The 72,089-nt window shown below is 34.4% G+C and overlaps 6 protein-coding genes and 2 pseudogenes across 8 annotated transcripts; 3 read left to right on the plus strand and 5 right to left on the minus strand.

Moving 5' to 3' along the window:
- The first annotated feature begins 4,249 nt into the window (after window positions 1–4,249).
- LOC308431139 (olfactory receptor 8D1-like) lies at window positions 4,250–5,174 on the plus strand (annotated as a pseudogene). Its single transcript has one exon. The product of its transcript is annotated as an olfactory receptor 8D1-like (transcript).
- Window positions 5,175–8,136: 2,962 nt separating this feature from the next.
- LOC308431192 (olfactory receptor 10D1B-like) lies at window positions 8,137–9,090 on the minus strand (the record flags this gene model as incomplete). The annotated part of the gene is made up of 1 exon (XM_080930557.1): window positions 8,137–9,090. One exon carries the CDS (start codon window positions 9,088–9,090, stop codon window positions 8,137–8,139), a length of 954 nt encoding a protein of 317 aa, XP_080786683.1.
- Window positions 9,091–14,080: 4,990 nt separating this feature from the next.
- On the minus strand, window positions 14,081–24,863 carry LOC308431193 (olfactory receptor 8G17-like; annotated as a pseudogene). Its single transcript has 2 exons — window positions 24,831–24,863; window positions 14,081–15,019 (listed from the first exon to the last, which is right to left on the minus strand). The product of its transcript is annotated as an olfactory receptor 8G17-like (transcript).
- A 57-nt stretch (window positions 24,864–24,920) lies between these two features.
- LOC308431140 (olfactory receptor 8D1-like) lies at window positions 24,921–25,847 on the plus strand (the record flags this gene model as incomplete). Its single annotated transcript, XM_080930500.1, has 1 exon — window positions 24,921–25,847. The coding sequence occupies one exon, from the start codon at window positions 24,921–24,923 to the stop codon at window positions 25,845–25,847; it is 927 nt and encodes a 308-aa protein (XP_080786626.1).
- Window positions 25,848–38,281: 12,434 nt separating this feature from the next.
- On the plus strand, window positions 38,282–39,208 carry LOC308431137 (olfactory receptor 8D1-like; the record flags this gene model as incomplete). Its single annotated transcript, XM_080930498.1, has 1 exon — window positions 38,282–39,208. One exon carries the CDS (start codon window positions 38,282–38,284, stop codon window positions 39,206–39,208), a length of 927 nt encoding a protein of 308 aa, XP_080786624.1.
- A 2,951-nt stretch (window positions 39,209–42,159) lies between these two features.
- Window positions 42,160–43,107, minus strand: LOC308431194 (olfactory receptor 10D1B-like; the record flags this gene model as incomplete). Its single annotated transcript, XM_080930558.1, has 1 exon — window positions 42,160–43,107. The coding sequence occupies one exon, from the start codon at window positions 43,105–43,107 to the stop codon at window positions 42,160–42,162; it is 948 nt and encodes a 315-aa protein (XP_080786684.1).
- A 4,319-nt stretch (window positions 43,108–47,426) lies between these two features.
- Window positions 47,427–48,362, minus strand: LOC308431110 (olfactory receptor 8G17-like; the record flags this gene model as incomplete). The annotated part of the gene is made up of 1 exon (XM_080930474.1): window positions 47,427–48,362. The coding sequence occupies one exon, from the start codon at window positions 48,360–48,362 to the stop codon at window positions 47,427–47,429; it is 936 nt and encodes a 311-aa protein (XP_080786600.1).
- Window positions 48,363–60,928: 12,566 nt separating this feature from the next.
- On the minus strand, window positions 60,929–61,864 carry LOC308431111 (olfactory receptor 8G17-like; the record flags this gene model as incomplete). Its single annotated transcript, XM_080930475.1, has 1 exon — window positions 60,929–61,864. The coding sequence occupies one exon, from the start codon at window positions 61,862–61,864 to the stop codon at window positions 60,929–60,931; it is 936 nt and encodes a 311-aa protein (XP_080786601.1).
- Window positions 61,865–72,089: the final 10,225 nt, after the last annotated feature.

The raw sequence follows: 72,089 nt of genomic DNA on the forward strand, positions 1-72,089 counted from the left end.
GGAGAGGGAGAGGGAGAGGGAGAGGGAGAGGGAGAGGGAGAGAGATTAAAGCATAAAGTGTCTGGGCTTAAGAATGGAGAGTAAATGCATGTTTGTCTCAACCACATAGTAAAGATACCTGGAGTGCTTTAAAGTTTGTCTAGATTCCTTCCTTAAAAACTGAACCTCACTGAAGGGCCTCAAATAAAGTGTAAAAGTTCTTATTTTTTTGGTTTTGGTTTTGGTTTTATTCAGTTATCTATAGCCAAACAAAATAAGTTATTTTCTATACAAAAAAATTGATTAAACTTAGTTTTATAAAAGCTGTAACTGAAATATAACTTAATTTGTATCCTGATAGATGACTTGTAAATACATTAGAATCACTTTCTTTCTCACCATCATAACTCCTGGGACACATGGTAACATGAGGCCCAGAAGTCTTTTCTGTAGGTTGTTCATAAAGGCTGTGGACTCCAGGGAATTTGTAAATTTATTAGTTGTTTATATTCATAACAAACCCCAGGTCTCAAGAGCATCACATAAAAGCTACACTACGACACACTTATAATTATAGGTCCTTGGAAATTAGAGGTGATCTGCTTTAGAACACAGAGTTTGCATTATTAGATGAATATTGGTAATTCACTTGAGATAAAATTTTTAATTCTGCATTTGACAGATGTGAGCAAGAAATCAGGAGGTATTTCCTTGAATGTAGTAATAATTATTTACTACATGAAAAACAACTTATGAGAACTTCGTTTTAAGTGCAGAACCTAGGTAAGTGACCAGTATTGTTTACGACAACAATATATCACTTAGAGATCCAATTAGAATAACAATCATGTCCACGCACATGTAACATCTCAGTTTTACATGGCAGTGTTTATTCAGTACTTTCTCCAGTAGCTAACATCTCCTACTTATTTTATTATTATCTTTTGCGGTTCTTTTCTTATGACTGTGTCTCACAATCTGAAGGAATAGTTTACAATCCAAATTTACCCAGTCGTGGTACAGAGAACCTCACTAGGAATACAAGACACTGAAGTATATCATTTCCTAAAGCTTTTCTGTAGGTTGCATTTAACAGGATTCATTATCTTTCACATTAACTGATACACATCTTCAAATGAAAGAGAGCAAGGGGAAAACCAACCTTAAATATACCAGTCCTTGGTAAATATAAATTATTGCTTTCTTCTTTCATCTTGAAGAAATTGTTTTAGATAATGAGGAGTTAGATCATTAACCTTTTTAGTTTCCCCCCTGGCTTAGAAGCACTAAAAAAAAAAAAAAAAAAAACACTCTACCAGGTATAATCAATGCCACAATATCTCTCAGGCTTCCGGATACTGCTTGTTACTTGTAACTTTACTTCAAACTGCAGAAGTTAGAAAATGTGAAAAAGACACATATTCTCAAGTGTTAATATATTTCAATCTGTAAAGGTGAAGTGGTTGGGATGAAAAGGAAATACACAAACCTATACTTTTTATTCCAAGATCATAAATTCTTACACTTCTGTAGTTTATGACAATAATTAAGTTTTGAAATGTATATTACATATTGATTAGTGTAATGGTTTGGTTAATCAAAGCAATTTTTACAAAGTTGTATTCTCCTTCTTGATTCACATTAAAAATCTTTAAATGACTTATCCAAAGTGTCGAACTCATCAGCAATGAAGTCAGCCTTTGAAATGAAGTCTTTATTGATGCTGAGACTCTCCAAAATTTCAGCCTTTTGTTGTATTTTTTATTTTACTTGCCAAAATTTATGTAAAATCTCAAAGTTATGAACTTTGGTAGCTTAGTTTGCAAATTGAGTATTAGTTGATTTCAATACACTCATGAAAATTTGTAATGAGTAGGAGAATAATATGAAAAAACTCATTTGAATTCATTATTACCAATTTGTGGATTTGGTTCTTTGTCCTCACAGATCATCTTGAGACCATAGTCTAAAATATACAGCTCAAAGCCATTCAAATAAGGGCTTCTTTATCTTGAAAGTGCTTTAGAAGAATATTCTTTCATGTTTTACGAAATATTTAATATCACTTTCATTAAAAATCTACTATAGTCAGAAGTACCTATTTTCTTTGGATATCTCAAACCTAAATTTTTTTAGAAATTATATAAAATTCTGAGGTAAAGTACTCAATTTCTAATTGGTTTCTTTCTGCTTTAATCTTACGTAGGATAAACTCCATTCTCTGTGTTTTCACTGCAATGAGAGCCCAAGCTCCTCCTCTTGTACATCATATAGAATTGCCCTTTTAGGAAGGCTTGAGAAATGTGGATCATTCTTTGACATCTAAAATGGTTCAAAGTAGAAGTCTTTCATTCTCTCAAACTTGTGGTTAGTTAGATTACAAATGTTAGTAAAATGTCAACCATCTCATAAAACCGGTGAGGGTGTTGTCTTATACCCTTGAATCTAGATAAGGATCTATTGCCATATTGTCCTATCCTGCATTTCTAAAACAAAAATATTTGATGCTTCAAGGTTCTCTTAAAGAATTCAGCATTATAATGTATATAAAGCACATGAAATAATCATATAATGTGAGGATGGACAGGAAGAAAAGAGGAAGAGGAAGAAGAGGGGAAGGGAAGAGGGTAACCATTATCTCTATCAGAACAGATGCTATAAGTTGCTCTGATAACACAGTGTCATTTAAAGTGGCTCAATTACACAACTATTTAACTTCGAGAAAAAAAATGGACCCTTTAAATTATAATGTTTCTCAAGAGAAAAAAAAAATGCAGCACATCACTTTATTCATTTAGATCCAGGGCCAAGCCCACTGTGAAAATCAATTAATAGAGGAGTCAGTATGCTTTTTATTATATTCAGAAGAAAATGCTCCTGTCCTGTAAGCATTCTCCTTAGGATTTTGGTATTTCATGGTAATGACATTTTAGCCTATGATTAGTGACATTTTTGAGAACAACTGAGATGGAGAAAACTCTTCTTGTGAAACTTGGTGTAAGCAAGTATAGAACAGGACCCTGAATTCATCACAGTGCACTATGGAAACAGCTCTTTTTCAAAAAATTATCTTATTGCATATTCTCTGTATTTTTATTTCAAATATTATCCCTTCCCCTGCCACTCCGACTGCCATCTGCCTCCACTTCTTTCCATGAATGATAATCCTTTCCCAATCACCCACTCTACCTCAGTGCCTTGGCTTTCCCCTACACTGGGAAGATGTGTCTTAACTAGACCAAAGGCCTCTTCTCCCATTGATGCCAGACAATGCAATCCTCTGCTCCATATGCAACTAAAGCCATGGGTCTCTCCACGTGTGCTCAATGGTTGGTGTTTTAGTCACAACAATGGGAGTTGTGGAGGGTATAGTTAGTTCATAATGTTTTTTTTCCCAGCAGGTTGCAAACCCTTTCAGCTCCTTCATTCTTTTCTCTAGTTTCTTCATTGGGGTTTCTGTGTTCAGTCTGATGTTTAGCTGCAAGTATCCTTGGCTGTATCTGTATAACTCTGGCAGTGCCTCTGAGGAGGCAGCCATATCTGGTTCCTGATAGAAAGCACTTCATGGCATCAGCAAAAGTGCTTTCCATGCAGTGTGGTTGACACCTTACCATTTCTTTGTTAATGGGTATTTTGAAAATAACTATATGTAAAAGAACAGAAGAGATAGTTCTAGAGTCTTCCACTGTTGTTTCTTCTTTTAACTTTTTGATTTATTTAATTTGAAAAATTGTTGAGTTGGTTCACATAGTTTTTTTTTAAATGGTTGAACAATGGAACCGAGGTTGATACCATAATGTCTATGTCCAAAATTTCTGTGAAAGACACATCAATCCTGTTCAGCTCCTGGTGTTGTGTTTTAAATGAATGAGCAAACACATACAGAATTTCTGCTTTTCATCTCTCTGCACATGCATCTTTCTTTCTTGGGGCAAAAGTCATTTTGCTGTTCTTAAAAGGAGGAAAAATCTTTCCAAGTCAGTAAGAAATCACTTTTCTTTTTTGTGATAAGAAATTCATAAGAGAAAAATTTAAAGGACATATATGTAGGCCATGGATATGAGATGAAAATAATACATTGGTACTTTTGTAACCTCTGTTTGAAACTTTTGTTCCATTTGAAAGAGGAGTAAATATCTTCTATGAATATATGTTTGTGTGTGTGTGTATTTATAAATATATATATGTATATAATTTAATCAGGAATGTTCATTGTATTATAATAATACACTAAACTCTGATTTTCTATTTTCACAGAAACCATCAAAGAATGGAAACTGGATATCACTCTGCAGATATTGTTTTCATCTTGGTTGGATTAACACAGCACTCTGAGCTCCTGATGCCCCTCTTCTTTCTGTTCCTAGGCATTTATATGCTGACAGCAGTGGGAAACCTGGGCATGATACTGCTCATCTCAGTCTGTGCACTGCTGCAAGTCCTATGTACTACTTCCTCAGGAGCTTGTTCTTTGTGTATCTCTGCTATTCCACTGTCATTACTCGCAAAATGCTGGTGAATTTCCTTGGGAAGAAAAATGTGATAGTTTATTCAGAGTGTATGTCCCAGCTCTTTTTCTTTGTAATCTTTGTGGTGGCTGAGGGTTACCTCCTGACTGCCATGGCATATGATCGCTATGTGGCCATCGGCAGACCATTGCTGTATAATGAATGATGTCCTCTAGACTTTGCTCACTGCTAGTGTTGGTTGCTTTCATCTTAGGCTTTGTGTCTGCTTTAGCACACACAAGTGCTATGATGTATCTGACATTCTGTAAATCCCACATCATAAATCATTATTTCTGTGATGTTCTTTTCCTCCTAAACCTCTCCTGCTCTGATACAAAGGCAAATGAGCTTCTCCTACTTATCATTGCAGGCTTCAACACTTTGGTACCTACCCTAGCAGTTGGCATTTCTTATGACTTCATCTTCTGCAGCATCCTTCACATCCGGTCATCAGAGGGCAGGTCTAAAGCATTTGGAACCTGCAGCTCTCATCTCACGGCTGTGGGGATCTTCTTTGGGTCTATCACCTTCATGTATTTCAAGCCTCCTTCAAGTAACTCTCTAGAGCAAGAGAAGGTGTCTTCTGTGTTCTATACCACAGTGATCCCCATGCTGAACCCACTAATATATAGTTTGAGAAACAAGGATGTGAAGAAAGCATTGGGGGAATTCTTAGTAGGGAGATAAGTCTTACATTCAACATGATACAGGGTAGAGGTGATTTGATCTAATGCAAATATATTCTTTCTATCCATTTTTATTTCCATCTTAAAATATTCAGAATATCTATACTTGTGGTACTGTGATTAATCTCAGAGCATTTTGTGTTTTGTCTCTTCTGTCTCTGGCCAGCAGAAAAGGAGTGAAGACACAGTGTTCTTCTCAAAGTGGTTTATTCAGGAACCTTACAGCATGCCAGTGAAAATCTTTCTGTCCACCTCTGTCTCTTTTTTGTTTCTTTTTCTGATTCTCTTTTTCTCCCAAGCACAGTCACTTTTATCCTCTCTCAACTCCACCTCCTCAGTCCATGTTTTGTAGCTGCAGTTCATATGTTCGGGTCATCTGGACTGAAATTGCATCATTGGTAGGCCTGCTCAGCTCACAAGGTGGGAGTTGCTAATCTTGGGGGGGGGGGGCAGAAGGAAGTCAGGTGTTAGTCACAAGACTAGGCCGGAGTTTGAAGCTTTATCATTGGACTGCAGCCACACCCGCTCTCCACAGTGTTTTATGCAAGAACTAAACCATGGGGTTATATCTAATATCTGTCTTTTTAAAAAAGGCTTTATCATGTAGTGATTCAATTTTCCAGCAAAATAAAAAATGATTTTGTACATGTCATATCATTGCTTTGTTAAAAAAAACTGAACTTTTTATATAAAAGAAATAATACAACAGATCTTCTTTAATCTGAATCTTCTCGTTGTAACATTCAGTATTTATTATTGAGTTAATATTCAGCCATAGGGTTTGTTATCTCATGGATCATTTCAAGATCCATTAATAATTGTGAGTGGTTTTGTTAAACCCGCTCAATAGAGTAAGTTCTTTAACTCAAGATAGCAATGACTGTGTCACATTTGTATAATATAATTTTACCTCCCTTGTTCCTATTGTCTAGGTTTTATTCCCTCTTCTTTCCCCTCATCTCCAGTGTTTCTAGAGCCTTAGAGGGGACTGTAGTACAAATGACTTGTTCAGACTTCAGGCTTACCTATCACTTTCCCCTAGCATTTTAGGTAGCCTTTAGTTTCTTTTTACCACTCCTCAGTGTTAATGGAATCTTCTCTGATTAGAGTTGAAAACAGGTTTTGCCTAAGAGTATAAACAAAATAGAAGACAGCTTGCAATTATGATTATTTAGAAATATAATATTGGTATTTCCCATCACAGTACTCATCTGTAGACTACTGATAGAATCTGGGATTTGGGAAGCCACTATCTTCATTACTGTGCCACAGTGGCCATGAGACTCCAACACGGAGTTCTAAATCCAAGGATGCAAATGTTCCTGGTCATAACCAGAGGACAGGAAAATGTATAGATAATATGAAAAGAGATTGTTAGGAAAATGAGGACTAGACATGTGATGAATGTAGATGAGAGAATCTGAAGTTTAAAGAAGGAAAATGAAAATGCATGAAATATATGTACAAAATAGTTAATGTAAAAGTTAAATATTTTTATAAGAAAGCCAGCATTGTAAGAGATAGTGGGCTGCTCACAAATACTGAATGTTTCTAGATATGGAAATGGTTTGTAGGTCCATTTCTTTGTCTTTAAAAGGACAAGACAAATGCACAAGATAATCAAAAGCAACACAGAAGGAAAAAATTTAAAGATGGGGAGTGTGAGTGTGCAGCTTCTGTTCAGTGTAACTTTATATGGTTCTTCTATTCAGATTATTCAAGAGTCTAAATTTCCAGTAAGTCCTGACTCTCATTAGTCAATAACTTATTATACTAAGACAAAGGAAATATACACACACCACATGATGATTGTTGTTAAGTATAAATTGTTATTCAATTAGGTTAATATACAAAATACCCCAAGAATTTTAAAATGATGAACAAAGCAATGTAGTTATTTTTATTGCAGACAATATAATAGCTTACTCCTAAATACCTGAAGAATAAGTAATAAAATTAATCAAAAACTTCAGTAAGGTATTGAGAGACACATTAATATGCATAATTTAGTGAAAAATATATGTAGCTACAACTTGCAAACCTGACCATAATGAGGAGACAATAGAATATATGTGCATGTACTGAACAAAAGTGTGAAGAATTTATCAGATGAAAATTCTCAAATACTCCCAATAGATCAAAAAGAAAACTTAAACAAACAAAGCAAAAAATAATACTTGAATAGAATGTATCAACATTGAAAGATACTAATTTTCAAATTATTTTACAAATTTGACAAAAGACTATCAAAATCTCTTTAATAATTTTTATGTTTCTTGCCAGTTATTTTTTCTTAGGGAGTCCTCATACACACAAATTTATCCAGGGGAAGTTTTAACAGTGGAAACTGAACATATTTAAGAAACAAACATTACTTATGATACAATTGCAAATTTTGGGACTATTGCTAAAGTCAAAATTACAGACAGTTGACATGTTTCATGATTCTTCTTTTAACTTTGGCCATAGACAATAGCTGATATTCACATCGTTACAGTAAATTTGAGATTGGCATTTCTATCATTTCATATAAAAAGATATTTTATTGTATGTTCTTAGGTTTTGTTTATCAAAGTAATCATTTAAATATTATATATGCATCTATTTTCATTTTTTGAATTCTATTTTATGTATGGATTTATGACAGTATAATGACTTAGTTGTGGTTGATCATAAGGGTATTTTAGTCTACTACAATTAGAGTTTTTATCAGTTCCATACTGCTATTATAATATACTTATATATACATATACATATATATATATATATATATATATATATATATATATATATTTAAACAATTAGAAAGAGACAGAACTTGCTGGTAAAATAACTTATTAGTTTGCCTTGAGTTAATTCACCCTAAGCTTCAAGATTTGAAAGAATTCTTGACATGTGTGTTATCCACTAAACAGAAAGGAAAGGGTTTTGAAGATGCTGTAGTATTATTAAAGGATTATGATCTAAGCCTTTCCCAATCTCTTTTTAGACAGAATAGGTCTTTGCTGGAGCAATTTCCTTATAGAACATTTTACTTCCTTATTTCTTAGACTATAGATCAAAGCATTTACCATAGGTGTCACCAGGTTATTCAAGACCTGAACAGCTGCATTAAGCCAGGGGTTGGGTGTGGGCTGGAGGTATATGAGGACCACTGGCATAAAGGCAAGGAGGATTGCATTGAGATGGGCACTGCAGGTAGAGAAGGCTTTGTACCGCCCCTCAGTGGAGCGGATCTGTAGAATGGAACAAAGAATAAAGCTGTAAGAGGTGAGGATGAGGAGGAAGCAGCTGAGAGGCATCAGGCCCACACTGATGAGACCCACCATCTCCAGGGATGATGTGTCTGCACAAGCCAGCTTCAGCATCACAGGGATCTCACAGAAGTAATAAGCCACCTCATTGGGACCACAATAGGGCAACTGGAAGGTGAGAGTAGTCAAAAATGTAGCTTGAATACAGCCAAAAACTAATGTCCCCAAAGCCATGATGGCACACACTGTGTGGTTCATGATTATTGAATACCTTAGAGGGAAGAGAGGGAAGCATATGGCAATGAAGTGGTCATAGGCCATCACTGTGTACAGGAAACACTCAGTACAACCAAGAAAATGGTAGAAGAAGAGCTGGCACACACAGCCTGCATAGGAGATGACTGGGGTATTTCCGGAGAGGTAGAACAGCATCTTGGGAGAGCTCCCGGAAGGGAAAAATATGTCACACACTGAGAGCTGGCAAAGAAAGAAGTACATGGGAGTGTGAACAATAGAGGAGACAATTGTGAGGAGAATGAGCAAGTTCCCCACTAGGGTGAAGGTGTAGAAAGTCAAAAACAACAAGAAGAGCATGGTCTCCAGACCCTCTGTGTGGGGGATGCCCAGAAGGATAAACTGAGTCACCACTGAAAGATTCATCATAGCTTTGAGAATCGCCAATTTTCAACCAGAATAGAGATCTCCAAAGCATGAACCATGAAGTCAAACTCAAAATTCCTCTCATGTATATTTTGATTTTGTTTGTTCATTTGACTGTTGTTAGTTGAAAGCACCCTTTAAGTTACAGTAGCCGATCTACACTGAGAAAAAATACCATGAAAACAAAAAGTGTAGTAGCATAAGTGAACTTTTAGTTTTTACTCATTTGGGTGAAAGTTAAACCTTGATTTGAAATTGATTTATGTTGATCTTGATGTGCTAAGGATTATAATTAATATTACAACCAGATATAATTCATTTTACAAAAGATTTTAAGAAGCAGTAGAAAGCAAACATAGAAAAATAGATTTACATTCAAAGAACACTCCATTCATAAGCTTCTTCATTCCTTTTGTCTCTTGTTTAATGTAGAAAGTGAGTTAATATTATAGGACTGAAATTTGGTGTGTGTAGCTTCGATCATAACTAGAACACAAGTGGGAGAAACAGTCATCCCCAGAGAGCAGAGTGCATCAACTGTTTATCCAATACCTAATGGTCTGCCTTATAAACAAACATGCAAGTGAAAATGACACAGACTGAGCAGCTTTTATTTAGGAACATATAATATGTAACGACAAATGAGAAAAAATGAATACATGAATTTGAAAAAGAACAAGGGGAAGATATATGCCAGGGTTAGTTGAAGAAAGGAAAGAGAAAGAAACACTCTAATTGTATTATAATAATCATATAAATATAAGAAGTAAGTAAATTAACTATATGATTGTGTCATAATTGAGATAAAGCATATAATATATACCAAAGTATATAATGTAACCCATATTTCTTAATACAGTAAATCATTGTTTATAGAAAAGAAATAGAATTAGGTTGATTTGTTGATACCCTTCTTAGCAATTTTTTTTTCATTCCCTTACTTTTCTCACTTCCTGCTTCATTCCAGCTGTGCCACCTATAATTCTTATGTGTTTGAAAAAAAAAGCCTATAAACAGCGTAAGGACCAAAACCTGTATATAAAATTTTGGGATGACAAGGGAGGATCCCAAGGATCAGATTTGACATACAACATTGGATATGGACTGTGAAGTGACCACCTCTTGTAGAACAGGCATTAACCACATATGTGATTCAGAGCATACATGAAATTGCTTCCTAGACAGGACATGGATTCAATTCACAGATCCCACAAAACAGAGAGAGAAATTCCACTCTCTCAAGGTGATCTCCAAAGTTCCCCTCCCCACAATATATATGTTACTACACATATATGTTATAGGCACAAATATACACATAAATTCAGAGACAAAATGACAAATACATTAATTCTTCACATAGATTGATTATAAAAGGAAGCTTACCAAATGTAATTTTTTAGTATATTCATACAATATATATATATATATATATATATATATATTCATAAAAGACATATTTGGTTAAAATAGTACTTTTATATTTTGGAAGACTCAATTTCCTAATAAATTCATTTTTTAAACTAGACAATATAATGTCAATTCCACAAATAAAAGAATTTCTAATGAAAAGGACAATTTGATTCCAAAGCTTACATTAACGCTAATGGAAATAATATAGGCAAATTTTCTTAACTTTGTAATACAATTAAGATTCAATTAATCTTTTTTCTCTTTGATATACAAAGCAAAATATTAAATCTCAATCATCTCAATTTTAATACTTACTTTAGTATTACATAATTGAGTTCATGTGCATTAGTAAGGTAAGTACATCTCTCAGCACATCCAAATAGAACAACCAGAGAATCGACTCTGATAAATGTTGAATTTATTTTCTACAAACCATATAAATAAAATAGCCCCAGAATAGTCTTTTCAATGTTATTTTGGAATAACAGAGCAATTATATTGAAAATAAAAATAAAAACCCAATTATTATAGACCCATTCTAACAACTTATACAAAGAATTTTTTACATACATGTTGAGGGCCGAAGGCTGCGCCTTACAAGATGGTGCTGGTTTCAGGTGCCATGAATCAGCTAAAGTGTGGTAAATAACCACTAGGCACATGTGCAAAGAGTGGTGCAAGCCAAGTCACCGCTCATCCCGGGGCGTCACGATCAGATCACTGGCGGGCAGCCAATCACACAGCGACACGCAACCCTTGGGGGGTATAAATTAGGGTGCCTTTTCGTGCCCGGTGTCTTCCTCTTCAACATACAATAAAGGTTGTTCGCAGAAGAATCATGTTGTTGCACGCTTTTTCTTGGTGGCGGGAAGTGGGGCATGCGACACATACATTATGGTTCAAATGCAAATTTGCAATATACAGCTTCTCTAAATATTACCAAATATATTGTAGTAATCTTTGTTTCATTCATTTAACAATTATAATTTTTAATTTCTTAAAAACGAAACAAACTGAATTACCTAAAATTAAAATTTTCAATCTTTATATAATGAAAGGCACACAATGTAGATTAACACAGTTACCTGATTATGAAAAAATATAATTTATTTTTACATAAAATCATGTACCTACAAAATATATTTGTGCTAGTTTTACTTAAAATTGTTTTTCAGAAAAATAAAAATTTTAAAATAACTGAGTATTTAGAACCTTACTGCTTTCAGGTGTCATGTGTTCAGTGAACACATGGTCAAGTTTCATTGGACAAAAATTAGAAACACATTTCCTTCTAGATCTCAGGTACATTTCTTCTCAATGTAGAGGATTAGAGACATAGTGTAAGATTGCCAGGTTAGTGCTTCATGGCTGAGTTATATCCCAGGCCCTGGCTTTTTTAAGAGGGTGTATCACCAGCTCATCCAGAACTTGAACTTACTGTCATGCTCTCCCTGATGATGTTCAACCCAGTCCCAGCATGAACACTGAAACTGGAAATACTTGCCACAGTACCCAGCATGAAATTTTCTACCATGTTACAAAGGAAACATAAGTCTTCTTTGGTACTTAGAGGAGTTCAGGGTTATCCATCCTAGGGATCAGAGATGTGATCGTTGTACAATGATATTCATGGGATCTGCATCCTCTCAAGTGATGAAGACCTTCACTGCCCCCTCCAACTTTTCTTCCAGATACCTTTGGGCATTTTTTCCTAATTTAGTCATTGAAGCCCTGGGAGACTGTTGGGAGCCATCGGTGCCTCACCAATAGATGGCGCCAGCATCCCGCCTATAATTCAGCTAACAGAGACTTTGCCCAGCCTGAGAGACATAATGCATATGATAGTGCTCATATATCACAGATGTCACAGCCCGCTCTGGGCATGCTAATGAGCTACTGGAGGACGCACCAATCAGGTGGCAACACAAGTCTCCTGGGCATATATAAGCAGTGCATTTTTCTTCCACGTGGGTCCCCTGCTCAGAGAGTTGTACAATAAAGGTTGTTCACAGAAGAATCCTGTTGTTGCACGCCTTTCTTCCAGTGGGAAGTGGGGCACACGACAGGAGACCAATTAAACTTAAGTTTACTACTTTCCTCCTCCAAATTACTACCACAGAGTTGGAAATAAAAATGAGGAGATATTTTTTCAGTGTGACAGCCTGAGTTATAGATGAACCTCATTTTAGATAGCCAAAGAATCTTCAAATCACTTGTAGAATTGTAAAGTGTTAGAAAGTTGTCACAGGCAAAGAGTTTAACATGATAGACAGTCAGTGGTAGTTGTCAAGAGGTTTCCAGGCTGAGAAACTAAATTTCATGCTTTTGTAGTGTCCTTTGACTCTATACTTATGTTTTATTAGATTTATTGTCTTCTTGACTTAATTTTTTATTCCATTTTGTCTTCAAACCCTAATATTCACACTTGTATTTGATATATTTTACTAGTATGGCTACTTAATGTTTTGTTTGGTTTAAATTTGTATTTTACAATTGATTCCATAGGGATTTTCTCAGAAGTTCTATATTTAAAATTAGTTTATTAAATTACCTTCTGTAACCATATTTTATTTATGCTCTTAACTGTTCATTTTTACTAGTCTATATACCAGTATTAATATCCTCTTTGAACTCAATGATCCATACTTATAATATCTATTTCATACCATAATTAGCAACTTTATATAGATAAAGTGTCTTGGTTTTCTCTTTTGCCCATATGACATTGGTAATTTTGGTTTGAGCATCAGGTGTGAGGTTCTTTTTAGTATCATTTGGTATGGACATTTGTCCCACCTTGATTGTGTTGTTGGAATCTCTGCTATAACTTGAAGTTATCAGGGTTTTGAACAACCAGATGGTACTTATAATTCAGACTTGTGACCCCTCAGTGTGAATTTGTAAATGGAATATCAGAAGCAGTTCCCGTTTGGTAGGGCAAAGATCATCTTATTAGAAAAAATGAAACCAGTGGTGTTAGCAGGTTCTTAATATAGATACTCAGAAGTTTATGGATGTGTTCACAGAGGTTTATGCTTTCTTCAGATCACCAGAATAAGGGTAGGATTTTGTGTGAATATAATAAAACAAGTAATAAACAATGTAATCATATTTGTATTATGATTTATTTCAGAAAAGTTTAAAGGCAAATATTTATAATTGATCTACTAACATAGAAAAGCTACCAGTTTTCTTGAAGAATTTATGAAATGTATTCTTAATATATTTAACCAAAGCAAAATTGCTGAATGAAATACAGATTTTTTTAAATAAGAAACAACATGATTGTTACATATTAGATGGTACATGCAATATGATTGGAGAAAATAAATTCTAGAAAACAATCAAGACTTTGTAGCAAATGCTTTCTAAATGTTAAGAATAGAGTTGTGACCCTGGAAATCAAGATATGATGTGAAATACTGAGTAAAATAAAATAGTAAAGCCATGAAAAAAAATAATATCATGGAATCTCATAAAATGAAGAAAATTACATAAACTGATTAAATTTGCATATATTTATTTCATACATTTTAATAAAAACAAATTAAGGTTTTTTGATACATTTCCTACATATTCTTTTTCATAAAAATAATCTTTTTACTATCATTTTCTTCAGAGCAATATTAACATCTTTATTTCTCAGACTGTAGATGAGGGGGTTGAACATGGGAACAATGATGATGTAAAATACAGAAGACACTTTTCCTTCATCCAAAGAACTGAGAGATGATGGGTTCAGATACATAACTGCAGCAGAACCAAAAAAGACAAGAACACCTGAGATGTGGGACCTGTAGGTGCTGAAGGATTTGGATCTGCCCTCAGTGGATTTAATACATAGGATGCTGATAATGATTAATGGATAAGAACTGATGATGGTCAGGGTTGGAAAAATGGTATCAATTACACTAAAAATTAGACTCATCAACTCATTTAAAAAAAACATTAGAGCAGGACAGCTTAAGGACAGGAAGAAGGTCACAGAAATAATGGTTGATCAAAACAAATCTGCAGGAATCAATCCTAAGTATACACCCTACCTGAACTGATGCACAATTTTGCCCATCATGTAAACTCCTGAAACAAGGGAAAGGCAGTTTTGTTGAGACATCATGATATTGTAAAGCAAGGGCCTGCAGATGGCAATGTAAAGGTCACATGCCATTGCAGCCAGCATATAACATTCTGAAACAGCAAAAAGAAGAAAGAAGTAAAGTTGACTAATACACTCGGGATAGGAGATGTCATTCTTCTCCTTCATAAAGTTCACCAGGATTTTGGGAGTAATAACAGTAAATTGGCAGAGGTCATTGAAGGACAGGCTACAGAGGAAGAAGTACATGGGGGTGTGCAGGTCAGAGCTGAGGAGGATCAGGATGATCATGCCCAGGTTCCCCAGCACTGAGAGCAGGTAGATTCCAAGGAAGAGGAAGAAGAGGGGTAGCTGCAGTTCAGGTTGGTCTATTAAGCCAAAGAGGAAGAATTTGGTCACTGTGGAGTAATTGCCTTTTTCCACGATCTTTGGTCAGAATCTGAAAAGGAAATGGTATAGCTGATCTTCTTTTAAAAGCCGGTACCACCTTAAATTCTATATGACCACTTGTTTCTGTATTATCTTCACTATATTGAAGTTGTAACATTTAATATTTTCTACATTTGAGTTTCAAAATTAATCATATTTTTTTAAAATATTTATTTGTCTTCATAGTTTTGGAAACTTTTGTACCATTAATATTCTATTTCAACATGTCAAACCTCTGAAGTTAGTGTTTCAAAAACTTATCTCTAAAGAACATCATTTATTTAAGAAGTATATCTGAAACCAGCGTTGGGACCTCTGTTCCCTCCAGCCAGCTTTGTGGCTCAGAACAAGGCTCAGCATATCTGCCACCTGGACCAGCAGTTTGCAAAAGTTAAGGCCTGGCGAGTAGGAGATCTGAGCAGCCAGGAGGCAGAGAGATCTCTGCCGAGTGCACACGGAAAGCGCTCCCTGCCGTGCCTGATCCGTGCCTGATCCAGGGACAAGGAACACAGAATTGGGACTTCTGTTCCAACTTGGTGGCTTTGGGGTGCAGAACAGGGCTTGGACCATATGGCATTTGGACCAGTGGATATCCAGGGACACAGACCAGGTACAAGGGAAAGGCAAGAACATATCACTGAAAAAATATGGCAAGAGGAAAGTGAAAGAGCATATCCCAAGGAAACCAAGACAACATGGCAACACCAGTACCCAGCTCACCCATCACAGCCAACAGTGGAATTCCAAATACTCCAGAAAAAGAAGAAGTAGACATAAAATCATACCTCAAGACAATGATAGAGATCCTTAAACAAGAATGGGAGGGAAAGTAAAATGAATCAGAAGCTTTTAAAGAGGAAAGAAGAAAAACACTCAAAGAACACAAAGAACTAGAAGAAAACAGAAACAAAGAGATGAAGGAATGGAAGAAGGAATTTAAAATGGAAATTGTCACAATAAAGAAAACACTAAAAGAGATAACCCTAGAGGTAGAAAACCTAAAAAAGAAATCGGGAGTCACAGAAGCAAGTATTTGAAATAGACTACAGGAGATGGAAGAGAGAATCTCGGGGGCCGAAGACAACAGTTTAAACATAGACAAAACAGTCAGAGAAGAAGCAAAAACAAAAAAAGTTCCTAATCCAAAATGACCAGGAAATCCAGGACACAATGAGAAGACCAAACCTAAGGATAATAGGAATAGCAGAGTGAGAAGAATATAAACTAAGAGGCACAGTAAATATCTTCAACAAAATTGTAGAAGAAAACTTCCCTACCCTTAGGAATGAGATGACCACCAGAATAAAAGAAGCCTTCAGAACTCCAAATAGGTTGGACCAGAAAACAAATACCTCCTGACACATAATAGTCAAAACAATAAGTGCCCAAAGCAAAGAAAGAATACAAAAAGCATTAAGGGAAAAAGGTCAGGTAACATATAATGTCAGACCAATCAGAATTACACCCAATTTCTCAACAGAGACTATGAAAGCTAGAAGACCCTGAACAGACATCATGCAGACCCTAAGAGAGCACAAGTACCAGCCCAAGCTGCTATACCCAGCAAAACTATCAATCACCATAGAGGAAGAGATGAAGTCATTTCAAGACAAATCTAAATATACCCAATATCTGACCACAAACCCAGCACTACAACAAATTATAGGTGGAAAACCCAATACAATGAGGGAAACTACATTGTAGTAAAAATGAGAGAACTCCTAAACAAGAAAACCAAAAGAAGAAAGAGACACAGACACAACCAAACTACAAAAGCAATAATAGCAAGAAACAGAAACCACTATTCCTTGTTAGTTATTAACATAAATATTCTCAACTCCCCGATAAAGGGACATAGGCTATCAGACTGGATACATAAAAAAATTCAGCATTTTGCTGCATACAGGAAACTCATGTCAGAGACAAAGACTGACACTATCTCAGAATAACAGATAGGGAAAAACACTTCCAAGCAAATAGCCCCAAGAAGCAAGAAGGAGTGGGTATTCTAATATCAAATAAAGTAATTTTCCAACCAAAAGTTATCAAAAAAGATAAAGAAAGACACTTTTTACTCATTAAAGGTAAAATCTGTCAAGAGGACCTCTCAATCCTTAAAATATATGCTCCAAATACAAAAGCACCCACATTCATAAAAGAAACCCTAATAAAGCTCAAAAAATACATTTCACCCCACACAAAAAGAGTGGGAGATTTTAATATCCCACTCTCACCAATGGACAGATCATGGAATCAGAAACTGAACAAGGACACTGGAAAACTAGCAGAGACTATGAACCAACAGGGAATTAATATATATCTACAGAACATACCATCCTAAAATAAAAGAATATACATTCTTTTCAGCACCACATGGCACCTTCTCGAAAATTGACCACATAACTGGACACAGGATGAGACTCAATCGAAATAAGAAGATTTAGATACTACCATGCATCCTCTAAGATCACCATGGTCTAAGGCTGGTCTTTAAGAACAAGAAAGACAACAAAAAGCCCACATATACATGGAAACTAAACAACGATCTGTTAAACGAGAGCAGGGTCAAAGAAGAAATAAAGAAAGAAATTAAGGATTTTCTAGAATTCAATGAAAACCAAAACACAACATACCCAAACCTGTGGGATGCAATGAAAACAGTACTGAGAGGAAATCTCATAGCACTGAGCCCTTCCAAAAAGAAACTGCAGAGAGCATATATCAGCAACTTGACAACACAGCTAAAAGCTCTAGAACAAAAGAAAGCAGATACACCAAAGAAGAGTAGACTGCAAGAAATTATCAAAATTAGGGCAGCAGTAGACCAAATAGAAATAAAAATAACCATCAAAAGAATCAACAAAACCAAGAGCTTGTTCTCTGAGAAAATCAACAAGATTGATAAATCCCAAGCCAGACTAACTAGAGGGCAAAGAGCAAGTTTACAAATTAACAAAATCAGAAAGGGAAGTGGAGACATAAAAACTGAAACTGAGAAAATTCAAGAAATCATCAGATCCTACTACAAAAGCCTATACTCCACAAAGTTGAAAAATATGGAGGAAATGGATGAATTCCTAGAGAGATACAAGATCCTAAAGTTAAACCAGGACCAAGTAAACCATACAAATAATCCCATAACACTTAAAGAAAGAGAAGAAATCATCAAAAGCCTCCTAACCAAAAAAAGCCCAGGTCCAGACAGGTTCAGTGCAGACTTTTATCAGACATTTATTGTGGACATAACACCAATACTCTCCAAACTGTTCCACAAGATAGAATCAGATGGAATACTACCTAACTCATTTTTGAGGCTACAATAACCCTCGTTTCTAAAACACACAAAGACCCTACAAGGAAAGAGAACTTCAGACCAATCTCACTTATGAACATTGATGCAAAAATACTCACAAATCCTTGCAAACCAAATCCAAGAACACATCAAAATGATCATTCACCATGACAAGTAGGCTTCATCCATGGGATGCAAGGATGGTTTAATATAAGAAAATTCATCAATGTAATCCACCATATAAACAAACTCAAAAAAAAAATCACATGGTAATCTCATTATATGCTGAGAAAGCATTTGACAAAATTCAACACCCCTTCATGTTAAAAGTCCTGGAAAGAACTGGAATCCAAGTTCCAAACCTAAACATAGTAAAAGTGATATACAGCAAACCAACAGCCATCAGCAACTTAACTGTGGGAAACATGAAGCAATCCCACTAAAATTAGGGACTCGACAAGGCTGCCCACTCTCCCCCTACTCATTCAACATAGTACTGGATATCCTAACTGGAGCAATTAGACAGCAAAAGGAGATCAAGGGGATACAAATCGGAAAGGAAGAAGTAAAAACATCACTCTTTGCAGATGGCATATTTGTGTACTTCAGTGACCCCCACAAATTCCACCAGAGAACTCCGACAGCTGATAAACAAGTTCAGCAAAGTGACTGGATACAAAATTAACTCAAACAAATAAGTAGCCTTCCTATATTCAAAGGACCAATATGTGGAGAAAGAAATTAGAGAAAAGATACCCTTCACAAGAGTCACAAAAAACTATGAAATACCTTGGTGTGACACTAACTAAACAAGTGAAGGACCTGTATGACAAGAACTTCAAACCTCTAAAGAAGGACATTGAGTAAGATCTCAGAAAATGGAAAGATCTCCCATGCTCATGGATTGTAAAGATCAACATTTTAAAAATGGCCATCCTACCAAAAGCAATCTACAGATTCAATGCAATCTCCATCAAAATTTCAACTCAGTTCTTCATTGAGTTGGAACGATCAATGTGCAATTTCATCTGGAATAACAAAAGACCTAGGATAGCAAACTCCATCCTTAACAACAAGAAAACATCTGCGAGAATCACTCTCCCTGACCTCAAGCTATATTACCAGGCAATTGTACTGAAAACTGCATGGTACTGGTACAGAAATAGGCACATGGATCAATGGAATAAAATAGAAGATCCAGAATTGAGCCCTCAAGTATATTTTTGACAAAGGTGCTGTAAAGATTCAATGGAAAAGGACAACCTATTCAACAAATGGTGCTGTTCCAACTTTCACTCAGCATGCAAAAGAATGAAAATAGACCTTTTCTTATCTCTTGTCCAAAGTTCAAGTGTAAGTGGATCACAGATCTCCATGTATAACCAGATACACAGAGACAATTAGATGAGAATGTAGGGAAAACCTTAGAACACATAGGCACAGAAGAAAATTTTCTGAACAAAACACCAATGGCTCAAGCTCTAAGGTCAAAGATTAACAAATGGGACTTAATGTGACTGCAAAGTTTCCATAAGTCTTAGGACATTGTAAAGAAAACAAAATGGCAGACAACAGAATGGGAAAAGACCTTTACCAACTCCACATCAGATACAGGCCTAATATCCAAGGTATACAAGAAATTCAAAAAGCTAGACACCAGAGAATCAAGCAACCTTAATAAAAAATGGGTTACAGAGCTAAACAAAATGTTCTTAATTGAGGAATATCGAATGACTGAGAAACATATAAGGAAGTGCTTAGCATCCTTAGCCATCAGGGAAATGCAAATCAAAACAACCCTGAGATTCTACCTCACACCAGTCAGATTGGCCAAGATCCAAATCTTAGATGACAGCTGATGCTGGCAAGGTTGTGGAGAAATAGGAACACTTCTCCACTGTTGGTTGGGTTGTAAACTAATACAACCACTCTGGATATCAGTCTGGTGATTCCTCAGTAAATTGAACATAGTACTACCTGAGGATCCAGCTATTCCACTTCTGTGCATATACCCCAGAGACACTCCAATATACAACAAAGATTCATGTACCACAATGTTCATAGCAGCTCTATTTATAATAGCCAGAAGCTAAACAGAACCCAGATATTCTTCAGTAGATGAATGGATACAAAAATTGTGGTACATTTACACAATGGAGTACTACTCAGCCATCAGAAACAATGACTTAACCAAATTTTTAAGAAAATGGTTGCATCTAGAGAATATCATCCTGAGTGAGATAATCCAGTAACAAAAGAACAGACATAATATGCAGTCACTCATATTGGGATGCTAAACCTAGAGGCTCGGACTGCCCCAGAAACAACTCACAGATTATATGAAGTTCAAGAAAAATGAAAGAATAAAAATGAAAAAGAAAAAAAAAAAGAAAACAAAACAAACAAAAAGTCATGCTCAATCATCACACACCAAGAAAATGTTGACTTACTCTGGGTTACACGCTGTTGTACATGCACTTTTTGCTCATTGTAACTAGTAAGACCTTAATGTAGAGTATTAAACCTTTAAAAAAAAGAAAAAAAAGCCAAAAAAAAAAAAAAAAAAAAAAAAAAAACATAAGGTAGACTGCATGTCTTGTAGTGCATGGTCAACAGAAAAAAAAAATATGAAGGACAAGATTGAGAAACTTTTGTCTTATTATGTTGTGTATTATTTTTACTCTTAAGAAAATCAATAATATTTTTATCCTATAGTTCCTTTGCATATCAATTATGGATTTTAATTTAGTGTTTTTATGAGAATTTTTAGTATGCGATTGAATGGATCTATGTGTGTATATCTCTTTCTTATGACTTTTTCTTTTTTTCCTTTTTTTTATTTTGTCCTGTTGTCATATGATGTGTGATGTATTTCGCATCTCATTTTATTTCACTATTATCTCTTATAAGCCTGATTGTTTTATAATGAGAGAAAATCAGCAAACAAAATGACATCTTACATAATTTTGCATAGCAATAGATGACTTGTGAATGAATAATAAGAATTTTCTTTGAAACTGTCACCATTACCCTGGGGACAGTGTGCAGCATTAGCCTCAGAAGTCATTCATGGAGGCTCTTCTTAAGTGCACTAGACTATAGGGGATTTGTAAACCTATTAGAGTTTCGATTTCATAATAAAACCCAAGTCTCTGGACTATTGCATAAAGGCTCCATATCACAACACTCTTGTAGGTCCTGAAAACTAGAGGTGATCTTCTTTAGGACACTAATAGTTTCTTCTATTGGATTCATATAGATATTTCAGTTGGGAAAAATTTTTATTTTAGCACTAGATACAACATGTGTAAGAACACAGGTGGGATTTCCTCAAATATCATAAATATTATCTGTTACATGGAAAAGAAACCAAGCTTTTTACAAGATTTTTTTTTTGTGCTCAAACTAGGTAAGTTTTCAATGTCATTTATAACAACATTATAATAGCTTTTGGTAGAGCAGTTGTTTTGACATTCATTAATACACATGTGCAACATCTTAGTTTTATCTGGAATATTTGTTTCACTATTCTCTCTAGTAGCAAATATTTCCCATTGATTTTCTATTACTTTTTGTTGTTGCTTTACTATGACTAGGTCTCACTGACAGAGTGATTTCCAACTCAGATTTAACCATTGTAATTCAGAGAAACTTACTGGGAATCCATGGCCTAAACATTTTATTTTCAAAAACATTTCTATAGGATGTTTTTTTATAGGACTCTGTATTTCACATATTACCTTACACACATTTCCAAAAGAAAGAAACCAAAGTAAAAATCAATACTAAATAATCACCCTTGGGTAAACAAAAGTTCCTGCTTTTTACTTTACCTTGAAAAAACATCTCAGAGTATGAGAAGGTTGATAAATGATTTATCTGCTGTAAGTACCACTTCTTAGTTTCTCATTTGCCTCAAAAGCACCAGCCAGAGTACATACTATGAGGTACAGAGTCTGTATCTCAATTCCTCTTAGGCTACCAGAATAGGCCTTGGTACTACTTCTAACCTCTCTCGGAAGTTCCATAGTTTGAACCTGTGTGTGAGCCAAGTATTTTTAAATGTTAATATTTTTTCATCACCCACACCTAGGTGAAGAGTTTACGATGAGGAATAAATATACAAAACCATATACTTCATTCAAAGCCGGTATATTTTCACATCATCATACTGTATGACCATCTTTAAGTTTTGAATATATATTAAGTATTGGTTACTGATTTATATACAGCATATATATATATATATATATATATATATATATATATGTGTGTGTGTGTGTGTGTGTGTGTGTGTGTGTATATTCATGAGTTCTGTTCAACATAGTGATTATTGAAATGTTATATTCTCATGTTTAATTTACATTAAAACTCACAAAATAATTCTCTAAAAGTTGCAAACTGAATATCAATAAAAATGGTCTTTGAAATTAAGCCTTTCATGAGTCTAAATCTATCCAAAATTTCAGCTTATTAATGTAATGTATCTTTTTGTTGCCCAAAGGCGTGGGCAATACTGGGAAGTTTATTTACAGATGGACTCTACAATGATTTCAATACACACAGATTAACTCTGAATGTCTATGAGAGTAAAATGGAAACACTCCATTATTATCCTAAGTTCTAGTTTGTTGATTTGGTTTTTTTTTGCCTTCAGGGAACAATTGAGGTCATAGTATGTGAAATACAGGTCAAAGTTATTCACACATGAACTTCTCTTTCTTGAACAAAGGCTTAGGGGTATATTCTTTGGTTTTATATTTCCTGCTAATAGCTAATATCTCTTTGATATCTATGTTAAACCCAGAAATAACTATTTTAAGGAATATCTATTTTACATTTTCTATTTTCCCTTATTCTAATTTTCTCTGAAGTAATAAAATTGTGAGATAACGTACTCTTTGTTGTAACTGATATCTTGCTGTTTTAAGTTTGTCATAGGATGACCTTTATGTTCACTGTAAGGAGACCCCTTCATGCTCCTCTTGTGTATCATCTAGAATTGTCCTTTTATGGAAGCTTTGGAATCTGGTCCATCCTTTGTCATTTAAAACAATTCATACCATCAATCTCTCCTATTCTTGGGCTTGTGGTTTAGTTAGATAACAGTAAAATATTAAACATTTTTTTAGGTAAAAGAAATGAAAATATATTGGAACCATATACTCTGAACTCAAGTTCTGAAACTATTCTTGAGTCCTTTTAACTTAGATTTCTTCATGAGAAATATGTACTCCTTTAAGGGTTCTATAGAAATCAATGTGGTAGTGTAGGTAAACAACATGGAATTAATATGTAACTAGTGAGGAAATACTAGGTAGGAAAGAAGAAGATGGAGATAAAAAATGGGAAGACATAAATATTATCTCCATTAAAATGAAAGAGATAACTCTAACTTGACAATCTACACTTTCATTTAACAAGGTTTCATGAATAAAAAATGATTTCATTCATCAGAAGAATGTGCCCACTAGATTTTATTAGGGAAGAAATACAGCACATGCTTTTATTTTTAGATACTGGATTAAAATTGCCATGAGATTCCACTTGTAGAATAGTTATGTATCTAGTTACAGCATTCTTTCTAATATGTTCAGGAGCAAATGTTCTTGTCATGTAATGATTAGCCATTGTATGTAGGAGTTTCATAAGTACTAGTTAATTTTTGTTATGATTATGATACTAAAAAACTTACAGTTTTGAGAATGGTTGAATGGGAGAAAACACCTTGCAAACCTTGGACTCATCAACTGTAGCACAGGAGGCTATGTTTTATCATGGCATAGTGGGAAAAAGTTGTGTCTGACCCTATATCAAGTTACCAAGGGGTGTTGGGTGAGTATTCTTGTTTAGAGACTGCTTCCTCCTTAGAATGTCTCGATGCTTTTTACACATTATCCATCAACATCACCTACAGCTGGAGATTAAAAACAAACCAAAACTAGAACTATTTTAGTGCACTGGGGCTGAAGCTTAGTCTTTCCTTCTTAGTGGGTATGAAAAGACACTGGAGAAACTGCTGGAGTCTTTCACAACTGTTTCCCTTTCTAATTTTCCCACTTTCTTTTTTTTTTTTTTTTTTTTTCATTGAAATGTTGTGAAGCTGGTTCACAGAGCTTCTTTTGTATATTTGAGAAAGGGTTGGTAATATATCACAGGTACAACAATCATGTCTCAGCTTCTTGAGTTGTGTTGTTAAATGAATGAAGAAAACAGGAAGAATTTCTAATCTTCATCTTTTAGTAAAAAATGTATCTCTTGGATAAATAAAAGACCTTACTTCTTAAGGCACAATTTTAGTTTGGCTTCTGAACACAGAAGGCAACTCATTTTAAATCAGGAAATAGCATTTTATTTTGTTATTTGAATTTACACCCAACTTGGAGACAATTTTAAAGGTTATAAATTAGATGTTCATGGAACACATAATGAAAACAACATATAGACAGTTTGGCAATCTCTTTTTGAAGATTTAATTTCATTTGGAAGTATAATAAAAGTCATCTAAAAATATACCTTATAGTTCCATGTGAGAGCAGGTATGTTCATGGTGCTATAATGGTAAACTAAGTACTTATTTTCTACTTCCCCAGAAACCAACAAAGAATGGAAACTGGGAATCACTCTGCATCAGTTGTGTTTGTCTTGGTAGGATTAACACAGAAGCCTGAGCTCCTGCTTCCCCTCCTTCTTTTGTTCCTGAGCATCTATGTGCTGACAGCAGTGGGGAACCTGGGCATGATCCTGCTCATCACAGTCAGCCCACTGCTGCACACTCCTATGTACTATTTCCTCAGTAGCTTGTCTTTTGTTGATCTCTGCTATTCCACTGTCATTACACCCAAAATGCTGGTGAACTTCCTTGGGAAGAAAAATTTCATTACCTATTCAGAGTGCATGGCACAGTTTTTTTTCTTTGCAATCTTTGTGGTCACTGAGGGTTACCTCCTGACTGCCATGGCATATGATCGCTATGTGGCCATCTGCCGACCATTGCTGTATAATGTGATCATGTCCTCTAGACTCTGCTCACTTTTAGTGTTAGTTGCATTCACCCTAGGCCTTCTCTCTGCTGTGATACACACAAGTGCTATGATGCATCTGAACTTCTGTAAAACCTACATTGTAAGTCATTACTTTTGTGATGCTCTCCCCCTCCTCAAACTCTCCTGTTCTAACACACATCTTAATGAGCTTCTTGTATTTATCATTGGAGGGCTCAACACCTTGGTGCCTACCCTAGCTGTTGGCATCTCCTATGTCTTCATCTTCTGCAGCATCCTTCACATCAGGTCATCAGAGGGCCGGTCCAAAGCATTTGGAACCTGCAGCTCTCATCTCATGGCTGTGGGGATATTCTTTGGGTCTATCACCTTCATGTATTTAAAGCCTTCTTCAAGTAACTCTCTGGAGCAAGAGAAGGTGTCTTCTGTGCTCTATACCACAGTGATCCCCATGCTGAACCCACTAATATATAGTTTGAGGAACAAAGATGTGAAGAAAGCATTGGGAAGATTCTCAATAGGGAGATAAGTCTAACTTTTTGCAAAAAATACATAGTAAAAGTGAATTGTTCTAATGATAATATGTTCTATTTACTTTATCTTCTTAAATATATAGTATATCTATGTTTGGTTTGCTAATAGTAATCTCAAAATAGCCTGCATTTAGACAAGAACTAAAACATGGGACTACATTAGCATTCATATTTCATGAAGTGCTTTACAATATATCATTTATTTAATTTCTCAATAAAACAATATATGGTTTTTCAAAGCAAGTGTTAGTGCTTGAAAGGAAAATTTGTCTTTCTCTGTTATATTAATAAAATGATAATTCTGATTTTTCTCTAGCATTTGTTTTCTCTTCCTAACTGTTGTGTATTGAATATTTTCTATGTCTGTAGTTCTCTGTCTGTAGGAAGGGTTTTTTTTTTTTTTTTTTCATGAATCTTTCCACAATCCATTCATAACTGTGAATGGTTCTGTCTTCTGCAGGCTCAGAGAAATAGGCACATCTTGTAATTCGTGATTACGATGTCTGCCATATTTGAATGATATAATTTTGCTGCCTTTCTTCCTGTCTTCTAAGTTTTCTTCTCCCTCCTTCCCTTTTATCTGCAATCTTAGAGGAGACAATAATACAAATTACTTGTTTTTTTAAGTTTTAATTATTTTTGTTTTTTTATTAGATACTCTGCATTTACATTTGAGATGTTAACCCATTCAATCTGCCCTGCTCCCATTCCTCCTCCCCCTCTAGTAGCCTTCACAAAGGTGTACTCCCTCAGGTCCACTTGTTTAGGCATAAGACTTTTACTGTCTATCATTACTTATTCTCAACATCCTCAGGTAGGCATCATTCTCTATCATTGTTAAGTATGAATTGAAGCTTTTTTCTTTAGTGTTAGAATCACTTTTGGCTGAGGATATTAACAAATATTTAGGAGATAGTTTGGATGAATGTCCACTGAGCTAATCAATAGTAGTGATTCTCATCACTGAACTGTATATAGACTACTGATGCAGTCTGGAGTTGGAAACAACTATCTTCAACTATGTCAGTACAGTGCTCACCAGACTCCAGCATATAGTTCTAACTCCAAAGACACACATGTCCTAGCCATAATCAGGGAACAAAGTCATATATAAATAGACAGTACAAAAAAAGAGATTAATATGAAATATCATGTAAAGGAAAGGGTAGAGGAAATGCCAAAGAAGAGGGGAGAAAAGAGATCCTGAACTCAAGAACAAGCAACGTGTGTAATACACATGCATGGATCTGTTGAAGCATGAATTTTACTTTCCATATGAAAATCTGTAATGTGAGAGGTGGTAGTCTGCTCACTAATAATTAGTGATTATAAAGATGGAACTGTGTTGTGGTTCCATTCCTTAATCTGTCAAAAGACAGAAAAATGCATAAAAAATTCAGAAAATAACAGTTGCTGAAAATATGGGCATATTTTGGTCTGCTGCATTACTTAGATTTTTTATTTATCTTCAGAGTATTGAAGACCCCTGATTTCCATCTGGTCCTTACTCCCATGAGTCAATAGCTCCTTATACTAAGAAAAGGTACAGGATCCTTATATATGGACCAACTTGCTTCATTATCAAGTATAATTTTATTGAATTAGTTTTGAAGTAAAAAATTCGCTAGGAGTGTGAAAATGAGAAAAAAAAAGTAAACATATTTTTAATTGCAGACAATATAATAGTTTACTCCCAAATCCCCTGAGAACCTGTGATAAAACAAAGCTATGACTGCAGTATGTTACAGGAAGATAAACTAGAAGAGAGAATCCAGAAAGAAATATGTGAAGGTACAAGAAATAATCCCCAATGTAAAGCACTGTGGAGATTCAGAAAAAGAAACATGCACTGGAAAAACAAACAATAAAAAATTTTATGGGAGTAATTCTCAAAAATTTTCTTTACATTAGCTTATAAAATTTGCATTTGAATAAAATGACTCAATCTTTAAAGACACTATTTTTTCAATTAATTTATAAATTTCAAAAACACTAACAAAAAATCTAATTTTGTTTTTTTATGGTTTTAGACGTTCATTTTTTTTACTGTAGGAAATCATCATCATCACCATACAGTAATTTATTAAGAAAAGTAGAAGTTCATGGTGCATTTCACATTTAGGAAAAAACAAAGATGACTTTTGACACATAAATTATGGTACATTTGCTGCAGACAAAATGACAAATATTTTATTATGTCTTATATGTCTCCTTTTAAAGTTTGCACTTAGTCGCAGATTTCACCATTTTTTCAGTGCACGCACAATTGATATTTCTGTCATTTTATGTAGTTTACTAATATGTGCACAGCATCTTTTTATTCAGAGAAATCATTTAAATCTTTATGTACATATCTGATTTTGTTGCTTAGAATACTATTGTATGGACTTATGGCAGCATATTCACTAAATAGTTAATGATCACCTAGGGTCTTTTCCAAAAAAACTTGGTATCAGTTCCATGGTATGAGGTGCTATCTGTTCCATAAAATTCTTGATATTATGTTAAGTGATATATTATTCATTCATCAAACTGCAAACTTGCTACTGAAGGAGGTGAATTTTAAACATGGATAAGAGTTGCAGTTGTTTTGCTTTTAATGATGAAACATGATTTCAAGTTTTTAAAATTTTTATTGATTTTAATGAATGTATGTATATTTTATGTTTTTTTAATTGGCCTCCCTCAGTAATAAAGATAAAAAATGTTTTATGTACTCAGTGTTTATCTTATCTTATCAGTCCAGTTCCTGTAGATATCATTGACTATAAAAAAAAACTGGACTCCACTTATATATGCTGAACTATTGGTTATTGCTATGTCTTCTTATACTTAAGGTCAATTAAGATTTATTCTCTTAGATTATCAATACCTATACTACCAATAACAGTAATGATTATGATATGTTACAAAGATGTGTTATTATTCAGACAAAATTGTGTGTAGGAATTTTTATTTAAAAAAATGGGAAATATGGGTGTTTAAGAACAGCACCAAATGTAGTATCAAGAAAAAAGGCTTGATGAAGCACAGGGCATTAATTAACCAACATCTAAACAATATTGTAAAGGAAATTGTTACTATGCCCAGTGAGAAATATTACTCATAAATTGTCACAGAGAAAGTAAAATAAGACACATGGTAAAAACATCAAGTAATTCTATTTGGGGCATATTTGACCAACTGGGACATGATGACCTTTGACAAGGCCATGCAATCTCTTAGATTCACAAGTGTCACTACTGATTCTTTTAACACTTCATTAATCATAATTTTACTTCCATAATTCAATATTTAGTGACTAACCACTCCATAAATTCTTACTCACTCAATGTATTACAAATATCACTTATATCATATTTCATCTTTTAATAAATGCTTTTGAGGAAATTTATTTTACCTTTCTGAGATTATATTAGAGTTACATCATTTCTACCTTATTTTTCCTCTTGTTCTGTATATATTTCATGGCCTTCGTTTTTATTTACTGGTCTTACACAGAGCTGTAGAAGATGAGGATAAGTATAAAAGGAATGAGGTGCATCAGGCCCACACAAATGCACCCCACTGTCTCCAGGGCTGATATTTCCACACAAGCCAGCTATAGTATCATAAGAAAATAACAGAATATTTTAAGCCTTGCATACAGTCAAAAACTATGCCTGATATTTGAGATGGAACACACTTTGTGGGCGATTATTACTGAGTACCTTATTAAAAAGCATTTGCAATAAAGCAGCCACAGGCCATGAGTTTTTATAATAAACAGTATATCCAATGAAATGTTGAAAAGAGCTGGCACACATAGTCTTCATAGCAGATGGTTTACTTTATTTTCATAGAAATAGAGGAGCATCCTTGGAGAGGTCACAGAGGGAAAAATGTGTCAAATACTGACCGGTGGCCCAGGGAGAAGTACATGAGTGTGTGAAGCCTACTGGAGAAGAGACAATTCTAAGGAGTATAAGAAACTTTCCTACTAGAGGGAATATATAGAAAGAAAAACATAGCATGACAAAGAGCAAGGTCACCAGATGTAAGATGCTTAGTATAATGAGTCAATACTGAGTAATTCCTCATAGCTTTGAGAATGGCTGACTTTGAATCAGAACACAGGCTTCCAAGTCAAGGGCATTTAATGCAAATCAAGGGTTGTTCTTATGTATATGTTTATTTTATATTTAGTGAACATCTCATGTTATAGGGGCAGATGCATATTGAAAAAAGAATAAAAACAATAAAAATATATTAGCACAATGGAAGAAGTTTGCTTCAATTTTTGCTGACTTGAACTAAAGTCCTGACTTGATTGGGGGTTTATTTATATTGATATTGATTTGCTAAAGTTTATATTTAAAATTTTAAGCAGAAAAATGTCTCATTTTATTGAGGATCTTGCTAAGCAAATGGAAGCAGACATGGAAAAATTCATAAACAACCAAAGAACATCCTGTTCATAAGATAGATTCTTCTTCCTTCTTCTTTCTTCTCCTGTTTAGTGTTAACAGTTAGGTAAATATATGGAATTGAGATTTGCCAGTGGGTGTTTGTTCCATAACTAGGACAGCCTACCCTAGTGCAGAGCACAGCAGCTGTTGATCTAATGCCCAAACATTCAATCAAACACACAAGTGTCATAATACAGATCATGTATATTATATTTAGGAATATATATTTATGTAACAACTAAAAATAAATTTTAAAAAGAGCCAGTGGATGATATATGGAAGAATTTAGGAAAAGAAAGAAAGAGGAAGGGGTGGTCTAATTATATTAAAATCAAAAAATGAAAATATAGGAGGGCTATCTCAGACCGACCAGCAATATTTAAAGTGACCCAGAGGGATTTTAATATTTTAGAGATTAGGCCTTTTGCTAGTCATTCTCCTGGCTTCTCTAAAGTTATTCTGACTAGCTAGTTTATATCCCGCAACAAGGACAATTCTCCCTCCCTGCTCTGCTCTTGTCTGCCTATTCACCTCCATGTCTGCCAGCTGAGTTCCCACTGATTTTTTCTTCCAGTGTCTATATCTCGGCTCAGATGATATACATGCCCAGCAATTGGCTCTCACATTTTAATCAATTCAAATAATATGTAACTCTAGAACACCTTAGGCAGGTAACACAAATTTACAAAATAAGAGTTCAGGGATTAGCCATAAAAATAGCAATACCAAGAATGTCATACTGATTTTTGACATTAAAGTGCAATTTGTAGAGAAAAATTGTGAAAACAAGAAGTAATTTTATACCAGTAAAAATAAGGAAAGCAATCACACACACACACACACACACACACACACACACACATATGCACACACACACACATTTACACATACACACTAACAACATCAACATCAAATTAACAGAAAATAACAAACACTGGTCATTAATATCTCTCAACATCAATGGATTCAATTCTCTCCTCAAAAGAAACAGGCTAACAGAATGAATGTAAAAACAGGATCCGTCATTCTGCTGCCTAAAAGAAATACACCTCAGCAATAAAAACAGACATTACCTCAGAGTCCAAAACTGGAGCAAAATTTTCCATGCAAATACACGTAAGTATCAAGCTGAAATACTCACTCTAATATTTAATAAAAGAGGCTTTCAAACAAAATTTATCAGAAAAGGCGGGGGAAGGATATTTGGTACTCATCAGAGGAAAAATATACCAAGATGATGTCTCAGTTGTAAACATCTATGTCACAAACACAAGGGCACTCACACTGTTAAATGAGATATTACCAAAGCTTAAATCTCACATCAAACCCCACACATTAATAGTGATAGACTTCAGCAACCCACTTTCACAAATTGACAGGTCATCCAGACAAAATCTAAACAGAGAAGTAATGAAATGAACTTAACAAACATATAAACAAACTGAAAGGAAAAAAAAAAAACATAAGATCATCTGACTAGATGTTGAAAAATTGTTTGACAAAAACAAGACCCCGCCTTCTTAAAAATCTTGATGAGATCATAGATACAAAAGTATATCTCTAAACATAATAAAGGCAATATACAATAAGCCAATATAGCTAACATCAAATTAACTTAAAGCAATCCCACAAAACAATCAGGGACAAGTCAAGGCTTTCAATTCTCTCCATATCTTTTCATTATATTACTTGAAGTTCTAGCCAGAACAATGAGACAAATAAAAGAGATCAAGGGCATACAAACAGGAAAGGAAGAAGTCAAAATATTACACTTTGTGAATGATATGATAGTATAAATCAAAGCACCCAAAGTTTCTACCAGAGAACCTCTACAGCTGAAAAACAAGCTTTACTAATGTGGCTGGATATAAAATTAGCTCAAAGAAATTAATAGCCTACCTTTATAAATAGTGAATGGGCCTAGAAAGATATTAGGGAAACAATAGCCTTTACAATAGCGATTAGTAATATAGAATATCTTAATGTAACTCTAATCAAACAAGTAAAAGGCCTCTATGCAATGAACCTCAAATCCATGAAGAAAGAAATTTAAGAAGATATCAGAAGATGGCAGGATCTTCTATTATCATGAATAGGTAGGGGGAACAGAGAAAAAAAGGCATCTAACTAAAGCAATCTACATAGTCAATGCAATTCCCATCAAAATTCCAAAAAATCTTTTATATTCCTTTAAGGAGCAGTATTCAACTTTATATTAAAAAACAGACAAAAAATAACAGCAACAACAGAGAAAACATGACAGCCAACCATTTTGGAACAATAAATGAATGTAATAAGGAATTCCCATCCCTGACCATAATGACTATAGAGCAATATGATAAAAATTGCATGGCATTGGTTCAGAAAAAAAGACAAGTTGATCAATTGAATAGAATATCAGATCCAGAAAAGTATAACTACACATATATGGACTCTTGATTTTTGATAAAAGATACACCTATTCAATCTGAGACTTGATGTTCCAGAGAAGGGAGATACCTCGTAGTTGGGGGCACTGAGAGTAATATGGGAGGAGGCTTAGGGAAGGAACTCCATAAAAAAGAACCTGGGAATAGAAGCAATATTTGGGATTTAAGTTCATCAATTAATAACAATTATATATTTATATAATATACTTTAAACATTTATTTTTAATAGGAATATATGGTTAAATTTAATCAGTTTTCCACCAAATAAAAAGACATTTAAGAGTGAAGATTCCTCATTCATAACTTAGAAAATTATATCTGTAATATGTCTGTTTTTACTGCATAAAAGACTAAATTTTGAAAATATCCTGGTAGTAGAAGAATAATCAGAAAGTGTACAAAAGCCAGAAAGGATGGAGATCTCCAAGAAGACTGCTCTCCAAGTCAACAGGATAGGCTTACATATAAACAAAGACTAAGGTGGCATTCACAGTGCCTGCTGGAGTCTGCAACAGATGCTGTCCTATGGCTAAAAGGATAAGTGGACACATGGTCTATCCCTAGCCCAGAACTCTCTTCTCTTGATATCAAACTGAAAATGAAAATTTGGTTTTCACCAAGGAAGTCTCAATGAGTAAATAAATACAATTAATTGTAGACTGCATAGCCAGGTATAGATCCCAAAGAGATAGACTCTGAAGCATCTTTGGTGAATCCTCTTCTCTTAATGTCCCACAATGAATGCTTAAAATGCATACGCCCTATAAGTCCTTTGTATGTACATTATGGCTTTTATGAGATCCTTGAGAGTGCAAACAGATGAGTCTCTGTATCTGTTTCTTATGCTTTCTCTTGGGCTCTTTTCCTTCTCTTATTTTTGTCCTATTTGGCTATTTTAATTTTTATTTTATCTTATTTTACTTTAGTTTGTTATTATCCCTTAGAACCTTGTTTTCCAATGAGAGATATAAAGGGTTTGAATTCAGATAGGAGGATATATGAGGGGGAACTCAGAGGATCCGTAAAAGAGAAACCCATAATCAGAATATAATAAATGAAAATATACTTTCAATAAATGAAATATTAAAAAACGAAAGCATTTAGATCATGGGTGATTCAAGTACTTGATAACTGAGTTCAGAGAATTTCAGATTTGAGTCTACAGACTGGTCAGCAAGTTTCTACCTTGAAAATATAACAGATCAATATCAAGAGAGAGAGAGAGAGGGAGATTATCTAATATTATGGTGTGGGGACTAATGTAAGAATATATTGTTGGAGGAATGTTTTTAAAAGCATAAAGTGTCTGGGCTTAAGAATGGAGAGTAAATGCATGTTTGTCTCAACCACATAGTAATGATACCTGGAGTGCTTTAAACTTTGTCTAGATTCCTTTCATAAAAACTGCACCTCACTGAAGGGCCTCAAATAAAGTGTAAAAAGTTCTTATTTTTTGGTTTTGGTTTTGGTTTTTTTATGTTACCTATAGCCAAACAAAATAAATTATTTTCTATACAAAAAATTGATTAAACTTAGCTTTATAAAAGCATTAACTGATTTATAACTTAATTTGTATCCTGATAGATGACTTGTAAATACATTAGAATCACTTTCTTTCTCACCATCATTACTCCTGGGACACATGGTAACATGAAGCCCAGAGGTCTTTCCTGTAGATTGTTCATAAAGGCTGTGGACTCCAGGGAATTTGTAAATTTATTAGTTGTTTATATTCATAACAAACCCCAGGTCTCAAGAGCATCACATAAAAGCTACACTACGACACACTTATGGTTATAGGTCCTTGGAAATTAGAGGTGATCTGCTTCAGAATACGGAGTTTGCTTTATTAGATGAATATTGGTAATTCACTTGAGATAAAATTTTTAATTCTGCATTTGACACATGTGTGCAAGAAATCAGGAGGTATTTCCTTGAATGTAGTAATGATTATTTACTATATGAAAAACAACTTATGAGAACTTCGTTTTAAGTGCAGAACCTCGGTAAGTGCCCAGTATTGCTTACGACAACAATATATCTCTTAGAGATCCAATGAAAATGGCAATCATGTCCAAGCACATGTAACATCTCAGTTTTACATGGCAGTGTTTATTCAGTACTCTCTCCAGTAGCTAATATCTCCTACTTATTTTTCTATTATCCTTTGCTGTTCTTTTTTTATGACTGTGTCTCACAATCTGAAGGAATAGTTTACAATCCAAATTTACCCAGTTGTGGTACAGAGAACCTCACTAGGAATACAAGACTCTAAAGTATTTCATTTCCTAAAGCTTTTCTGTAGGTTGCATTTAACAGGATTCTTTATCTTTCACATTAACTGATACACATCTTCAAATGAAAGAGAGCAAGGGGAAAACCAACCTTAAATATACCAGTTCTTGGTAAATGGAAATCATTGCTTTCTTCTTTCATCTTGAAGAAATTGTTTCAGATAAGGAGGAGTTCGATCATTAACGTTCTTAGTTTAGCCCCTGGCTTAGAAGCACTAAAAAGAAAACACCCTACAAGGTATAATCAATGTCACAATATCTCTCAGGCTTCAGGATACTGCTTGTTACTTGTAACTTCACTTCAAACTTCAGAAGTTAGAAAATGCGTAAAAGACACATATTCTCAAGTGTTAATATATTTCCATCTGTAAAGGTGAAGTGGTTGAGATGAAAAGGAAATACACAAACCTATACTTCTTATTCCAAGCTCATATATTCTTACACTTCTGTACGTTATGACAATATTCAAGTTTTGAAATGTATATTACATATTGATTAGTGCCATGGTTTGATTAATCAAAGCAATTATTACAACGTTGTGTTCTCCTTCTTGATTCACATTAAAACTCTCTAAAGGATTTATCCAAAGTGTCAAACTCATCAGCAATGAAGTCTTTATTGATGCTGAGACTCTCCAAAATTCAGCCTTTTGGTTTATTTTTTATTTTACTTGCCAAAATTTATGTAAAATTTCAAGGTTATGAAGTTTGATAGCTTAGTTTGCAACTTGAGTATTAGCTGATTTCAATACACTCATGAAAACTCGTAATGAGTAGGAGAATAATACGAAAAAACTCATTTGAATTCATTAGTACCAATTTGTGGGTTTGGTTCTTTGTCCTCACAGATCATCTTGAGACCATAGTCTAAAAATTATAGTTCAAAGCCATTCAAATAAGGGCTTCTTTTCCTTGAAAGGTGCCTTAGAAGAATAATCTTTCATGCTTTACCAAATATTTAATATCCTTTTTTTTAAAAATCTACTACAGTCAGAAGTACCTATATTCTTTGGATTTCTCAAACCTAATTTTTTTTTAGAAATTATATAAAATTCTGAGGTAAAGTACTCAATTTTTTAATTGATTTCCTGCTGCTTTAATCTTAAGTAAGATAAGCTCCATGCTCTGGGTTTTCACTGCAATGAGACCCCAAGCTCCTCCTCTTGTACATCATATAGAATTGCCCTTTTAGGAAGGCTTTAGAAATGTGGATCATCCTTTGACATCTAAAATGGTTCAAATTAGCAGTCTTTCTTTCTCTCAAATTTGTGGTTAGTTAGATTACAAATGTTAGTAAAATGTCAACCAACTCATTAAACCAGTGAGTGTGTTGTCCTATACCCTTGAATCTAGATAAGAATCTATCCCCATATTGTCCTATCCTGCATTTTTAAAATAAAAATATTTGATGCTTCAAGGTTCTCTTAAAGAATTCAGTGTTATAATGTATATAAAGCACATGAAACCATCATATAATGTGTGAGGATGGACAGGGAGGAAAGAGGAAGAGGAAGAAGAGGGGAAGGGAAGAGGGTAACCATTATCTCTATCAAAACAGAAGCTATAACTTGCTCTGATAACACAGTGTCATCTAAAATGGCTCCATAACAAAACTATTTCACTGTGAGAAAAAAAATGGACCCTTTAAATTATAATGTTTCTCGAGAGAAAAAAAAAAATGCAGCACATCACTTTATTCATTTAGATCCAGAGCCAAACCCACTGTGAAAATCATTTATTAGAGGAGTCAGTATGCTTTTTATTATATTCAGAAGAAAATGCTCCTGTCCTGTAAGGATTGTCCTTAGGATTTTGGTATTTCATGGTAATGACTTTTTAGCTTATGATTAGTGACATTTTTGAGAACAATTGAGATGGAGAAAACTCTTATTGTGAAACTTGGTGTAAGAAAGTATAGAGCAGGACACTGATTTCATCGCAGTGCACTATGGAAACAGCTCTTCTTCAAAAAATTATTTTACTGCATATTCTCTGTATTTACATTTCAAATATTATCTCTTCCCCTGCCACTCTGACTCCCATCCTCCTCCACTTCTTTCCATGAATGAGAGTTCTTTCCCAATCATCCTCTCTACCTCAGTGCCTTGGCATTCCCCTACACTGGGAATATGTGTCTTCACTGGACCAAAGGCCTCTTCTCCCAATGATGCTAGACAATGCAATTCTCTGCTCCATATGAAACTAAAGCCATGGGTCTCTCCATGTGTGCTCAATGGTTGGTGTTTTAGTCACAACAATGGGAGTTGTGGAGGGTTTGGTTGGTTCATAATGTTTTTCTTCCCAGCAGGTTGCAAACCCTTTCAGCTCCTTCATTCTTTTCTGTAGTTCCTTCGTTGGGGTTTCCATGTTCAGTCTGATGGTTAGCTGCAAGTATCCTTGGCTGTATCTGTATAACACTGGAAGTGCCTCTGAGGAGGCAGCCATATCTGGTTCCTGCTAGAAAGTAGTTCAGGGCATCAGCAATAGTGCTTTCAATGCAGTGTGGTTGAGACCTTACCATTTCTTTGTTTGTGGGCATTTTGAAGATAACTAAATGTCAAAGATCAGAAGAGACAGTTCTAGAGTCTTCCACAGTTGTTTCTTCTTTTAATTTTCTTGATTTATTTCATTTTAAAAAATTGTTGAGTTGGTTCACATAGTTTTTTTTTTTTTAATGGTTGAACAATGGAACTGAGGTTGATACCATAATGTATATGTCCAAAATTGCTGTCAAAGCCACATCAATCCTGTCTCAGCTCCTGGTGCTGTGTTTTAAATGAATAAGCAAACACATACAAAATTTCTGCTCTTCATCTCTCTGCACATGCATCTTTCTTTTCTTGGGCAAAAGTCATTTTGCTGTTCTTAAAAGGAGGAAAAAATATTTCCAAGTCAGTAAGAAAACACTTTTCTTTTTTGTGATCAGAAATTCATAAGAGCAAAATTTAAAGGACATATATGTAGGCCATGGACATGAGATGAAAATAATACATTGATAATTTTGTAACCTCTGTTTGAAACTTTTGTTCCATTTGAAAGAGGAGTAAACATCTTTTATGAATATATATATATATATATATATATATATATATATATATATATATGTGTGTGTGTGTGTGTGTGTGTGTGTGTGTGTATGTGTGTGTATGTGTATGTATATTTATAAATTTATATATGTATATAATTTAATCAGGGATGTTCATTGTAGTATAATAATACACTAAACTCTGATTTTCTATTTCCACAGAAACCATCAAAGAATGGAAACTGGGAATCACTCTGCAGCAATTGTCTTCATCTTGGTAGGATTAACAGAGCAGCCTGAGCTCCTGCTGCCCCTCTTCCTTCTGTTCCTGGGCATCTATGTGCTGACAGCAGTGGGGAACCTGGGCATGATCCTGCTCATCACAGTCAGCCCACTGCTGCACACTCCTATGTACTATTTCCTCAGCAGCTTGTCCTTTGTTGATCTCTGCTATTCCACCGTCATTACACCCAAAATGCTGGTGAACTTCCTTGGGAAGAAAAATTTCATTACCTATTCAGAGTGCATGGCCCAGCTTTTTTTCTTTGTAATCTTTGTGGTCACTGAGGGTTACCTCTTGACTGCCATGGCATATGATCGCTATGTGGCCATCTGCAGACCGTTGCTGTATAATGTAATGATGTCCTCTAGACTTTGCTCACTGCTAGTGTTGGTTGCTTTCATCTTAGGCTTTGTGTCTGCTTTAGCACACACAAGTGCTATGATGAATCTGACATTCTGTAAATCCCACATCATAAGCCATTATTTCTGTGATGTTCTTCCCCTCCTAAACCTCTCCTGCTCTGATACAAAGGTCAATGAGCTTCTCCTATTTATCATCGCAGGCTTCAACACCTTGGTGCCTACCCTAGCTGTTGGCATCTCCTATGTGTTCATCTTCTGCAGCATCCTTCACATCAGGTCATCAGAGGGCAGGTCCAAAGCATTTGGAACCTGCAGCTCTCATCTCATGGCTGTGGGGATCTTCTTTGGGTCTATCACCTTCATGTATTTTAAGCCTCCTTCAAGTAACTCTTTAGAGCAAGAGAAGGTGTCTTCTGTGTTCTATACCACAGTGATCCCCATGCTGAACCCATTAATATATAGTTTGAGGAACAAAGATGTGAAGAAAGCATTGGGGAAATTCTTAGTAGGGAGATAAGTCTTACATTCAACATGATACAGGGTAGAGGTGATTTGATCTAATGCAAATATATTCTCTCTATCTATTTTTATTTCTCTCTTAAAATACTCAGAATATCTATACTTGTAGTACTGTGATTAATCTCAGAGCATTTTGTGTTTTTTCTCTTCCATCTATTGACCAGCAGAAAAGGAGCAATGACACAGCATTCTTCTCAAAGTGATTTATTCAGGAACCTCATAGCATGCCAGTGAAAATCTTTCTGTCCCCTTTCTGCTTCTTTTTTGTTTCTCTTTCTGTTTCTAATTTTCCCCCCAAGTGCAGTCCCTTTTATCCTCTCTCAACTCCACCTCCTCAGTCCATGTTGTGTGCCTGCAGTTCATAAGTTCGTGATTTCTGGCCTGATCTTGCGTCATGGGTGCAGCTGCTAAGCTCGCAAGGTGGGAGTGGCTAATCTTGGGAAGGGGCAGGAGGAAGTCAGGTGCTAGTCAGGAGACTAGGCCAGAATCCCAAACTTTATCTTGGGACTGCTGCCACACCCAGTCTCCACAGTGTTTTATGCAAGAACTACACCATGGGGCTATATCTAATATCTGTCTTTTTTAAAAGGCCTTATCATGTAGAGTGATTCAATTTTCCAGCAAAATAAAAAAAATGATTTTATACATGTCATATCATTGCTTTGTAAAAAAAAAAACTGAATTTTTTATATAAAAGAAATAATACAACAAATTTTCTTTAATCTGAATCTTCTCGTTGTAACATTCAGTATTTATTATTGAGTTAATATTCAGCCATAGGGTGTGTCATCTTATAGATCATTTCAAGATCCACTAATAATTGTGAGTGGTTTTGTTAAACCCCCTCAATAGAGTAAGTTCTTTAACTCAAGATAGCAATGACTGTATCACATTTGTATAATATAATTTTACCTCCCTTCTTCCTATTGTTTAGGTTTTATTTCTTCTTCTTTCCCCTCATCTCCAATGTTTCTAAAGCCTTAGAGGGGACAGTAGTACAAATGACTTGTTCAGACTTCAGGCTTATCTATCACTCTCCCCTAGCATGTTAGGTAGCCTTTAGTTTCTCTTTACCACTCCTCAGTGTTAATGGAAACTTCTCTGATTAGAGCTGAAAACAACTTTTGCCTAAGAATATAAACAAAATAGAAGACAGCTTGCAATTATGATTATTTAGAAATTTTATATTATTATTTCCCATCACAGAACTGATCTGTAGACTACTGATAGAATCTGGGATTTGGGAAGCCACTATCTTCAGTACTGTGACACAGTGGCCATGAGACTCCAACACAGAGTTCTAACCCCAAGGATACAAATGTTCCTGGTCATAACCAGAGGACAGAAAAATGTATAGATAATGTGAAAAGAGATTGTTAGGAAAATGAGGACTAGACATCAGATGAATGTAAATGAGAGAATCTGAAGTTTAAAGAAGAAAAATGAAAATGCATGAAATATATGTACAAAATAGTTAATGTACAAATTAAATATCTTTAAAAGAAAGCCAGCATTGTAAGAGATAGTGGACTGCTCACTAATGCTGAACGTTTCTAGATATGGAACTGGTTTGTAGGTCCATTTCTTAGTCTTTAAAAGAACAAGACAAATGATCAAGAAAATCAAAAGCAACACAGAAGGAAAACATTTGAAGATGGGAAGTGTGAGTGTGCAGCTTCTGTTCTGTGTAACTTTATATGGTTTTTCTATTCAGATTATTCAAGTGTCTGAATTTCCATTAAGTCCTGACTCTCATGAGTCAATAACTTCTTATACTAAGACAAAGAAAATGTACACATACCACATGATGATTATTAAGTATAAATTGTTATTCAATTAGCTTAATATAAGAAATCCCCTGAGAACGTTAAAATGAAGAACAAAGCAAAGTAGTTATTTTTATTGCAGACAATATAAGAGCTTACTCCTAAATACTTAGAGAATCAGTAATAAAATTAATCAAAAACTTCAGCAAGGTATTGAGAGACACATTAATATGCATAATTTAGTGGAAAATATATATAGCTACAAGATGCAAACCTGACTGTAATGAGGAGACAATAGAATATATGTGCCTGTACTGAACAAAAGAGTGAAGAATTTATCTGATGGAAATTCTCAAATGCTCCCAATAGATCCAAAAGCAAATTTAAACAAACAAACCAAAAAAAAATACTTGAATAGAATGTATCAACATTGAAAGATACTAGTTTTCAAATTAATTTACGAATTTGATAAAACACTATCAGAATCTTTTTAATAATTTTTATGTTTCTTGCCAGTTATTTTTTCTTAGGGAATCCTCATACAAACAGATTTATCCAGGGGAAGTTTTAACAGTGGAACCTGCACATACTTAAGAAACAAACATTGCTTTTTATACACTTGCATATTTTGGGACTATTGCTGCAGTCAAAATTACAGACAGTTGACCATGTTTCATGACTCTTCTTTTGATTTTGCCCATAGACAATAGCTGATATTCACATCGTTACAGTAAATTTGAGATTGGCATTTCTATCATTTCATATAAAAAGATATTTTATTGTATGTTCTTAAATTTTGTTTATCAAAGTAATCATTTAAATATTATATATATATCTATTTTCATTTTTTGAATTCTATTTTATGTATGGATTTATGACAGTTTATTGACTTAGTTGTTGTTGATCATAAGGGTATTTTAGTCTACTACAATAAGAGTTGTTATCAATTCCATACTGCTATGATAATATATATATACATATATATATATATATATTATATATATAATATATATTTAAACACTTGGAAAGAGACAGAACTTGCTGATAAAATAATTTATTACTTTGCCTTGAGTTAACTGGCCCTAAGCTTCAAGATTTGAAAGCAGTGGTGACATGTGTGTTATCCATTGCACAGAAAGGAAAGGGTTTTGAAGATGCTGTAGTATTATTAAAGGATTATGATCTAAGCCTTTCCCAATCTCTTTTTAGACAGAATAGGTCTTTGCTGGAGCAATTTCCTTAGAGAACATTTTACTTCCTTATTTCTTAGACTATAGATCAAAGGATTTAGCATAGGTGTCACCAGGTTATTCAAGACCTGAACAGCTGCATTAAGCCAGGGGTTGGGTGTGGGCTGGAGGTATATGAGGACCACTGGCATAAAGGCAAGGAGGATTGCAGTGAGATGGGCACTGCAGGTAGAGAAGGCTCTGTACCGCCCCTCAGTGGAGCGGATCTGTAGAATGGAACAAAGAATAAAGCTGTAAGAGGTGAGGATGAGGAGGAAGCAGCTGAGAGGCATCAGGCCCACACTGATGAGACCCACCATCTCCAGAGCTGATGTGTCTGCACAAGCCAGCTTCAGCATCACAGGGATATCACAGAAGTAATAATCCACTTCATTGGGACCACAATAGGGCAACTGGAATGTGAGAGTAGTCAAAAATGTAGCTTGAATACAGCCAAAAACTAATGTCCCCAAAGCCATGATGGCACACACTGTGTGGTTCATGATTATTGAATACCTTAGAGGGAAGCATATGGCAATGAAGCGGTCATAGGCCATCACTGTGTACAGGAAACACTCAGTACAACCAAGAAAATGGTAGAAGAAGAGCTGGCACACACAGCCTGCATAGGAGATGGCTGGGGTATTTCCGGAGAGGTAGAACAGCATCTTGGGAGAGCTCACAGAAGGGAAAAATATGTCACACACTGAGAGCTGGCAAAGGAAGAAGTACATGGGAGTGTGAAGCCGAGTGGAGGAGACAATTGTGAGAAGAATGAGCAAGTTCCCCACTAGGGTGAAGGTGTAGAAAGACAAAAACAAGAAGAAGAGCATGGTCTCCAGACCCTCCGTGTGGGGGATGCCCAGAAGGATAAACTGAGTCACTACTGAGAGATTCCTCATAGCTTTGAGAATGGCCAATTTTCAACCAGAGTAGAGATCTCCAAAGCATGAACAATGAAGTCAAACTCAAAATTCCTCTCATGTATATGCTGATTTTGCTTGTTAGTTTGTTTGCTGTTCATTGAAAGCACCCTTTATATGACAGGAGCAGATCTACACTGAGAAAAAAAAAAAACATGAAAACAAAATGTGTATTAGCATAACTGAACTTTTAGTTTTTGCTCATTTGGGTGAAAGTTAAACCTTGATTGAAATTTATTTATGTTGATCTTGATATGCTAAAGAGTATAATTAATATTACAGCCAGATATAATTCATTTTACAAAGGATTTTAAGAAGTAGTAGAAAGCAAACATGGAAAAAGAGATTTACATCCAAAGAACACTCCATTCATAAGCTTCTTCCTTCCTTTTGTCTCTTGTTTAATGTAGAAGTGAGCTAATATTATAGGACTGAAATTTGATGTGTGTAGCTTCTATCATAACTAGAACACAAGTGGGAGAAAGAGTCATCCCTAGAGAGTAGAGTGCATCAACTGTTTGTCCAATACCTAATGGTCTGCCTTATAAACAAACATGCAAGTAAAAATGACACAGACTGAGCAAGTTTTATTTAGGAACATATATTATGTAACAACAAATGAGAAAAAATAAAGACATGAATTTGAAAAAGAACAAGGGGAAGATATATGCCAGGGTTAGGGGAAGAAAGGAAAGAGGAAGAAACTCTGTAATTGTATTATAATCTCAAATAAATATAAGAAAAGTAAATAAACTACATGATTGTGTCATAATTGGGATAGAGCATATAGTATATACCAAAGTATATAATGCAACCCATATTTTTTAATACAGTATATCAGTGTTTATAGAAAAGAAATAGAATGAGGTTGATTTTTTGATATCCTTCCCAGCAATTCTTTCTTCATTCCCTTCCTTTTCTCTCTTCCTGCTTCATTCCAGCTGTGCCACCTATAATACTTATGTGTTTGAAAAAAGCATATAAACAGTATAAGGACAAAAACCTGTATATAAAATTTTAGGATGACAAGAGAGGAGCCTGAGGATTAGATTTGACATACAACATTGGATATGTACTGTGAAGTGACCACCTCTTGCAGAACAGGCAATAACCTCATATGTGGCTCATAGCATACATGCAATTGCTTCCAAGACATAGGACATGGATTCAATTCACAGATCCCACAAAACAGAGAGAGAAATTCCATTCTCTCAAGGTGATCTCCAAAGTTCCCCTCCCCAAAATATATATGTTACTCCACATATATGTTATAGGCACACATATACACACAAATTCAGAGACAAAATGATAGATACATTAATTCTTCACATAAATTGATTATAAAAGGAAGCTAATGAAATGTGTAAATTTTCAGTATTTTCAAACAATATATATATATTCATAAAAGACACATATTTGGTCAAAATAGTACTTTTATATGTTGGAAGACTCAATTTCCTAAGAAATTAATTTTTTTAAACTAGACTATATAATGTCAATTCCACAAATAATAGAATTTCTAATGAAAAGGACAATTTGGTTTCAAAGCTTACATTAAAGCTAATGGAAATAATATAGGCAAATTTTCTTAACTTTGTAATACAATTAAGATTCAATTCATCTTACTTCTCTTTGATATACAAAACAAAATATTAAATCTCAATCATCTCAATTTTAATACTTACTTTAGCATTACATAATTGAGTTCATGTGCATTAGTGAGGTAAGGACATCTCTCAGCACATCCAAATAGAACAACCAGAAAATCAACTCTGATAAATGTTGAATTTATTTTCTACAAACGATATAAAGAAAATAGCCCAAGAATAGTCTTTTCAATGTCATTTTGGAATAAGAGAGCAATTATATAGAAAATAAAAATAAAAACCCAATTATTATAGACCCATTCTAACAACTTATACAAAGAATTTTTTACATACATTATGGTTGAAATGCAAATTTGCAATATACAGCTTCTCTATTAACAAAAATATTGTAGTAATCTTTGTTTCATTCATATTCCAATTATAATTTGTAATTTCTAAAAACAAAATAAACTGAATTACCTAAAATTAAAATTTTCAATCTTTATATAATGAAAGGCACACAATGTAGATTAACACAGTTATCTGATTATGAGTAAATATAATTTATTTTTACATAAAATCATGTACCTACGAAAATTTATCTGTACTAGTTTTACTTAAAATTGTTTTTCAGAAAAATAAAATATTTAAAATAACTGAGTATTTAGAACCTTACTGCCTTCAGGTTTCATGTGTTCAGTGAGCACATGGTCAAGTTTCATTAGAAAAAAAAATTAGAAACCCATTTCCTTCTAGATCTCAGGTACATTTCTTCTCAATGCAGAGGATTAGAGACATAATGTAAGATTGCCAGGTTACTGCTTTATGGCTGAGTTATATCCCAGGCCCTGGGTATTTTAAGAGGGTGTATCACCAGCTCATCCAGAACTTGAACTTACTGTCATGCTCTCCCTGATGATGTCCAACCCAGTCACAGCATGAACACTGAAACTGGAGATGCTTACCACAGTACCCAGCATGAAATTTTCTACCATATTACAAAGGAAAATAAGTCTTCTTCTTTGGTACTTAGAGGAGTTCAGGGTTACCCATCTTCGGGATCTGAGATGTGATGCTTGTACAATGATATTCATGGGATCTGCATCCTCTCAAGTCTTGAAGACCTTCACTGCCTCCTCCAACATTTCTTTCAGATACTCTTGGGCATTTTTTCTAATTTAGTCATTGGTAGCCCTGGGGGACCAATTAGACTTAAGTTTACTACTTTCCTCCTCCAAATTAATACCACAGAGTTGGAAATAAAAATGAGGAGATATTTTTCCAGTGTGACAGCCTGAATGATAGACGAACCTCATTTTAGATAGCCAAAGAATCTTCAAATCACTTGTAGAATTGTAAAGTGTTAGAGACTTGTCACAGACAAAGAGTTTAACATGATAGACAGGGAGTGGTATTTGTCAAGAGACTTCCAGTCTGAGCAATAAATTTCATGCTTTCATAGTGTCCTATGACTCTATTCTTATGTTTTATTAGATTTATTGTCTTCTTGACTTATTTTTTTATTCCATTTTGTCTTCAAACCCTGATATTCACTGTTGTATTTGATTTATTTTACAGGTATGGCTACTTAATGTTTTGTTTGGTTTAAATTTATATTTTACAATTGATTCCATAGGGATTTTCTCAGAAGTTCTATATTTAAAATTAGTTAATTAAATTACCTTCTGTATCGGTATTTTATTTATGCTCTTAACTGTTCATTTTTCATAGTCTATATACCAGTATTAATATCCTATTTGAACTCATTGATCCATACTTATAATATCTATTTCATACGGTAATTAGCAATTTTATATAGATAAGTGTCTAGGTTTTCTCTTTTGTCTATGTGACATTGGTGATTTTGGTTTGAGCATCAGGAGTGAGGTTCTTGGTAGTATCATTTGGTATAGACATTTGTCCCACCTTGATTGTGTTGTTGGAATCTCTGCCATAACTTGAAGTTATCAGTGTTTTGAGCAACCAGATGGTACTTATGATTCAGACTTGTGACCCCTCAGTGCGAATTTGTAAATGGAATATCAGAAGTAGTTCTAGTTTGGTAGGGCAAAGATCATCTTATTAGACAAAATGAAACCAGTGGTGTTAGCAGGTTCTTAATATAGATATTCAGAAGTTTGTGGAGGTGTACACAGAGGTTTATGCTTTCTTCAGATCACCAGGATAAGGGTAGGATTTTGTGTGAATATAATAAAATAAGTAATAAACAATGTAATCATATTTGTATTATGATTTATTTCAGAAAATTTTAAAGGATAATATTTATAATTGTTCTACTAACATAGAAAAGCTACCAGTTGTCTTGAAGAATTTATGAAATGTATGCTTAATGTATTTAACCAAAGCAAAATTGCTGAATGAAATAGTTTTTTTTTAATAAGAAACAACATGATCGTTACATATTGGATGTCATATGCAATATGATTGGAGAAAATAAATTCAAGAAAACAATTAAGACCTTGTAGCAAATGCTTTCCAGATATTAAGAATAGAGTTGTGACCCTAGAAATCAAGGTATGAGGTGAAATACTGAGTAAAATAAAATTAGTAAAGCCATAAAAAGAAAATAATATCATGGAATCTCATAAAATGAAGAAAATTACATAAACTGATTAATTTTTCATATATATATTTCATACTATGTAGTAGAAACAAATTAAGGTTTATGATACATTTCATACATATTCTTTTTTAGAAAAATAATCTTTTTACGATCATTTTCTTCAGAGCAATATTAACATCTTTATTTCTCAGACTGTAGATGAGGGGGTTGAGCATGGGAACAATGATGGTGTAAAATACAGAAGACACTTTTCCTTCATCCAAAGAACTGGAAGATGATGGGTTCAGATACATAACTGCAGCAGAACCAAAAAAGACAACAACAGCTGAGATGTGGGAGCTGCAGGTGCTGAAGGCTTTGGATCTGCCCTCAGTAGATTTAATGCGTAGGATGCTGATAATGATGAAAACATAAGAACTGAGGATGGTCAGGGTTGGGGCAATAATATTTATTCCACTAAAAATTAGAATCATCAACTCATTCACAAAAGTATTAGAGCAGGAAAGCTTAAGGATAGAAATAAGGTCACAGAAATAATGGTTGATCAAATCAAATCTGCAGAAATCAATCCGAAATATACATCCCACATGAGCTGATGCACAAAGTATGCCCATCATGTAAACTCCTAAAACAAGGGAAAGGCAGTTTTGTTGAGACATCAGGATACTGTAAAGCAAGGGCCTGCAGATGGCAGCATAACGGCCATATGCCATTGCAGCCAGCATGTAACATTCTGAAATAGCAAAAAGGAGAAAGAGGTAAAGCTGAATCATGCACTCAAGGTAGGAGATGTCATTCTTCTCCTTCACAAAGTTCACCAGCATTTTGGGAATAATGACAGTAGACTGGCAGAGGTCAATGAAGGAGAGGCTGCTGAGAAAGAAGTACATGGGGGTGTGCAGGTGGGAGCTGAGCAGGATCAGGATGATCATGCCCAGGTTCCCCAGCACTGAGAGCAGGTAGATTACAAAGAAGAGGAGGAAAAGAGGTAGCTGCAGTTCAGGTTGGTCTGTTAAGCCAGAGAGGAAGAATTCGGTCACTGTGGAGTGATTGCATTTTTCCATGGTTTTTGGTCAGAATCTGTAAGAAAGAAACATGGACTTTTGAGTGACAGTGCTACTCTTCTTTTACAAGCTGTTACCACTTAAATTCTACATGTTTTCTCATTCTTGTACCATCTTGACTATGGAGAAGTCATCTCACTTTAATATTTTCTGTATTTGGGTTTCAAAATTAATGATATTGTATAAAAATATTTTGAGTTTGTAGTGTCAAAAACATTTATACTGTATTTCTTTGTGTCTAACTTTTGAAAGTGGTATTCTGCCTACTATTTCTAAACCATATCACTTATTAAGAGATAAATCTGAAAAATAAAGTAGCTGATTTCAGTAATGAATTTAAAAGCTTTTTCAAATAGCAATTTCCCAGAACACATACATGGCAGAGCCATATCAATAAAATACCAATCACTGACAAACTCTCCAGAATAATAATTTTATAATTTCAATTTTTTTCTGTCTCCTTTAACTTTTGTGAGGATAGAATGTTAAAAACAGATACAAAGAAATAGAAAGAAAAGAGGCACAAATTTGTCTCTTTATTCTGTTACATAATAAATTTGTGTATGAGCTATTCTATGAAGTAAACATTGATATCAAATTAGGATCAATTTAACTTTATTTGCAGATAATATTATATATAATTTACTCCAAACATTTTTCTCCATAACTCCTGTAGATCATATACACTGTCACCAAAGCCAAATGATCCAATACTATTTTACATAAGTTAGTAGCCCTCCTACATACTAATAACAATTCTGTTGAAAAGAAAATCATGGGATCAATACCTTTCACAATACCCCCACATACGATAAAATATCTGGGTAGCATTAAATAAAAAGTAAAACATTTGTACTAAGAGATAGGTGGGGATAATGGGGTGAGGGATTTGTATGGGTAGAATTGGAAGGAGAGAATGGGAGAAGAGGAGGGCACGGGATCCAGATTTAAAGTGAATAATAAGAGTAAAAATAAAATAATAATAATAATAAACTTCAGATAACTCACCCATAAGAAAGTATATTCAAAGTTATTTGTTGACTTCTACTTCCATGAAGATTTATTTGCACACACAAAGAGACACACACACATACACAATGACACACATACACAAAAACAGATTTTCCCCCCAAAAGCTTAAAGGTAGCTTCTTAAGAAACTACTAAATTAAACAAGTCTAATACAAGAATTATCAGCTTTCAATCTGATTTACAAAGGAAGCAATTTAATTGGGGAATGTTATTCAAAGTCACTAAAAGTGTGACAGATTTACTAAATAAAACAAAAACAACATTTGTGTCATTAATGAATTGACATTGGTTTGTGCATTTTAGTCAATACTGACAAAAAAAAATACATCCTGGAAGATTGAATTCACAGCAAACTTCCAATCTATAATCCACACATCCAAAACAAGAATGGTTGAATTCTTCACAGAAGGGGAACTAAAATAGATATCAGAGGAGGACAGAGGGAGGCAACTGCATGGTAAGAGGGGCATACTGGGGTAGGGATCAGATATAGGGAGAGCAGGAGAGAGAAAATGAGGTAGAATGTGTGTGTGTGTGTGTGTGTGTGTGTGTGTGTGTGTGTGTGTAGAGTAGGGTGTGTGTGTGTGTATGTAGATTGTGTGTGTGAGTGCAGAAACACACACATACTCATGAGCATGTGCATGTGTAGAGTAATCATTAGGACTTGCTTGAAACCAGCAATGTAGAGAGGCCCCAAGGGGTCTTTGAGAGGCAACTCATGCTGAGACTCCTAGCAGTAAGGGAAATGGATCAGATAGTGGCTAATTCTTATAGCCAGGCAGCATTCACACAAAAACTTCAACCCATAGTGTGTCCTAAAGGAACAAAGATAGAGAAGAGATTGAGGAAATAACCAACCAATGACTGGACCCAACTGATATCCATCCCATGGGTACGAATCAATTCCTAACATTCATTGTTAATGAAACGTATAATTGTAAACAGGAACCTAGCATAACAGTCCTCTGAGAGGCTCCATCTAATGCAGAAACTTACTGCCAAATATTGGGTGAGCTCTAGGAATCTTAAGGGGAAAGTTAGGCAAAGGATTGTGGGACCTGAAGAGGACAGGGATCCCACAGGTAGACCAAGAGTGTTAAGTAAGTTCCACCCTGGAGGCTTACCAGAGACTGAATTACCTAAAAGATACTGAGCATAGGCTGATGTAGGCCCTCGGTACATATATAGCAGATGAATATTTTTCTCTTCATCTGCAATTTCCCCCAAACTGAAGAGGTAACTATCCCTGAATTTATTGTTTGCCTGCCTGTCTGTGAATTCTGTTCCCCTAACTGGTTTGTTTTCCTGGCATCGTTTGATGTTGTGCCTTTTTTTTTTTTTTTTTTTGGTGAATTGTTGTACAGAGTGGTAGTATAGGTTCAGTGGGCTGGGGTCTGGGGTGAACATAGAAGGAGTATCACCTAGAAGATAAGGACATCTCTCAGCAGGTGAAAATAGAGTATCTAGAAAATAAACACTCAAATGCATTTATGTTCTGCAAACCATACAAAGAAAATAGTACAGGAATGTTATTTTCAATATTATTTTTAAATAGCTGAACAATTATACAGAAGACAATGACAAAACTCAATTGTTGAAGAGTTATTCTAACAATTTGTACAAAAATATTCTCACACATGGTTCAAGTGCAAATTTTGATTATAAAATTTCTCTGGATATTAACAGAAACATATTTTGGTTACCTTGTTTCACACATATGCCAACTGCAAGTTGTGTTTTCTTTTCAAAGCAAACAAAATGAATTGTCTGACATTACATTTTCTATGTTGGAAGAATGAAAGACAGTAAAAGTATACAGATCACTTAAGGCCAGCATGGGACCAAAAACAAGTGCAATGTAAGATTTCTCGACTTTCCTGATAATTTATTCATTCATCAAATAAAAATTGAAGGAAATTAAGTTTAGGTCATTGGCCAGTAGAACTGTAACAGTGTTAATGTACTACTAATAAATAATAGTAATAAATTTTATAACAGGACACATACTGCCATCAAGATACACTGGGTACTTGATTGCTGTGAATTAAATTAGTTTTAAAAATTTGTCTAAACTTGATTAAAATTATATGTTAATAAATACAAAGTCCTGTGATTTTTTTTTTTTACAAAAGAATAAAAACTTCTTTACCTTGAGAAAAAGGTTTACCAATTATATAACTAATATGGAATAATATATGTAAATTTTAAGTGAAAAATATAATCCAGTAATTTCTCTAGCTTAAGAAAAACAAGACACTGATTTCAACATAGTTGTCATCAAAACTGTTAGGTAAATGGCAATTTGTGATAAAAATATTAAACAATATCTATCAAAAATTCAAAATCATTCAGAATTGGGCACTATTATACCCTTATAACATTTAGGTTAAAATACAAGATGCGGATACCAAATGTCACACAATGTAGATTACCTCATCCACATACTTATAAGAATGTATTATTTATTTTACATAAAATCATGTACCTAAGAAAATATACCTATACTATTCTTAGATAAAACCTTTTTCTTTCAGAAAAATAAAACTTTTTGAAATAACTGAGTGTTTAGATCCTGCTTTCAGATGTCATGTAGACAGTGAATATGTAATAAAGTACCATTAGGAAAAAAAAAACATAGAAACACTTTTCCTGCCAGTAACCAGGTGCACATTTTCTCAGTGTGCTGGGGATTAGACCCAGTGTCTAAGTTTACAAGGATTGTGCTCTATAGCTGAGCTATATCCCAAGCCCTGAGGAACTTGAACTTACTGTGATGTTCTTCAGATGATGTCTAATTTAATCCCAGCGTGAACACTGAAACTGGAGATACTTGCCACTTAAACTACATCAGACATTGTACTGTGTTGTAAGGAAACTCAAGTCACCTTCTTTTGCACTTAGAGTTGTTCAGGGTTTCCCAGCCTGTGGATCTGAACTTTGGCATTTGTAAAATGATGTTCATGGCATGTGCATTCTGTCATGTCTTGAGCACCTCCATTGCCCCTATTATCATTCCTTTCAGAAGACCTGGGGGATTTTCATGATTTAGTCATTAATTGCCCTGGGGGAACCAATTAAACTCAAGTTTGTTATACTCTTCATCAATATTAAAACATTAGAGACGTAGAACTAGAAATGAGATCATTCTCCCATTTGCCAGCAGCCTACCTGATAGACTAACCTCAGACTGGAAGCTTCTTGAAAATTTCTATTTCCTTCTAGCATATTAAAGTATTTGCCAGTGGCAATGTTTCAATTCTTTCACTTCAATTCTGAAAACATTTCAGGGACTCTTTAGCTATCTAAAATACGCATTGCTATTTACAGCATAATTTAATGAATAAGACAGTGGAAACATTCAGTTACTTTATGAATCCTTCTAGTAAGTCACTCTAAAAAGAACGTTAATACAGTACATACAAAAACCCTACAAATCAATAATGTAATATAAACTATTCCATGTAGACACGATTTTGTTGAAAGTTTAACACTAATTGAATATTTATAAAATTCTGATGTATTTTCTTAAGTAAAATGGTTATTTTCTCAAACAATGAAAACCACCTCACTTAGTAGACTTGAAAATTTACGCACTAAAGCTTTAGCCACAAAATTGGAGGCTGAACTAAACCGTGTATACTTCTTGAATCAGGGACTTTCATGCTTCTTTCTCTGTCTCCGTCATAATTGTCTCATATTCTGATACCTAAGAAAATTATGAAAGTTTCCATGGAGTGAGATACAAGCATGTGGGGTTCCTTAGTGGGAACACTGCCTCACTGCCTAACAGGAAAAAAGAAAAAAAAAACCTTAATGAGTTAAACTCTGAAGGAGTAAATTTCTGGGATGGGTTAGCATCTGAGCTTGTTCAGAAGGCATGCTTTTACATACATTAGAAAAGAGTGTCCTATTTAGAATAAGAGTATTCTATGTTCACATATTTTTCATAGTCCACAGATTATTTGATTTCATTAAATTTTCCATATATGTCAGTATATGTAAGAAGAATGTTTTCTTTTAAATTTGCAATGACTAGTCACCATTAAAATTATTAAGTTACTTTTTCATAAAGAGGTGGTAAAATAAGTTTGATAGAATTTTAGCTCATATGTATTCTGAAGAAAGGGGTGATTTTCCTATGGAGAAGGCCAAGACACAGCTGAACAAGAGTCATTTGAGCTGGGTAAAATCATAAGAAAGCTTTGTACATGAGGTAGAGTTTAAAATTTTTCAACTTAAATTGGAAAACATGACCAGACATTGAAACTACTATTTTATGTACATAAATTCTTTCCAATTGTTTATTTCTCTAAATTTTTACATCATGATTCCATGTTTTCCTCCTTCTTTTTCTTCCAATCCTTCCCAACCGGCCTCCCCTGTCTCCACACCTGTCCACTCCTCTCATTTCCCTTCTGAAAAAAGTAGGCCTTCAATTAATATCAACCACCTATCAAGTGGCACAAAACTGTGCACCTTTCTCCTATCTAGGCTGGAGTAAGTAATCCAGTACTAGGACAGGGTCCCAAAAATCAAGCAACAAAGTCTGAGACAGCTCTGTTCCCACTGTTAGGGTTTGCAAAAGAAGACCTAGCTACCCAACTGTAAAATAAAGGCAGCAAGCATAAGCTAGTTCTATGCAGGCTCCGTTACTAATGGGGAAGCCTGGATAAACCCTTATGAGCCAAGGTTTGCTGATGGTTCAATTTTGCTTGTGCAGTCCTTTATCACTGGGGCTCCTACATTTCTGCCCCATCTTGAGCAGGATTTTCTTAGCTCTTGCTAGTGTTTGATTCTCTGAATCCATTTCCAGTAATTTACTTGTGAAGCCTCTCTGATAACAATTGGGCTAGCCCCAATCTATGAGGATAGCATATTATTATAAAGAATCATTTTATTAATTTTTTCCCACAGCTGGGTTTATTCTATCCTTTGTCTCTGGGCTATCCAACCTCTGGGTTCTAGTACTCCAGCCAATGTCAATGGTGGACCCTGTTTCATGCCATAGATCTCAAAAATGGATCAATCATTGGCCACTTCTACAATTTCTGTACCACCTATACCCCAGCAACTGTATTAGGCAGAATAAATTATAGGTTGAAAGTTTTGTGACTTGGTTGGTGTTTCAGACCTTCTACTGAAAGGTAGAGATGGTTAGAGATGGTCTGTACAGGTTTCCTGTACACCATACTAGCTAGGTCATGTGGATTGATGTTAAGGTGATACATGAATAGATATTGGAGAGGTAGGATGTGAAAGGGTATTAAAATGGAAAAGGAGAGAAATTGAAGAAACCAAGATGGAGCTGGAGAAAGTGGACATAGATCCTGGTAGCGATAATTTGCAATAGGTAGATACGAATATTTTTAAGTGATTCTATGGGTTTTTTTAATCTCTTAAAGAAGAGAAGTTTATAACTTTGTCCATTGAATTGAGAATCTAATATATAAATTTACCATAAAAAGTTATTGGGCTATGGAGTCACAGTTGTACTGGACAGTTGAGGAAAGGAACATTCCAGGGCAGTCATATACACCCATGACAGAAGCAACAGAGCTGTTGGAGTGAACCTCCTGGAAAGGGAATCACATGAAGATGGTGGCTTGTGGACCGAGTGATGGAGTCTGAGCGCTCAGCTCCATCCTAGAGTGGTGTAACAAAATGAGACTGTGGAGGCTGATAAAAGGTTTAAACCTCCTTTTAAATATTTATTGCATCAGGGTCACTCTCATAGATTTCTTGGAATTTCCATTTTCCAAGTTTTCTCGCTAATCCCAGATTTGACACCTACTTTAAGTTGTTTCTGTTACTATACTCTCCCTCCAGTTTCCTCGCAATCTGTTCCCTCCCCACCCTTACTCCACTTCTATTTCATCCCCACATCTATTCCCAATGTCTACTATTTCCCATTCATAATGAGATTGTTACTTAGCTCCTCTGCTCTATGGATTATAGCATTGTTATTCTTTAATATATGGCTAATATCCAGTTAAAGTGAGTACATTCCATGCTAGTCTTTCTAGATCTGTAATACGTTACTTAGGATGATCTTTTCTACCTTCAGACATTTGCCGGGAAATTTCATAACGTTGATGCACGTAACAGCTCTATAACATTCCATTTGGCAAACAAAATATTTTCTTTATTCATTCTTTAGTCAAGGGACAATTATTAGGTTGTTTCATATTCCCTCCTCTCAAGTGACTCTAGTTTGTTTCTGGCTGATTTAAAACTATTCAAGACAGGAATACTTGTGAAGTCACTTTTTTTCAAGTGAAATCAGTGGAAAAGAAAACTTCAAGGATTAATGAGAATTGACAGAAAAATATTAATTTTACAGGGGACAGGCTATCTATGTGCAAAAGTTTCTTTAAGGACATAGTAGGAATATTTAGGACCAATAAGAGCACTGCAGCTGGTAATAGAGATATAAATTTTGTTTCTCACAGAGTTAAGGTTTTACATCTTGAAAGAAATTATTTAATTTCTTTTATCTTGTTTGTAGCTATAAATTTTTTTTTAATGTCACCAAGGCTGAAAATATAGCTTTGTCAACTTAGGTGATCCTGCTTTGATATCGTACTATCTACATCAGGGCAGCAGTTAAATTGAGCATTTATCATGAGTTTGGAAAGCACAAAATCACACACAACAAAGTTTAAGTATAAATCTTTCTGTGATAATACATACTTTTGCTGTAGGTTTAGTCTTTTAATACACGTTTAGTGTGTGTGTGTGTGTGTTTTTTTTTTTTTTTAGATATTTATATTCTTTTGATACAGGGTTTCTTAGTTAGCATTTTACTACTGTGTACAAACACCATGACCAAGGCAAGTCTTTTAAGAACAACATTTAATGGAGCTGGCTTAAAGTTTTGAGAAGTTCAGTTCATCATCATCAAGGCTAGAAGATGGTAGCATCCATGAAGTACTAGTGCATGAGGAACTTAGAGTTCTACACATTCACCTGAAGGCTGCTTGCACAATACTGATTTCCTGGGTGCTAGCATGAGGGTCGTGAAGCCCACACCCACAATGACACACCCAATATAACAAGACCACACATAAATCAACAGGGCTATACCTATTCCTGTAAATCCCTACGCAGATTATATACAAATCATCACATTCTCCTCCCTGTCCTTCATTGGTTTGTTCAACTATGAGTGCATTTAGAACATACATAAACATAGCATAATTCAATATATATTTAGTCCAAATTTCAAAATACTCATAGTCTGTAGCAATCTAAACAACATTAAAAGTCCAAAGTTTACAGTCTCTTTTGAGAGTCAACCAATCACTTAACTGTTTATTCTGAAAGCAAGACAGGAAACCAGCTGGGCAAACTCCAAACTCAGCATCTCCAAGGCTGATGTCAAAGCAGTTTGCAAATCTGCAACACCTTTTCCATTTTTGTTGACTTCTACAACTTTTTCTCCTGGGTGGTTCCACGCCCTGTTAGAAACTTTCTTTAAAAATTGCCCATGGCTCTGGAATCTCCAAAATCTTGGGTTCTCCAACACAACTTCAGTGTTACAGCTTCTTCTTTCAATGTCTATGATCCACTCATAACCTTCTGGGTTCCTCCAATGGGCTGGTGTCACTTCTCCAGCTCTGCATTTCTTAGCACTCCTAGGTCCAGTAGATCTACTCCACTACTAATGCTGTTCTAGGTGATCATCCCATGGTGCTGATATCGCAAATACACTGGGGTTTTCTTCTACAACAAGGCTTCAACAATAGCCTCTGATAGGCTTTCTTCAGAATGTTAATCCTAAAATTCTTTTCATTACTTCTTCAGTCCTGGACTTGCATCTGAGGCTACACCTTCACCAATGGCCTACCATCGCCTCTTACACTGCCAAGCCTTAGCTGCTCTTCCTGGCCCCTTCATGCCTTCAAAACCAGTATCAACGTGGTGACTCTTAAATATTACCAAGTACAATTGCAGTCAGGAGTACAACTTTGGCTATCTCTGTAAAATAGCTGCTTTGTCCTCTCAGAACTCACTCCCCAGAAGATTTCACTTCAGTGATATTGGTCTTTTCTTAATTACTGCTAATTTCTTAGCTCCAGCTAAGCAGCATCAATTGTCCAGAAGTCCTTTCTATTTTTCACCGTAAATCCAGAGCCACATGGCTGACATTGTGGAGTTCTATAGTTGCTGGAGATAGAACATGATCTACTTGTCTATTTACATTATCACCAGCTTTCTGTGTTCCAACACTTTCACTGCCTTAGCTTGGCTGTCATGGATCTTGCTTTGTAGAATGACCTTGAACTCAGATCTGCTTGTGAATCTCCTGGGATTCAAGGTGTGTACAACCATGTCTAAATAGAAATTAAGCTGTGTGCTATCTTGCCCTAAAGTCACATTCCCTTAATTTAATCCCTATTTAGTGGGATTGCTTCAAGTCTCTCACAATTTACCTTGAATATGGCTACTGGTTTGTTGTATATTGCTTTTACTATGTTTAACTATGTGCCTAGAATACCTGACCTTTCCAAGACTTTTAACACAAAAGGGTGTTAAAAACTGCCTGACATTGGTACAGAGACAAGAAGATAGACCAATGCAATAGAATCAAAGACATAGAAATGAACCCACACACCTATGGACACTTGATCTTTGACAAATAAGCTAAAAACATTCAATGGAAAAAGTACAGCCTCTTCAACAAATGGTGCTGCTTCACCATGCAGAAGAATGCAAGTCAATCTGTTCTTATCTCCTTGAACAAAGCTCAAGTCCAAGTGGATCAAAGTTCATCACATAAAACTAGGTACATTTAAATTATTAGAAGAGAATGTGGGGAAGAACTTAGAACACATAGGCACATGGGAAATTTTCCTGAACAGAACACCAATGGCTTATGCTCTAAGAACAAGAATCAAAAAATGGGACCTCATAAAATTGCAAAGCTTCTATAAGGGTAAGGACACTTTCAAGAAGACAAAAGGGCAAACAACAGATTGGGAAAGTATCTTTACCAATCCTATATCTGATAGAGGGCTAGTATCCAATATATACAAAGAACTCAAGAAGCTAGTCTCTGGATAATAAAATAATCCTATTCAATATGGGGGTACAGAGCTAAACAAAGAATTCTCAACTGAGGAATATTGAATGTCTAATTAACACCTAAAGATGCTCAACATCCCCAGTCACCAGGGAAATGCAAGTCAAAACAACCCTGAGATTCCAACTCACACAAATTTGAATGGCTAAGATCAAAAACTCAGGTGACAGCAGATGTTTATGAGGATGTGGAGAAAGAGAAACACTGCTCCACTTTTGGTGGTGATGTAACCTGGTACAACCACTCTGGAAATCGGGCTGGTGGTTCCTCAGAAAATTTGACATAGTACTACCTAAAAACCCAGCTATTCCAATTCTGGAAATATACCCAAAAGATGCTCCAGCATATAACAAGGACAAATGCTCAACAATATTCATAGCAGCCTTTTTTATAATAGCCAGGAGCTGGAAAGAACCTAGTGTTTTTCAACAGAGGAATGGATACAAAAATTGTGGTACACTTATACAATGAAATAATACTCAGCTATTAAAAACAATGACTTCATGAAATTTGTAGGCAAATGGATGAAACTAGAGACTACCTTCCTGAGTGAGGTAACTCATTAGCAAAAGAAACATTGATGCACACAATTCAGGTGTAACTCAGCTATAAAATGTTATACAATTGTACTCATATCTACAGTCCTCTTGAACATTTTCTATTTGAGTAAACTATCCCAAACTAACTTCCATTATCTCAGCCTACAGTTTCAGGTAATTCTTCCTCAATCTAGTTGCTTCATTTTCTATATGAATACTGGAATTTCATATAAGTATTTGTTGAATTATCTTTTTCTTTATGATATATATTATCAGTGTTCTGTTTATAAGTTTCTTTCCTGGATGCAGTGTAATTAGAATAGATTTATGGTGAAAAGAAAAAAAATAAGAACAGAAACTGTGGATCACCACAACCTGTGCCTATAAGGCCTGTTATTTTTTCCAACCTACTGGTGGCTAAAGGGCTAAAACAAATAAAAACGAAAGAAAAGAAAACAAAATTCTATTTTTAAATCCTTGAATAAGTTAAAATATATTTTGTATTCCTTGTTGTATTTTCTGTTTTCTTAACTGCTTGTAACATTTGAGCCTATAATTAACATTAATATCCTACTTGAATTCTCTGGCCATATTTGTAATTTCCATTTCATGTTATTTGTCTTTGCTGTCATCCCCATTATTCTAGTGATAAAGCATCTTGCATTTCATTTTTCTCTGTGTGCTGCTTTGGTTTTGCTATGACACATGGACATATGGAGTCAGCTACATGGTAATGTCCCTTGGTTTGGAGAGTTGTTTCCAACTTTGTTGTGTGGTTTTTGGGATCCCTGCAAATTCTCATAAAGGTATCAGGTTTTTGAGTAATCAAATCATGCATAATGTTCAGACTCAGGGTTAATGTGCAATTGTCATATCACACGATGTTCTAGTTCTGATGCCATCTAAACCTAGTTTATAGGCTTATCACAATTATAAGTAGAGTGATTTTAGTTTGCTTTTATTGAAGATATTCAAAAGTGTATGAAGATGTACACAAAGATCTGTGTGTTTGTCAAGTCACCAGCAAATGAATCACGGGACTGGAAGATGCAAGCTTTGTTTGGTATCATGTATTCTAGGCTTTATAGTGCAGAGGCAGTGCTGTCTCTAAAACATGAGATAGACAAGTTCAAAAAACAATACCTTAACTTGCCCTGTGATTTTCTTATGCATGTGTGTACATACATTTACATACATTTATACATTTATATGAACATACAATCATACATATGCATAACCAAAACCAAAAATAAAATGGACAATAAAAAATGCTATCATTTGTGTGATGATTTATTTCATATAAACTATGAGTAATGAAATCGAGGAAGATCTCAGAAAATGGAAAGATCTCCAATTCTCATGGATTGGAAGGATGAACATTTTAAAAATGTCCATCCTACCAAAAGCAATCGACAGATTCAATGCAATCTCCATCAAAATTCCAACCCAGTTCTTTATTGAGTTGGAAAGATCAATGTGCAATTTCAAACATTCTCTATTCACATAAAAAGGCCAACATTTTTTTTTACAGATTCTTGAGGAACTTGTGAAATACAGGTACAATGAATTAAAACGAGCCAGGAACTACTGTACAAAACACAAAATGGTTAAGAAGCAATAACGTTTTGGTACATATTGGATGCCATTCACCTATATTTGCAGAAAACAAATATCAAGAAAAATTACTATGGACTGGTACAAGCAAACCTGGGTATTTGGCTGTGATACTGAAGAAGAAGATATGAGGTAAGGTATTGTGAAAAATATTATTAAGAAAGCCATGAGAGAAATAATGTCACAGAATCTCAGAAAATGAGGAGAAATTACATACTGACTAAATTAAAACATATACAGCTCACACTATGTAGTATGCCTCAGTTAAGAGTTAATGAAACATTTTGTACATTACACTTATTAGAAAAATTGTCTTGTTTCTATCATTTTCATCAAAGCAATTTTCACATCTTTATTCCTCAGACTGTAGATCATGGGATTGAGCATGGGAACTATGATGGTGTAAAATACAGAAGACACTTTTCCTTCATCCAAGGAACTGGAAGATGAAGGGTTCAGATACATAACTGCAGCAGAACCAAAAAAGACAGAAACAGCTGAGATGTGGGAGCTGCAGGTGCTGAAGGCTCTGGATCTGCCCTCAGTAGATTTAATGCGTAGGATGCTGAAAATGATTAAAGCATAAGAACTGATGATGGTCAGGGTTGGGAAAATGGTATTAATTACACTAAAAATTAGACTCATCAACTCATTTAAAAAGACATTAGAGCAGGACAGCTTAAGGACAGGAATAAGGTCACAGAAATAATGGTTGATCAAATCAAATCTGCAGAAATCAATCCTAAATATACACCCTACGTGAACTGATGCACAAAGTATGCCCATCATGTAAACTCCTGAAACAAGGGAAAGGCAGTTTTTTTGAGACATCATGATACTGTAAAGCAAGGGCCTACAAATGGCCGCGTAACGGTCATATGACATTGCAGCCAGCATATAACATTCTGAAACAGCAAAAAGAAGAAATAAGTAAAGTTGAATAATACACTCGGGATAGGAAATGCCATTTTTCCCCATCACAAAATTCACCAGCATTTTGGGAGTAATGACAGTAGATTGGCAGAGGTCAATGAAGGACAGGCTGCTGAGGAAGAAGTACATGGGAGTGTGCAGGTGGGAGCTTAGCAGGATGAGGATGATCATGCCCAGGTTCCCCAGCACTGAGAGCAGGTAGATTCCAAGAAAGAGGAAGAAGAGAGGTAGCTGCAGTTCAGGTTGGTCTGTTAAGCCAGAGAGGAAGAATTTGGTCACTGTGGAGTAATTGCCTTTTTCCATGGTCTTTGGTCAGAATCTGAAAAGAAAATTATATAGCTGATCGTCTTTTAAAAGCCAGAACCACCTTAAATTCTATATGACCACTTGTTTCTGTATTCTCTTCACTATATTGAAGTTGTAACATTTAATATTTTCTACATTTGAGTTTCCAACGTAATCATATTTGTTAAAAAATTTTATTTGTCTTCATAGTTTTGAAAACTTTTGTATCATTAATATTCTATTTCAACATGTCAAAACTCTGAAGTTAGTGCTTCAAAACATTATCTCTAAACCACATCATTTATTAAGAATTATATCTGAGTAATAAAGTAGCTGATTTGAAACATGACTTTAAACTCTTTTTTAAAACACAAGCATGCCCAAAAAATAAATGGCAAAGACATATCTATGAAATGCCAAATACTCACAAAATTTCCAGAAAAAAAATCTTAGTGTTTCAAGTTTTCTTCTTTCTCCCTCTACTTCTGTGAATCAGAGGGTGTTTAAAGCATAGTCACAGTAAGAGTAGCAATAATCACAAATACTTTCCTAGTTCTGTAATGTTGTGTGTGTGTGTGTGTGAGTGTGTGTGTGTGTGTGTGTGTGTGTGTGTGTGTTGAGTATTTCACAAAGTAAACATTCATAAAGTATTATGATTAATTTAACTTTATTTGCAGATGATGTTATCACATACATAAGTGACCCCTCCAAAAAAATCCATGTGATTTCTACAGCTTATAAATATTGTCAGCAAAGAGGGAAAATACAAAATTAATTGACATAAATCAGTAGCCCTCCTATATACAAATAACAATTTTGCTGAGAAACAATTTGGCAAAACAATACCTTTCATATTAGCCACATAATATGTTATCTTGTATTAGCATTAATCAACAAGTGAAAGATTTGTATGAGGAGAAGGGTAGAAAGTAATAGTTAATGGTATTTTATGTGTCAGATTGGGAGAAAAAAATAGAGTGTTGAAAGAGTTCAGAATCTAGATGTAAAATCAGTAAAACATTTCAGATGTAGATATTTTCACCCAACTTACCAAAAGAAGCTGGTGACCCCTGTAGTTGAATTAGGGAAAAGCTGGAGGAAGGTGAGAAGGAGGGCAACCCTGTGAGAGGATCAGCAATCTCAGTTAACCTGAACCCCCGAAATCTTGCAGATACTAGATCACCAACCAGGCAGCATATACCAGCTGATATGAGTCTGCCAGCACATATACAGCAGAGGACACTCAGCTCTGGGTTCAGTCAGAAAAGATTCCCTTAATTCTCAATCCATCACCTATATATTTTTTTTATTTTGTTTTTCGGTTTTGTTCTGTTGAGGTATCCAATATGATTAACCAAAGCCCCGTGTATGGACATGACTCTTAACCATCAAGTGGAGAACTCACCAATGAATTTACAACTCTAGACAATGTCTGTTCCTCTCTCAGATACTTCCAGTTGACATTATCTCACTCTGAGGAATATAGATCTTCAGTAGGAGCACTTCCCCTTCCCAGAACTGACTGTTGTCTGAGCCAGACTTGTGTAATCCTAGTAGATGACCAGATTTGCATGAGTTCCAGAATACAATAGTAGTGCCATGTCCTAGACATGGTGTTTAATACTTAAAATTATTAAAATTAAACAACACATGTAACAAAAATCATATGATAGGCTGAATAGATGAATCCAAATTTAGCCATCTCTTACTCCTGGCCTCCTTCTTGAGGATATCAGAATCAGTTGTGGTTAGATGATGAGACACATAGTAAAAGTACCTGCTTTTTGGGTTTTTTTTTTTTTTGTTTTTTTTTTTGTTTTGTTTTGTTTTTCTCTCACTCAGCCATTTAACAGTGATATGCATTGGTTTTGTCTTGACATATAACTTTATAAATAAATAATTATTAACCTCTCCATAAATCACCTAGATTTGATAAATCAAAAAAAAGTAATTCATTAATGGTCTGTGGCTAACATTTTATATAATTTTAAACAATTTCCAATAAAAATTTAACTATTTGTGAATAATCATGGTACACAAAGAAGAAACATAATGAGGATATATCAACTCCTAAGTATAATCTTTACATTAAACACTACGAATTGAAATAACTGTGTCTGTCATCCCTAAGTGTGTTCAATATGAATCATTTATAGCATAATATAGTTTATGTCTGAATTTTGTTACTAATACATCAAAAGAAGTCTGAAGAAAACTTATAGAATATAAAATGTAGGCAAAGGACAAAAATCTTAGGGTTAAGCACCTGAAAGAAACTCCTAAACAAATTACTTGATGTCTAAAAGCAATTTGTTTCTTTATAAAAAAAATTCATAAACATACTTACTAATAAAACTGAAGAAAAACAAAACTGTAACTATTTGTTAAATTGTGATTTTTTTCCTTGCAAAGTAGAATGAAATTACCTACTGAAGATATAATTAAAACACTTTCCAAAATGGAATAAGTTATAACATTTTAAAAAATTAAATCAAATGATAAGACAGCTTAACAAAATTTTATACAAGTAGTTTATTTGTGACTAGTCCAGAGAGAAGATAAAAATAATCATTACCAACACTGAAATTAATTAGAGGCAGCCTTCACGCACTTCTATTACAATGGATATAAGACCTGGAGAGCACACCGGTTGTTGGCAAGGAGTAGTCAGGCATCACACACATATCCTGTGCAGTGTGAAACTGCTTCCATACATTGGAAAATAACTAATAGTTTACTCGAAATTTAAAGATATATTCACACTGCAAATAAACAGTCTATACCACATTTTTCCCCCGGGGGGGAAAAACGTCAGCAATTTTCTGTAGAGATATTTGTACTAAAATCTACATGGTAGAATTATCCAGTACAAACTTGAGTCACTCATAATCTACATGTTCCACAAACTCAATCTGTAGTTTATGTGCATTTTTAAATCTTACCTATGCTTGTGTGTGTTCATATAATAGTGCTCCCACTAAAGTCAGAGGACAGTAGGACTAGTTTTTTGTTTTGTTTTTTGTTTCCCTTAAACTCACACTAATCTTGTGACTTTAATTAGTGTTGTCAGCTTGGTATCAATGTCTTAACCAAATGTCAAAAATTTCAGCAACCATGATGCAAAGTATCTCAAGCCCTATTCTAGCTTCTGGACAGTCATGTACAAACATACATGCAAAACACCAATAAATGTAAAATTGAAAATACATAAATAAATTAAAACTAATTAGAAAAGTCAAGCAAACATTCATAGTAATGCTGTATAATGAGTTTACAAAACTAAAATAAAGGAGTAATTTGAAAGTGAATGGCTTCCCAATCTAATTAAAAATTATAATGCTATATATATATATATATATTATTTAGAACAGTATTTTTATGTTTATTCATCATTATAGAAACTTGAACCTTAGGTTTGTATGTAAAGCAAAATTTGGTACTCAACAATCATAACAACAATTTAAAAATATTGGAGAGTCTGTCTGTTACCTTTTCATGGAGAGTTTGAACAGAGTCACATGAGTGAGGCTATAACATTAGATGTCATGGAAGAAGAGGAACTCAATCACCATTGTCATCAAAGCTTTCTATTGTGTATTTTAATTGTTCTTTATGACCAGAATTATGGTCAATATGGATGAGAACACAGGTTCAATATATTATGCACTTAAACTTACATGGCTTTCATCTGTTAATTAAACTGGAGTTAAGTAACACCTCTTCCTTATGATACAATTTTGTTCTTGTAGCTGACAGACATAATACACTATCAAACCAGAAATCAATGTTCATGTTGTCTCTTCTTTTTTAACTCTTTTTTTAAAAATAGGATCAGTATTACTTTTTGTTGGATAAAACTATTTTGCTGTTAAATTTACTTAATGGCATCAGGAAAACCTTTCCCAATTCATGGTAACAAACTGAACCTTCAGGAACTAGGAAAGTGGTTGGAGAATTTATGAACTTTAAGAAAAATTTTCTAAATAACTGAACAACTGCAGGAATTGAGGAATATTTCCCTGACTAGACAAGTGATTCATCTAGACTTGTGCTTTTCATCACAGTTTTCAATGAACACTCACCTTTCTTTCTGAAAGTCTTAGCAGCAAATTTTACTTTCCACTCTACTGTGATAGTAGGAATCACAGATATTAGCATCTTACAATCTTCAGTGATAATGACCAGCACATAAGCATCAGTTTTAGTCATAGGGCAGCATTCCTAAGGTAGCATATATATTCAGGTTTCACACTCGCTTGAGTGATTCCTCTTTATGTTCAGAAGTTTTACAGGTGCTGTTACCAAAACCTAAGACAATACTCTCCAAGGATTTCTCATTCTCAGGAAGCAGACTCCTGAGAACTTAATTAGTTGCCTTTGCAATTTCCCAGTAGCTTATTTTTTCCCTTTTTTAATAATACTTATTTTCATTTTAAAAATTACAATGTGGTTAGTTCATTCATTCCTTCCTGTTCCTCATTCAATCTCTTCCATGAAGCCCCATGTTGTCTCTTAAATACATTGCTGATTTTTATTCCACAGAACTTTTTTTTGTTTGAAATTTTCATATGTCCATATAACATGTTTAAAATCACCCCTATTTCCTGTGTTCCTACAACGTTTATTTTACAAATGTATGACTTTTTCTTTTTATTTAAAATAATTTTAAAAAATTATTTTAAAATTCTAATGCATATTCACTATAATAGATTTATATCGTATGCTCCCTTACTTCCCTTCAGTCCATTCCGAGTCCCATTACTATAACTACTTCTTTTTTGTTGGTTTTTTTTTATTTTTGTTTTTTATTTTTGGTTTTGGTTTTGGTTTTGGTTTTTCTCTAAACACTCAAGGGAAGAAATACAAGGTCAAACAGAAGAGCAAGATTTGAAGAAATGATCAATCAGAGACTGCATCACCTAGGAGCCTATACCATATGCAGCCACTATAACTACTTCTATATGTCTGTTTCGCTCTCAAATTAGGAAATAAAAAAAAAATAAAATGTAGGTGCCAAGCTCTTGGGTTGCTTTAGGACTATTGTAAATAAAAAGGTTGTGAAATCTTTTATCTAGGAACTAACTGGTCAAATACAGGTTAGAAATCCTGGGTCAAGATTAAAAACTTCTACAATCCCTGTATCCATGGCTCAAGTAATATACAAGAAAAAGGTGCAGAATGATTGTAAGAACCAGAATATCAAGTATTTGGGTGTGACACAGACTTTCTTAACAACAATAACATAAACAAAGACAGAATAATTGAAAAATCTATAGAAACATTCTGGCCAAATGGGTGAAATCTTATAGGTTCCATCTCTAGACAAATGGCTATAGACAACTAATGAATTCTGGGAGAGGGAGAATTAGCCTGAACCTCTTTATTGCTTTTCCAATATAAAATGACCAGCCCTGAAACCACATACACTGGGGAAAAAAGACTCAAAAGCTTCTATTTATATATTTTACATATACATGAATGTGTATATATACATGTAAACTTGGTGAGTAAAGAAACACTAATGAGATATTTGTATCATCAACACTTTGTATCAATGGAAATGTCATTGAAACAGAAACTAAACAGACACACAATGAAACTAACAGAGGTTATGAGAATAATAGATTTAAGAGCTATCTACAGAACTTTTCACCCTAAAACAAAACATACCACTTAATTTCAGCAACTCATAATACCTTTCCAAAACTGACCATCTAACTGGTCACTATACAACCCTCAACTGATATGAGAAGATAGAAATAATTCCAAGTATACTCTCAGACCACCATAACTTAAGGTTGGTTTTCAATCCCAGCAAAAACAACAGAAAGCCCATATACAAGTGAAAAATGTACAACTCTACTCAATGATAATTTGGTCTGAAAAGCTATGAAGAAATCAATTAAAGATTTCCTAGAATTTAATGAAAATGTTGAAATATCATATCAAAATTTATGGGACACAATGAAAACTGTGCTAAAAGGAAAACTCTTAAGTGCCCTGATAAAGAAACTGGAGAGATCTTTCACAGGCAAATTAACATCACACCTGAGAACTCTAGAAGGAAAAGAAGCAAACTCACCCAAGAGGAGTAGAAGGCAAAAAATAATCAAGGTCAGTGCTCAAATCAACCAAATAGAAACAAAAAGAAAAAGACAAAAAAAAATTAACATAGCAAAAGCTGGTTCTTTGAGAAAATCAACAAGACAGATAAACCCCAAGCAAAACTAACTAATGGTTCCAGAGGCAGTATCCAAATTCACAAAATCAGAAATGATAAGGGAGACATACAACGAAAAATGCCTCTGGAAATTTTTGAAAATTCAGAAAAATCATCAGGTATTACTACAAAAGCCTGTACTTCACAAAGCTGTTAAATATAGATGAAATGAGTAGTTTTAGAGAAAAATACCACATACTAAATTTAAATCAAGAACAGGTAAACTATATAAACATGTCTATATCTCATAAGGAAATAGAAGAAATCAATAAAAACCTCACAGCTACTTTTTGGCCTTTTTTCTTTTCTTTCTTTCTTTTTTCTTTTTTTCTTTTCTTTCCTTTTTTTTCTTTTCTTTCTTTCTTTCTTTTTTTTTGAGCTTCATATGGTCTGTGAATTGTTTGTTGGGTATTCAGAGCTTTCTAGGGCTAGTATCCAATTATTAGTTACTGAATATTATGTCTGTTCTTTTGTTTCTGGGATTCCTCACTCAAAATGATATTCTCTAGTTCCATCTATTTGCCTATGAATTTTGTAAAGTCATTGTTTATAATAGCTGAGTAGTACTCCATTGTGTAAATATAGCACAATTTTGTATCCATTCATCTACTGAAGGACATCTGGGTTCTTTCCATCTTCTGGCTATTATAAATAGGGCTATTATAAATGTTTTTAGATATTTGGACATTCTCAGATTTCTAATGAAGTTGAAGGCTAATTTAGTTTTATAGCTTACACAAGTTAATTAACTTTTTTAAATATAAAGTTTTTATAAGTAAATAGAAAGGGCAATGTGTATATTTGTATTAAGGTGATATATGAGTGGATATAAGAGAGATGAGCAGAAAATGTCTAAGAAGGTGAAAGATGAGGAAAGGAGGAGAAAAAGAGGCAGAGACAAGATGGAGGTAGGCATGTATGATTATCTAGGCACATCTCTTCATAAATACAGTTATTATGAATATTTTTATGAGAAATGAAATTGTATGAGATCATTTAAGTTATCTAGGTGGGCAAATTATATTTCACCAATTAGATCAGAGGGTTTTGGTGTGTTTTTTTTTAATGTGGTAACTTAATTGAATTTAAAGGTTATACTGGTGGAACACATAAAAGCCCACCACAAAGTTGATGTATCTGTATAAGGCCTGGCACCAACATACGAAGAAGAATTTGGTGATAATGACACACAGGTTCAGTTGTATCCACACAGGACAGAAGCAGCAGGGGTCAATGGAATGAATTGTTCCTAAGTTCATAGAGACAGCTTAGATTGCCAAGTGATATGAGTAGTGAATATGACTGCTTGGCTTCACACTAGAATAGAAAGGAGTGAGACCCTGGGAACTGATAAATGGTTAAGACATAATTTTAATATTTACTGCAACAACTTCTCTATACACTATGACTCAAGTATGGGGTACCTTCACTAATAAGCTCTTACTATCAAGATTGGATGGTAACTTTTAGTTAGGGTTTCTGTAGCTCTTATCAAACACTACTACAGATTTAAAATATGAAAGGCTCATGTTTCTACTATCTCATAATCCTAATTGTTCAAAATTGTTTTAGGTTTTCTGGGTATTTTGAGTTCTGGCTACAATTTGGACGATTATTTTTTCTAGTAATGATGAAAGGAGAGATTGAATTGGTCTTGTTAACTGTTTTTGCCATTTCAACAACATCACCTCTAAAAGATAATATTGAAGATGGTCTTCAAAACTCTGTATTTTCTTTAATGTTTTATCTTGTGTCCTAAAGTTGAACTGAACAAATAATTCATTTTGTTAGATTTATTCCAAATTATATTTTACCAATTACATCAGAGGGTTTTGGTGTGTTTTTTGATGTGGTAACTTAATTGAATTTAAAGCTTATACTGGTGGAACACTTAAAAGCCCACCACAAAGTTTGTGTATGTGTATAAGGCTAGATACTACTAGATACTATTGTAAATGGCATTCTTTACATGATTTGTTTGATTTTTGTATACAGAAGCCTTCCAGATTATATGTGTTTATTTTATATTCTTGTACTTTGGAAAATGTTTTATCAGCTATTTTTGTTTTTTGTTGTTTTGTTTTGTTGTGTTTTTCTTTCTTTCTTTCTTTCTTTCTTTCTTTCTTTCTTTCTTTCTTTCTTTCTTTCTTTCTTTCTTGGAGTGTCTTTTAGTTCTTCTACAACTACAACAATGTCATGTACTACTGAGGATACTTTAGTCTTTGGTTTCTTCTTCTATTTACATCTTATTTACCTCTACACTCTTATTGCTTTAGCTAAAATTTCAAGTTATATTCTTAATACCTATAAAGAGACTGGATATCATTACCTTGTTCATGATTTTAATAAAATTATTTAAATTTTTATTATTTAATATAATGTTTGCTGTAGGCTTGTAGATTATTTTTTATAATTTTGGGAGATATATTCTGTATTCTTAGGTTCTCCAAGAAGTTATCATGAGTATAATTGAAGATGGTGGATTTAGCCAAAGGCCTTTAAATCAATGAATGAGGTGATAATTTTGAAAGAAAAATAAATTGGTATTCAGATGGTTCTATTACATGTAATCTTGTCTTTGTAAAGGAAGATATTGACTTCCTAATTGGATTTGGTATTATATTACCAGGGGATTTTGTTTTGATTATTTTTATTTCAGTGGACCAAATTCCTCTTGCTCTTTGATAAGCATTTTCTTCCTTTGGTTTAGGAAACTTTCTTTTGCTTCTGTATGTCACCTCACATAGCTGCTTTCTTTTGTATGTTCCTTTTCTTAAAGTTTCTTGCTCGATTTTAAAAATAACATTTAGAAAAAAACTTTTTTATACACTATATTTTTAAGGCTAAATGGTATTTTATTAATGCCATTTAATCTACTATGGAATGTCCTGGTTTATTTTAGAGTCAGTATAAAAATATTCCTTTTCAGTTAGCTTTATCATTTTCAGAAGTCAATTGTTGGTGTTACGTTTTTGCATTTTATTGTATTTACATTTCTAATGTTAGCCACTTTCTTCATTACCTCCTTGCCTACTCTCATCCCACTTCTCCTGCTTTTATGAGGATGCTTTTCCTCCACCCCATCCAAAATCCACCTGACCATCTATCTGGGCATTTCCTTACATTGTGGAAACAAGAAAACAGGACAAAGGTCTTCTCTACCTATTAATGCCAGACAACGTCCAATTTGTATCCTTTGGAACTTTATTTATTTTCTAATTGCTCTGGTTATGAATTAAAGTACTCTATTGACTATGTAGGGAGTAGGCAGACTTGCCTAGTTCCTGATTTTAATGGGATTGCTTCAAGTTTCTCTCCCTTTAGTTTGATATTGGTTACTGGTTTGCTGAATATTTTTTTTTTACTATGTTTAGGTACAGGTCTTTAATTTCTGATTTTTTCAGTGTTTTATAAAGAAGGGGTGTTGAATTTTGCCAAATGCTTTCTCAGCATCTAGTGAGATGATTATATGTTTTGTTTTCACTGTGTTTGTTTATATAGATTACATTGTTAGATTTCCATATACTGAAACAACCCTGCATTTCTGGGATTAAGCCAACTTGACCATAGTGAATGATAAATTTAACATGTTTATTTATTTTGTTTGAGAAAAAAAATTATTGAGTATTTTTATAAATATTTATAAAAGAAATTGTTCTTAATTTCTCTTTTTTTTAAAATAAGGTCTTCGTGTGGCTCAGGTATAAGCTTAATTGTGTATACAAAGAACAAATTGGGTGCTGTTCTTTCTGTTTCATTTTGTGGCATGGTTTGAAGACTATTGGCATTATGTCTTTGAAGATCCGATATAACTCTACACTAAACCCATCTGGTCCAGGCACTTTTTGGCTGGGAGTCTTTTAATGACTGCTTTTATTTTCTTAGGAGTTATGGCACTGTTTAGATGCTTTATATAATCCTGATCTAACTTTGGTTACAGGTATCTGTCTAGAAAATTGACCATTTTATTCAAATTTTTTTAGTTTGGTTGAGTATAGGATTTTGTAGGAATATTTAATAATT

The sequence above is a fragment of the Micromys minutus genome (genome assembly GCF_963924665.1).
Source record: "Micromys minutus genome assembly, chromosome: 16".
NCBI classification, from domain to species: Eukaryota; Metazoa; Chordata; class Mammalia; order Rodentia; family Muridae; genus Micromys; species Micromys minutus.